Genomic DNA, 60,948 nt, shown 5'->3' on the forward strand with positions numbered 1-60,948 from the left:
TTGGGATCAATAAGCTACTAACAACCAAACAAGCAAGATGGGCCGAATGGCCTCCTCTCGTTTGTAAACTTTCTTATGTTCTTATGTTCTAATAGTATATCATTTGCTGCTCTTTCCGTCTCTGTTGTCTCCTCACTTTGGCTAACTTGCCACAGGGTATTGCTCAGATACGCCTCCTTTTTTTCAGTTTCTCTTGGCTTCTATAGGCCTCACTCAGCCATTGAAAGCTTTCCTTGGTTTTTTCCTGAGCAAAATCAACTAGGTACCTGTGCTTGATGTCTTTTTGATGATGTCGGACCGGAAAGGAAAAACTGTAATGTCGTAGAAAATGTAAAAAAATTGGCTGTACTCGTTATGAATATTGTTTGTGCTTATACTCGGGCACACCTCTACTGCTGACAAATACTTCTTAAAGAAACTTAAATTAAATTCCCTGCTTAAGGAAATATTTAGTAAGAGTAGAAAAATACCTTGATTATAATATTTAACTCCAAATAAATACAATAAACAAACGTGACTTTGTTGGCTTTTGAAATTTGTACCATCATCTGAATTTTTTTAATTTTTTGATGTGCAAAAAATGCATGAAGGGGGAAAAAAATAAAGATGTATGTAAGGGATTGGGAACCGCATTGATAGCGCATTGCATGCTAGCACAAAGCTTGGTTCACATGCTGATTCAAATCAGGTAAAAGGTGTATTTATATTTTATATATGTGAATTTTGTATTTTTAAATGACTACCTTGCCTTCACAAGACGTCTGGTTGCACAGATCTCCCATTAGATGGTACTAAAGAGCATACAATTTGGATTTGTGAGCCGGTGATTCACAAGGCTCCACTTTTTTTCCATCACTACCCCCACCCTCAGTCTCAATCAATCAATCAGTCAGCATTGATTGGGTAGACCAGCTGCACACCTTCAGTTTTAAACACTATTGAATGGGAGGGCTTAACATTAAAATAAGTCCATCACACTTAAAATTAAATTGAATTAAAATAACCCATTAGCTCAGTTGATTGAAATCAAATTATATCTGGTCTTCCACAGTAATCAACGTTAATACCACCGCAAAGCTCTGCTGTTCTGGGTCTGAAGTAGCCTTGTTTATTATAGATGGTTCAGAGTTGGATATCAGATAAGACTAGTTATGCTTTAGAGCCATCGTCTTACGCATTTGGATTCAGAGGAGTTGCAGCTCAAAGATGTCAAAAAACAAGGACTGGGTTTGTAGAAATGAAAAGCTTTAGATAGCCACCAATTGAAGATTTATTTTATTTATTTATTTAATGTATTTTGAGTTTTTAATTTCAAAGTATCACAAGGCACTGTACATAAATACATAAAAATGCAATAAAATACATAAAAAATACATAAAAATAAGATCCCAGATATTTTCATCCTGTAAAAATAATAATAATAATAATAATAATAATAATAATAATAATAATAATAATAATAATAATAATGATAAAAATGCCATTTTATAAAAATGTGTTTCAAGTTTAAATTTAAAAATACCCACAGAACCAGCTTCCCTAACACATGGAGGTAGTGCATTCCATAGTTTAGGGGTTCTAAAAGAAAAAGCCCTCCCTGTATTGATTTTATTGATCCTGGGAACAATGAGCAACCCTGCTTCCTATGATCTAAGAGTGCGATTTGGGAGATACGCGGTCAGTAGCTCCTTCAAATAGCTACACTGTAAAAAATGTCTGTAAATTCGACGGTAAAATTATGGTAAATAGTGAAGGTAAATTGCCTTTTCTTATAAAATGACAATTTACCTTAAATTTAACAGCAAATTACCTTCATACTAAAAACAAGAAAGTATGTTTATTTTTACAGAACATTTCCTTAAGTTTTTTACATTAAACAACTAAAAACAGTTATTTTCCATTGCTTTAACAGACCACATTTCTTAAAAAAAAAAAAAAAAAAGCGTTGAAGGTTAAATACCATATAAATACCTTACCTGAAGCAGCAGAAAGGAGCAGCATCTGGCTGTGGTTGAGACGGAAAAATTCTGGATGGCGATCTCAAGCACAATACAAAGAAAGCAGCGCTGATATACAGGTAAGTAAGCTGGGCTGAGCTGAGTGGGGGATGGAGGGGGGTGGTGCTGGGACGCCAGAATCACTGTTGAGCCCTCTTGAGGTGTCGTGGGCTCACATTATGTCACATTAGTTTACTGCAAAGCTACGTCTTAGCTGGTGCTTATCTTGGTGAGAGCCAAGTTCAGATCAGCATGAAGTTCAACATCTACTCTGATGTAATGGAAATCATGAAGATCTGGATACATCCAGTGACTTCTGTGAATAGTGCAGCTGGCAACAAGGGAAAGAGCTCGTAAAGCATGGAAAGACAGCTAAAGGGAGGAAGGAGACCCCATTAGGACTGGCAAGGGTTAGCTACCCTGGTCGGCAGTATCCAGCGGGGGCGGAAGATGACTCAACGTTGGATAACACGGTTAACGATTTAGGAAAGGAAATGGATAGAAAATGGAGTGTACTTCACAAAAGACTAGTTCAAGATTTGCAGTTAGCAAAGCCAAGGAACTCCAGGTTTGTGTCTGCGGCTGGAGCAAGGCGACAACGGTCAGGGGTTTGAAGATTCATCAAGGGAGAATGAGATGCTTGAGGGAGAAAGGACAAGGGCCTCGCATTGATCAATACTTCTTACGAAGTCAGCCAAGTCAGTCGAATGAAATCCAGTGACAGGAAGCAAACCACAGTTCGCAGGATATCAGCACCCCTGTCATAGACGTGAGGAGGACTTGCATGGATACAACTAGTGATGAACCTAATGATCCTTGCGAACCCGGTCAGATGAACCAGAGTAAGAGAGAAAAGAACATCAACGGGCAAAAGCCTGGAGTTAAATGGCCAAGAGCTTGTGAGAAAACTGCATAGGTTAAATGGAACAGTTGAAAAGAAGCTGGATAAATTTGGGGAATTGAAAAAAGGAAGGAAAAAGTAGAAACTATTCCTGGAAAGTCTAGACGGCAGCAGGAGATTGAATGCTTAGTGAGAGAAAGGAGGCAGTTGAGGAAGCAATGGAGAAATGTGGAACAGTCAGAAGGAGGGACTCCATCTGTTACAAAGGGTCATAAAAGATAAGCTTGCAACATTGCGCAGAGCTGAGCGCCTACGGAAGTGATACAAAAAAAGAGCGTGCAAGAACTAACTTTTATAAAGATCCATTCAAATTTGTAAAGAAGATATTCACCAGTGAGAAAAATGGCACACTAAAATTATCTAAGTTTGAGCTAGAGAGATATTTGGAGGAAACACATACAGTTTCAAAAAGGCAGGAGCCTATGTCAAATCCTTCAGACATCCCACCTATCAGTCCACCCGTATACCAAATGGAGGACTGTGCACCTAAGTGGAAAGGAGTAGAGCAAGCTGTGAAAAAGCAAGGTCATCATCATCTCCAGGGCCTAATGGAGTTCCATACAGAGTGTAGAAGAGTGCTTCTGGAGTTCTACGAATCCTGTGGAAATTGCTGAAAGTGGCATGGGAAAAACAGGTTGTACCAAGAGCATGGCGCCGAGCAGGTGGAATCTTTATACCAAAAGAAAAGGATTCTAAAAGCATCGGTCAGTTTCGTCCTATTTCCCTATTAAACGTAGAAGGCAAGATTTTCTTTATTGCGCAGAGATTGTCAACCTACCTATTAAAGAACTACTTCATTGACACTCAGTACAAAAATCTGGCATTTCAGGTTTCCCAGGATGCTTAGAACACATCAGCATAATCTGGCAACAAATTCAATCAGCAAAAAAGGAGAGGAAGGCGCTCCATGTGACATTCCTGGATTTGGCTAATGCAGATGGTTCAGTGCCACATGAACTTCTTTGGGCAGCATTTGATTTTTTCAGCGTACCGATGACAATAACAAATTTAGAGTAAGCCTACTTTGGAGATTTGCAATTTAGTTTTTCAACTTCAGAATTCAGCACTACATGGCAATGCCTAGAAGTTGGAATAATGGCAGGATGTACCATTTCTCCACTGGCTTTGACCATGGCAATGGAAGTAATTATTAGGGCATCAAAATGGGTAGTTGGAGGAGAGTGCTTGGCTTCTGGAATGCAACTACCACCAATTCGAGCATACAAGGATGACATGACAACAATGACTACAACAGTAGCCTGCACTAATCAGTTACTGGGCAAATTAACTCATAACATTGCATTGGTACGAATGCAATTCAAGCCCACTAAATCAAGGAGCATCTGTATAATTAAAGGTAAAGTAGTAGATAAAAGGTTCTACATTAATGATGAGGCAATACCAACACTGTCCGAGAAGCCAGTGAAAAGTCTAGGGAGATGGTACGACGGGGATCTAAAGGACATTGTTCATAGTTCGTGTGGGTGAAGTTAGACACCAAGCAGTGGAAGGGTTGAAGAGCATAGACAGCAGCACTTTACCAGGTAAACTGAAACAGTGGTGCTTTCACTTTGGTCTACTGCCAAGACTGCTGTGGCCACTGAGTGTGTACAAGGTTTCCTTGACAACAGTTGAGAAGCTGGAAGCTTTAATCAGTTCATACATCAGGAAATGGTTGGGAGTTCCACGCTGCCTCAGCAGAGTGAGACTTTATGGTAAAGGAATATTGCAGCTACCAATCTCTGCTCTAACCGAGGAGTTTAAGTGTGCCAAAGTCTGACTGGAAATGACATTAGTAGAGTCACGTGACAAATGCATAAGGGAGGCATAAGGAAAACTGGAAGAAAATGGACGGCAAAGAAGCTGTGGAAGATGCTAAGGCTGCCCTTCGAATCAGAGATATTATGTGGCAAGTTCAGCAGGGAAAAAGAGGTTTTGGTCTCAGTTCAGCTCCTCCTACATGGCACAAGGCAACTCCAGCTCAACGGAGGAAGCTAGTAGTCAATGAGGTTCAAAAGCAGGAGGAGAGGATCAGGTGTGTAAAGGCCATTTCCCAGGCCAAGCAGAATGGATGAGATGGGAGAGTGTGGAACAACGCAAGATCAGCTGGCAAGACCTATGGACAGTGGAACAGAGCAGGATCAGTTTCCTCATCAGATCAGCATATGATGATCTCCCATCACCGCAGAACCTAAACCTCTGGGTGGGTGAGGATCCCTTATGTCCTTTGTGTTCATCAACTACAACATTAAGGCACAATTTGACAGGATGTAAGGTGGGTCTTAGCCAAGGACGGTTTACTTGGCGCCATGACCAGGTGCTGCAATATTTGGCCTTAGCATTGGAAGACAAGCGTAACCTGACCAATAAGTTGTCACCAGTTTCATCAAGCATTGCAGACAAAAGACAATATTCCTCCGTCCAGGAGAGTAACCACCAAGAAAAGGTGTTAAAACCAAGGCTCGCACAGGACAACTGGAAGCTGCTAGAGACTGGAAGATGCTGGCAGATGTTGGTCAATGGCTTATTTTTCCACCTGAGATTGCCAACACTAACCTTTGATCAGACATTGTCTTGTGGTCTGGATCAGCACGCCTTATTCATCTGGTAGTGTTAACAGTGTCATGGGAAGATGCTGTGGATGAGGCGTATGAGAGGAAGAAACTTCGGTATGCTCATCTAGCTGCTGAAGCGGAACAGCGAGGATGGAGAGTCCGAGTTTACCCAGTGGAGGAGGGTTGTCGAGGATTTGTGGCACACACTATAACCCGGTTTCTCAGAGACATTGGGTTCAGTGGCCAAGAGTTGCGTCGCACAGTGAAGAACTTATCTGAAGAAGCAGAAAGAAGCAGCAACTGGCTTTGGTTGAGATGGAAAGATTCTGGAAGGGGATCTCAAGCACAATAGAAAGAAAGCAACGCTGATGTACAGGTAAGTAAGCTGGGCTGAGCTGAGTGGGGGATGGAGCGGGGTGATGCTGGGACACCAGAATCACTGTTGAGACCTCTTGAGGTGTTGTGGGCTAGTCAACAAAACCCCTAGGATGGAAGGTGCCCACTTGAAGACCCCAGACATGTACCATACTTAGCTCAATCCAGACGGTTGTCATGCTGATGCGCTGGGGAGACCACACTGGATTGATCCCCGGAGCCAGCATTGCAGCCGTTGTGTGTGCTGATGCGCTGGGTAGGCAAAATGAGATGATCCCTGGAGCCAGCATTACACTTCAGCAATCAACACCAGACAGAAGGATATCTACATCATCAGATGGAAAATAACACAAATGGATGGAGATGCAGATGGATCACATTAGTTTACTGCAAAGCTGCGTCTTAGTTGGTGCTTATCAGCATGAAGTTCAACATCTACTCTTATGTAATGGAAATCAAAAATCCATAGATATTACGTCTAATTACGTTAAAACTGGAATCCCAGAATCCATTGCAGGGCTGATTGCAAATAGTAATGTTTAAACAGTGTTATTTGTATTATTGTGTGTTAAATATGCTGTGCTGTTGCACAATTATGTGTAAATTAACATGTCCTTTGTGTTCCATCACCATTTTATGTGTTTTGAATTCAATGTTAGGAAGTTTTGAGACATCCAGCACTTGATATCAGCAAGGCATGCAACAAATAACACCCTGACAGAAATATCAGCAGGTTTTAAAGACAAATACAACTGGGTGTCATCCACATAGCAGTGAAAGTTCACACCATGTTTCCTAATGATATCACCCAATGGTAACATAATGAAAATAGAAATGGACCCAGAATAGAACCTTGTGGAACACTGCAATCAACTTCTGTCAATGTTGATTTTTCCTCCCCAATAGAGACAAATTGATACCTATCAGATAAGTAGGATTGAAACAGGGATAAGACAAGGCCAGACAGTCCCACTAAGTATTTGAGCCAATTTAATAAGATGGAGTGGTCTACGGTTTCAAAAGCAGCATTTAGATCAAGAAGAATTAGAACTGATGGAAAGCCCAAGTCAGAGCTTAGCAGTAGGCAATTTACAACTTTGACAAGGGCTGTCTCTGTACTATGTGCAGCACGAAATTCAGACTGAAATACACCAATAAGAGTTAACACTTTGTACTTGAAATGCAACAACCCTAAAACCTTATCTAAGAATGAAAGACTGGAGATGAGCTTGTAGTTAGTAATGAGTTTAGGATCCAAGTTGTGTTTCTTGAGCATAGGCTTTACTATAGCTACCTTAAGTGCAGAAGATAACTATTTATAATTTTTAAAATGTGTGTAATAATAACTCCAAGAGTGTTTTTTAAATAATTTTGTAGGAATGGGGTCAAGAAAATATGCTGTAGCTCTTATGTGCTGAATCAGAGCTGTTAGCTCTTGAAGGGTAATCAAAGAAAAGACCTCTATAGTAGCCTCAGAGGCACTAATAGGTAATACTGTGCTACAAGTTTCCTTAATAGAATATGTTTGTGGAATCTGATTTCTAATGTGTAGTATTTTATTTTTAACGTGATTTAAGAGTCATTACAGCTAGGAATAGAAAATGTATGAAGGGTGCAACTATTTGGGGAAAGATTAATTCATTTATCAATTATAGCAAAAATAAATCTAGGATTATTTTTATTAATTTCAATTAAATTAGAGTAATACATTAATCTGGCCAATGCTGGAGCCTTCCTATATATAGCCAGGTGGTCCTTCTATATAGTGTAGTGAACATGCAGTTTTGTTACTCGCCATCTCTCTTCTAATTTTCGACCCTCATATTTCAATTTGCGAGTAGCATCATTAAACCACAATGAGTTTTTTTTTTTTTAAATACCCTCTGAGTTTTGACTGGCGCTACAGCATCTAAGATACCAGTCAGTAAGGTATTACAGGTAGTCACAATCTCATCTACAGGTAAACCCTCAGGGATTGATAATAAACTCAGTATATCAGAAAATTTACCAGCAGTTAGTGAATTAATATCCCAAGATATAACTGTGCACTCCATGGATTTTGTAGTTACTGGTATGCTGGTCTTCAAAAAGAATAGCAAGATGGTCAGAAATGGTGAGAGCTGTAGTTAATAAATTTTTCACAACTAAACCATGAGAGATTACCAAGTCTAGAGTATGGCCACAATTGTGTGTGGGACCTTTTACAGGCTGGATATAATCTAAGGAATCCAGTAGCTTCATAAATTCCACAGAACTGGAGTCAGATTCTGTATCAACATGTAGGTTAAAATTGCCCAGTAGAAGAATCCTGTCATAATGAACTGTCAATGAAGATAGCAAGTCATTAAATTCACATAAAAATAATGGGCTTGACTTAGATGGTCTATAGATAATTACAATATGAACAGGTAGTACACTATGTAGTGTTAATGTTGACAGTTCAAAAGATGAATAACCTGGGACAGTAACCTCATTAATTCTATGTTCACTACGGAAAATAGTAGCAAGTCCACCTCCCCGCCCAGTAGAGCGAGCTTTCTGGAAAAAAGAATAGTAAGGTGGGGAAGCCTCAGTCAGTGAGACATTGTCATTAGGTCCAGACCAAGTTTCAGTTAATGATAAAATATCAATCCTGTAATCCTGAATAAAATCACTAATTAATGTAGCCTTATCAGACAGAGACCTGACATTAAATAATCATAAACGTAGACCAGTCCTGTCTAGTGCAAGTGATTGAGCAGGGATAATAGCAATTTGAGTAAGATTACTGTAACACACACCTCTATGATTACTCACTGGGAAGCAGGGGAGGCAAGAAGCTATTATCTCAATCCTGAATCTCTTTAGCCCCCCCCCCCCCCCCCCCCCGTGCCCAGTTTAAATAAATTGCAAGGTAGTTTTCAATATCAGCATCTAATCTGCTTGTACCTGATCTACTTAGATGAAGTCCATCCTTATAAAATCTATTTCTTCTCTAGAAACAGTCCTAGTTATTTATAAAACTCAGACCCTCTTGAGCACACCAGCCAGCTAGCCACGCATTTATAACCCTAATTCTGCTCAATTTTTCATCCCCACTGTCAATAACAGGTAACAGACCTGACAGAATAATTCTGCATCCTGACTTTGTTAGTTGTTTTTATAATGATCTGAAGTCCTTTTTTAGAACTTCAGATTTTCTATTTCTTATGTCATTTGTACCTACATGCACAATGACACAGACTCTTTTTTCTGATTATTTAATAATTTACACACTCTTGATTCAATGTCTTTAGTTTTTGCTCCAGGGAGGCAGGTAACAGTTCTGTTTATAGGGTCTTTATGGCTAAAATCATGTCAACATGGTGAATAATTGACTAACAGGACCTTCCTGCTATTTCTAGTCAATGCATCGCCAATATTGTTCAATGCTTGGAACTGTTAAATAATTTGATCTCCTCTGTATTTTGACTACTTATCCGTCTCCTCTTCCTACCTATTCTAGCAGTCACCCAATCCTGATTCAATTCTTGCCTTTCAACTAGATTTATTTTCTCAGGTCCCTCTACACATATGCTTCTGCAATCAGGCTGTGGTATTGAGATGGGGCAGCCTCATTAAAAAAAAAATAGAATCAGAGACTTTGTCTGCTTCACCCTCAGTATCCAACACTAGCCAAGTGTTATTAATTTTGTTAAAGCTGGTTTCAATTAAATTGTCATGATTGTGTATGCTTCTGAGAGTCTCTATTTGTTTTTCAACATCAGAAACTTTGCAATAGGGACTGAGTAAAAGAGCACTTTTTGCAAATAAAATCTTCACAAATTTAAGAACACTAACCGCCAAATGCATTTCACAGGACTTACAGCTTAATGCATGCATATCAGAACTCACGATGGGAGGTGATAACAAAATAAACAGATAATAAAATAAACAGTAAAAAAAAAAAAAAAAAAAATAAAAAAAACATAGACAGTACCAGATGCAGTTCAAGTGTGGATCAGTCAATGTGAAACCAGCCGGTGATCCTTGCGGCTGAATTGTAGCTGGGCCTAGGCCTCAGATGAGTTGCAGCTCCCATCTGCTGGTTTGCAGCCCCTTGCTGTAAGAACGTGCACTGCACCCACTCTGCACCTGGACTGATTGAAGCACCTCAGCAGAAACAGAGAACTTCACTCCACAGGATGGCAGTTGGGTCTGGTCTCTCCCCACACATGTAACTATGATGGAGAGGATATACATGTACATGGGAATTGTGTAACTAATAACACCCAAATGCAACAGTGATTTTGTTGTTGTTGCTGTTTGGGTCAATACATGCATACAAATTAACCATTCATTCTTTGAACCCTCAAGAATAAGAGTTTTAGTTAGAAGTTGAGTCCCCACCTTCACTCCACTTGGGTATGGAATGGCCCATCTTATACAGTGAATATACACATTCCTGTGATAGATTCCAATTTTTCCCAATTGTTTACACACGTTTGCTGAATCTTTGGCTCATTTTCCCAAAACTCTAAACACAAAACACAAAACCACAAACACAAAATGCTAAACTCTACAAATCTCTAGCAAAAGCAAACACTGCATTCAAAACTGTTTTATCTCTTTCCAAAATGTTTTTTTCCATTAAAATGACACACACACGCGTCATATGAATAGATCTGTCTACCAACCAACAACACACTGATGTGCTCAACACAAAACACTACTATGAATATCCCATCAGCAGGTTTATGCCTTTTGCATTTTCAGTGTTACATTGTAGCCGGTTGTAAAAAAATTGTCACAGTAATGTATACCTACTCAAATATATATAAATAAACACACACAAATGCAATACAGTAACAACAACGTTGTCATTTATTTCCAAAATGCAGTATTTTTGAACACTTGTGTTTTGTATGTAACACTTTCCATACCCAACAGGAGAAAACCAGGAAAAACATTCAGTAAGATAAAGGGTTTTCTGTACAAAAATAAAAAATGAAAGTGGCTCATTCTTTCAGAACTCTAAACACAAAAAGACAAAAACACATGCAAAATGTAAGACAAAAGAAATTAGGCAGCATCCCGCCTCCTATTTTGGTCTGGCCACAGCACCTCATCTACATCACAAGCGATGTTGTCCCTGGCTAAACAGCGGGGAAAGAATCTTCTGGAGTGACGGATCCAGCCGCCGAAAGCACCCACATCAACTTCACCACGTGCATCCTCCATTGCCTGGAGAACAGGCATGCATGGGAGGGGATGGAGGTCATACACCTTCCATCGCCATGCCAAAAAAAAATCTTCAATTGGGTTTAGGAATGGGGAATATGGTGGGAGGTATAGAACAATAAATTGTGGGTGGTCGATGAACCAGTTGCGGACCAGAGCAGCCCGGTGCAAACTCACATTGTCCCAGATGACAACATACCTGGGCTGCTCTGGTCCACCCCTCTGCTCGGCTGGAATGAGGATGCCATGTAGTGTGTCCAGGAATGTGATGAGAAGGGCGGTGTTGTAGGGACCAAGGTTGGCATGGTGATGGAGGATGCCTTGCTGGCTAACGGCTGCACACATGGTAATATTCCCTCCACGCTGTCCAGGGACATTCACAATGGCACGGTGGCCAATAATGTTCTGTCCCCGTCCCCTTTTTTTGGCTAGGTTGAAGCCAGCCTCATCAATGTAAATATAAACATGCTGAATGGCAGCAGCATCCAGGTCCAAGACTCTCTGAAACAGACAACAAGACAATATGTAAAATAGACCTAGAGCAGTCAATATGGTGAGGCACAATACACTGGATTACAGTACTGTAATGTGTCTATACAGCGCTGATATGATAGTAAATTCACAGTATAGTACTTACTTGCACATATTCATAGCGCTGTTCTTTAACCCTCTCTGAGTTTCGCTCAAATGGCACCCTGTAGACCTGTTTCATCTGGATTCGATTGCGCTGTAATACATGGTCCAATGTAGACAAGCCCATCTGGTGAATGTTATTGAATATTGCGTTGTCTGCAATTATGTGGTTCTGGATTTCTCGTAGTCTAATGGTATTGTTTGCCACCACCATGTTCACAATAGCGGTCTCCTGTTCTGGTGTGAACAGCCGGTGTCTTCCACCATGGCCTGGCCGTCTCTCAGTTCTGCAGAAGATCCACAAATATGATATGATTGGTTACAGTAAGCTAAAATAATCTATTTTCTTTCAATATGAAATGACATTACTGTAACATTGACCAACAATCACTGAGTAACATAGGCCTACTGATATGTCGGACTGCAGTATACTACAGTATACATACATAAAGAGCATAGTGTAGATGGTAGGTAACTTACCTGTTCTCATTTCTGAATGTACTGATGATAGATGCAACCGTGTAACGGCTCAGGTTGGCTGAACTCTCTGCCCAGCCTCCCTCATACTCAATCCATGGTTGAGCACATGGTCAACCAATGTGGCACTGATCTCATCTGAGACAACTGTCCTTCCTCGTCCTCGTCCTCCTCTTCATCCTCTTACTCTCACTCCTTGACCTCTAGCTCTTGTTTCACCATTAACTTCCATTTTCCTCCAAAACAGGAGAGCTCATCTGTGGCCTTTTCTGGTGCTAAAGCTCTGATTTACACCTGTGAGGAGTGAGTGCTGCCAATTGGTGTATAGAGCTTGGCATTGTGATTGGTGTTGCTTTCCAAAGGGACTACAGAGATTTTGAATGTTGTGCCTAATGTAGAGAACTGTGTGTAGTGTTTTGCAAAAAGTGTGATATACAATTGGCAACTGAGTGTAAAGCAGGAATTGTGCTTGCAATTTTGCAGACTTGGTTTAGGGATTTGGTACATGAGTTTCAGGTTTCGGTGATTGCGTTTCAAGTTCCAATTTTAGTGTGTAAACAATTGGGAAAAACTGTAAATATATGGCACGCATTGTACATAAGTCAAATTCCATGAACTAGTTCAATCAGTACAAGCATCTGCCAATCTCCATGGGGTTGATACTGATAAAATATGTTGTGCAAATTATATATTGCACATATGTTTTTTTTTTATAGACTGAAGCACCATCATATTCTCATCTGGATACTTTAAAATAAGTACAAATGTATGGTCTCAATTATAATCATGAATTGGCATGTAGTCTTACCCCCTGGAGGATATACCGGTGCTTCTCAAATGCTTTTGGGAAATAAATGTCAGGATGCCAGGCAATGACATCACACAATGAAGTCACAAAACATTTGTCTACTAACTTAATTCATTATAAGTTGTACCTCAGAATCTATGATTGAGTGTTTTTTTTTGTTACAGATGAAGAGTTTGCAGCAGAGGTGGAGAGGGGAGAAGCAGGAATAGGGAAATTAAATGCCCTGGGATTGACTCCATGTGTATCTTATACTATTCTCTAAATTTGTACACCATTTGCTACTTGATAAGCAAGGTCAAAGAAGGAATACAAACCTTAGGAATACAACACTAGTGTTACAATAATGCATAAAATAACTTACTAAAATATTCTGTGCTAAAATATTTGGATTATTATGATGCTTTAATCAGAAAACACAGGACACTGGGGAAACACTGCAGCACCTCAAAGTCATACAGCCGCGTGTGTTTTTCTGATAACAAACAAGCTGAAACTCGGAACAGCTGATTCAAATTCAGCGCCGTTCTGAGACACGGGCGAGGGGAGGAGCCAACAGCACAGCAGAACAACACAGGTAAACGAAGCAGTCTTCCCAGCGAAAACAAGTGGAAGCGACAGCGAGTGGAAGAAGTACAGACGTGGAAAAGTACAGAGCAGTTTAGAAGCAGTTTGAAAGCAGGCTGACAGCTGCAGAAGAAACTAAACTTAAAAAAAAAATAACCCTCAACATGGTCTTCAAGCCAGTAATCTGTGACACCTGCTTGATGTGGGAAATCCGAGAAAACCCAGCGGAGCTAAACCAAGTGTGCGTAAAGTGCCGCGCGATCCAGGATTTGCATAAACTAGTAAGTATGCTAGAAATGGAGCTGGAAGAAGTGAGACAGCAACAGGATCTTGAGGAACTGGCACACCCACAATTCATGGAAGTCTGCATCACCCCTAACAGACTGAAAGCCACCAGGGAGAGAGAAGGTCAGAACGGCTGGGTTCAGGTAGGCAGAAGCAGGGAAAAAAAGAAACTTCGTCAAACACAACCACCAGAAATCAAAACAACCAACAAATTTGAGTCACTTCAGAATTTTGATGAGCAGAACCAACAACAAGAGAACGAAAGGAACAACATCCAGGACCCTATTGACAGTGGTGACCACACAGCAAAAAGAAGGGAGGTCATGATTGTTGGGGACTCCATATTGAGAACAGCAAGTTCAATTCGCAGTTTGGACCCCCTTACTACAACAGTGTGCTGCCTTCTGGGAGCCTCGGTCAAGCACATCACTGAGAACATGGACAGGCTCCTAGAACGAACAGGAGACGACCCGGTAGTAGTCGTCCACATCGGTACAAACAACATTGGAAGAGACAGACCAAAATCCCTGCAAAACAAATTCAGAGAGCTAGGAAGGAAATTAAAAGAGAAAACCCAAACTGTGGTATTTTCTGGTATACTACCGGCACCTTGCAAAGAACCATATGAACAGCTGGAAATAATTAATCAAAACGCATGGCTGAAGACATGGTGCACACGGGAAGGCTTCACCTATCTTGATCATTGGACCACATTCTACAACGAGGACTATCTGTATAGACGGGACGGACTGCACTTAAATAACAAGGGAACCAGTCTACTTGGAGAAAAGATCCTCGAGCAGGTTCAGAAGCATTTAAACTAGAAAGGAAGGGGGGAGAAATCAACAAAAAAACAGAAGGGAGACCACATCAAAACAAGAACAACAACTCAGGTAAGACAAACATTAAATGTATTTATCTAAATGCTAGAAGTATCAGAAACAAAATTCTAGAACTTGAAGCTACTGCACTAACAGGTAATTATGATGTGATAGGTGTTACAGAAACTTGGTTGTCTGAGAGTGATGGGGACGAATATAATATTTGTGGGTATACACTGTATAGGAAAGACAGGCAGGACAGAAGAGGAGGAGGGGTAGCGCTATACATAAGAAACAGTCTTGAAGCCCAGGTGTTAAATCTGGACAAAGAAAATAAAGCCGAATCAATATGGGGACAAAAATTCAAAGGGCATAATAATAGGAGCATGCTATAGACCGCCAGATTCAGACGGTGAGCAAAATAATCTGTTATACAATGACATGAGAAATGCATGTAGCAAAGGAGAAGCCATACTAATGGGGGATTTCAACTTCCCCCATATAAAATGGGAAAACCCGGTGGGTAGCACGAAGGATGAAATTGAAATGGTGGAAATGACAAATGACTGCTTCCTAACACAATTTGTCAAGGCACCGACTAGAGGGGAGGCATGCCTTGATTTAGTCGTTTCAAATAACAAAGATAGAATAACTAAAACAGAGGTCAGAGAACCACTGGCAAACTCAGACCACAACATGGTCTCATTTGAAGTGTTTTTTAAAACCCCAAAAGTAATGGCTAAAGCTAAGGTTTACAATTTTAGAAAAGCAAACTATGAAGGTATGAAACAGAGACTAACAGAAGTAGATTGGAGTAAAATAGAGAAAACACCCACAGAAGAAGGATGGTTGTTCTTCAAAAATGTAGTACTAGAGGCGCAAAACAATTACATCCCTAAAGTAGACAAATCTAAATGTAAAACTAAATTGCCAAAATGGTTTAATAGATCAATTAAAAAAAATATTCAGCGAAAAAAGGCACTTTACAGAGCATTAAAAAAGGACCAAAAAGAAAGTACGCAGAAAGAGTACACAGAACTGCAAACGCAAGTCAAAAAGGAAGTTAGAAAGGCCAAGAGAGAAATAGAAATGAACATTGCTAAGGGAGCTAAAACCAATTCCAAAATGTTTTTCCAATATTACAACAGCAAGAGAACATTCAAAGAGGAGATTGAATGTTTAAGAGATACAAATGGCAAATTCGTAGATGAAGAAAAAAAATAGCAAATATATTAAATGATTACTTTTCACAAGTTTTTACAAAGGAAGATACTGACAACATGCTCCACATGTCATCCAGTTCCTATCCAGTTTTAAATAACTTTAGCATAACTGAGGCAGAAGTGTTAAAGGGACTAGGAGCTCTTAAAATAAACAAATCCCCTGGGCCAGATGAGATCCTCCCAATAGTACTCAAAGAAATGAAAGAAGTATTTACAAACCGCTAACCAAGATCATGCAGCAGTCTCTTGACACAGGGGTGGTACCGACAGACTGGAAAATTGCAAACGTAATACCGATCCACAAAAAGGGAAACAAAACTGAACCAGGTAACTACAGACCAGTAAGCCTGACTTCTATTATATGCAAACTTATGGAAACTATAATAAGATCCAAAATGGAAAATTACCTATATGGTAACAGGGTCCTGGGAGACAGTCAACATGGTTTTAGGAAAGGGAGATCGTGTCTAACTAACTTGCTTGATTTTTTTGAGGATGCAACATCGATAATGGATAATTGCAAAGCATATGACATGGTTTATTTAGATTTCCAGAAAGCTTTTGACAAAGTCCCGCACAAAAGATTAATTCTCAAACTGAACACAGTTCGAATTCAAGGAAACACATGTACATGGATTAGGGAGTGGTTAACATGTAGAAAACAGAAAGTACTGATTAGAGGAAAAACCTCAGAATGGAGTGAGGTAACCAGTGGTGTACCACAGGGATCAGTATTAGGTCCTCTGCTATTCCTAATCTACATTAATGATTTAGATTCTGGTATAGTAAGCAAACTTGTTAAATTTGCAGACAACACATAAGTAGGAGGAGTGGCAAACACTGTTGCAGCAGCAAAGGTCATTCAAAATGATCTAGACAAGATTCAGAACTGGGCAGACACATGGCAAATTACATTTAATAGAGAAAAGTGTAAGGTACTGCACGCAGGAAATAAAAATGTACATTATAAATATCATATGGGAGATACTGAAATTGGAGAAGGAATCTATGAAAAAGACCTAGGAGTTTTTGTTGACTCAGAAATGTCTTCATCTAGACAATGTGGGGAAGTTATAATAAAGGCTAACAAGATGCTTGGATACATTGTGAAAAGTGTTGAATTTAAATCAAGGGAAGTAATGTTAAAACTGTACAATGCACTAGTAAGACCTCATCTTGAATATTGTGTGCAGTTCTGGTCACCTCGCTATAAAAAAGATATTGCTGCTCTAGAAAGAGTGCAAAGAAGAGCGACCAGAATTATTCCGGTCTTAAAAGGCATGTCATATGCAGACAGGCTAAAAGAATTGAATCTGTTCAGTCTTGAACAAAGAAGACTATGTGGCGACCTAATTCAAGCATTCAAAATTCTAAAAGGTATTGACAGTGTCGACCCAAAGGACCTATTCAGCCTGAAAAAAGAAACAAGGACCAGGGGTCACAAATGGAGATTAGAAAAAGGGGCATTCAGAACAGAAAATAGGAGGCATTTTTTTACACAGAGAATTGTGAGGGTCTGGAATCCAGTAATGTTGTTGAATATGACACCCTGAGATCCTTCAAGAAGCTGCTTGATGAGTATTCTGGGATCAATAAGCTACTAACAACCAAACGAGCAAGATGGGGCGAATGGCCTCCTCTCGTTTGTAAACTTTCTTATGTTCTTATGTTCTTATGTTATTGCCATTAAGCAGTACTGCTAGTGAGCATGGGTATTCACATGTCAACATTTTAAAAAACACATATCGATCTCATCTATTAGCCTAGCGCCTTTCTGCCCTGATGCATATTCATGTGAAAGATGTCCACTGGAACCTTTAATTCTGAACCCAGCATCCTTGACAGATGTGCAAATCATTTTGAAAAATGGTGCTAAACTTTTTTGAAAATTTAGCGCTAGAGCCTGGTGCTAAATTATTAGTTACCGCCCTAATCAAGCCCCCCCTCACAACTTCTCACACAACACAAACTTTCTTTTATGTGGATGAGTGTGGTGGGTCATTTGAGTAGTCCAGACCCAATGAGAAACTATCATCATCTATGGAGGCTGCATGGTCCCTAGTTCAAATCACGTCTCACTCACTGGCTCATTGTGTGACTCCGATCAAGTCACTTAACCTCCTTGTGCTCCATCTTTCGGGTGAGACGTTGCAAGTGACTTTGAAGCTGATGCATAGTTCACACACCCTATTCTCTGTAAGTCTCCTTGTATAATAGCGTCTGCTAAATAAACAAATAATAATAATGGATGCTAACATATATAAAAAAAAAATTATAACAATAAATTAAACCTGTCTACTCGTGGCAGAATTTAATGTTGCTCGCGTTATATGAGGTACCCTGGCGCTACAATGTAGCTCCAAATTTACACCCCTGATCCTTGACAATTGCTTGAGGAGGAGGTGGAGCTTGACAGTGACTTGGACAATGACCCCTGTTCTGTTTTACTCTGCAGGTGCAGAGCGTTGTTCACGTGCATAGCACGCACAAAATTGTTACAGTGTATATCAACACGTGGATTCAGCACAGTTAAAAATAAGAAAAGAGCAAAAGGATGGCTGCTATTGGAAGAGCCGAGGATTTCCAGTTCGACGAAAATTAAGAAAGTTTTGAAGTGTACCTGGATAGGCTTGAGCAGTACTTCTGTGCTAACGAAATCGCAGATAAGGGTAAAAAGAAGGCAGTATTTCTAACGGTGATGGGCTGAAAGACACATGCCGTGCTCACCGACCTCATATTTTCAGACAAACCTTACAAAAAGGGGTTTGATGTGCTAAAGACTGTGCTGAAGGGTTTTTTATGCCAAAGAAGAACTTTATGGTTGAGCGATAACGGACCATAAGCAGATAACAGGGGAGGAGGAAACAAATGGCAAAACGGGATAATTAAGAAGATATTAGGTCCGGTTACGTACATGGTTTTGGTAACAGGTAACTTGTAAAGAGACACATTAATCAAATGTGGGCTGTGAAAGAAAATTCTTTATCCGAGAAACAAATGAAAGAAATACTGCGTGGTATGATGATGATGATGATGATGATGATGATGATGTATCCCTGAGTCAATTGGATGTAAAACTGAAAATGTTGGAAATGTTGAAAGTGTAAATGCAAATGTCTGTAACAAGTTCTGTTGTAACTCGTCTAACGTAACCATAATCCTCCAAATAGATTGAATTTGTAATTGAAAATAAAAGGAAAAGAATATAAGGGGGGTTTTCTGCTAAGGGGGGAGGAGATGTGTTTTACTCTGCAGGTGCAGAGGGTTGTTCACATGCACAGCACACACAAATTGTTACAGTGTATATCAACACGTGCAAGGCCGCATGTTAGCTAGAGTGCATCTCAACATATGCAGCGCCGCATGTTAGCTAGGGTATAAAAGGAAAGGCGCCCGTGCGCGTCTGTGTTCTGTGTATAACTGTGACTGAATAAACAACATTTGATTTTGTATAGTTCTCCTTATCTAGGTGCACTTATTTCTTTACCCAAAATACATAACAACCCCTAATTATGGTGAGTACCAAACCATTTCTGCTGGTACTCATGTGAGAACCTAATGTTACAAGTTATATTCTATATTCATTCTACCAGATATAGACACACTAAGTTAATATTATTTTTGATGTACATGTTTAGAAATTGTATCAGTGTTAATCAAAAGGGCATCTGCTTATCCGATTGTTGAGATCTTTTTCAATGATCGTATTTTTCTAAATCAAAAATATTTATTAATATATTATATTCCATTAAAAACAAATGACCAGGTTGACAAAGCACAGGATTTGCCAACAGTCTGACATTAATGAGTCAGGTGGTAGTTTTCATCCCACACTGGCTATGCTATTGTACCCAATTGTGTACAAAACGATACAAATGCTAAAAATCCAGTGCTAAAAAGTGTTGGGAGTGTGTTTTGATGAAGCATTGGCGCCTGCTGCCGTATGCATGTTATGCACTGTGCATACCATTGGTTTGCAAAATTGTGGCTTTGTGGACTTGCATGTAATTTCGTGCAATTGTTTGAAACGAAACAATAGGCTTATAGAAGTGTACTGTTTATTTAGTGGTAGTAATAAGCAAATGGAAGCAGTTAAGTTTGGTTGAAGACTTTCCGCTCAGGAGAGGGTTTCAGGAGGACCCCAAATTATTCAGCGTTTTTCAATTTGCTGTCATAATGCATGGTCTGAATTGTAATAGTGACCTTTTGGATGCAGTGTTGATGCAGTTCACCTGGGATGGAGAATGCTTAAAACACTAGTCAAAGGTAAGTTTACGGATACATCCTACATTGGTTTATGAGCAGTCATGCTAAGGAAAGAACCATTTTTGCACAGATTTTCTTAAATGTTTTGCATTTACTGGAGATTATGCTTGTGCTGCCAATATCAGCTGCCCAATGTGAACACGGATTTTCTGCACAAAACAGCATTAAATCGAAGCTACGCAACTCACTTAATGTGTCAACTGTTGAAGATCTTGTGAGTCCCTTGAAAAGTTTGATCCAGAGCCTTGTGTTAAGCACTGGCTTTCCTCAGCTAAAAGGAAACAAAGACCAAATTACACATCCTTGCCAAGTGATGTACACATTTTAACATATGCATACAATTAAAATACTTATGACTTACTTTGTGACTCAAATTGTGAATAATAAGAAAGATTTAATAGTTGTATATAGTTCACAGGCTTAAGTTAAGGCCAAATTCCAATTAGTTCAGTGGGCTGTGTCAAGGAACAGATTGCCAAAAGGCTGAATTGCAGGAAATATGAAGTACACTTTTAAAGAACCAAATATGTTAAATGGCAGCAGGAGGAAGAACGGTTCTAGCAGCAGCATTTGAGGACAGGTGCAGTATCAGAACAGCAGATCACATGGAGGACAGGCAAGGCAGAGCAAGTCAGTGTCAGGGAGCATAGATGAACAATGAGGCACCAAACCAGTGAGCACAAACATTACATTTCTGTTTTTGTATTATTTTAGTGTTTTTCTTGTATTTTAAGCAGTTGAATATGGAAGCAACCAATTTGCTCTTAAAGTGGCTCCCAACGACTGGATTTTGCGGCAAAAATTTGAAGCCTAGGAGCTTGGTTTGAGCTAAGGGGAGGGTTATGTGGCAGGGCAATGGAGGGAAAATGTATTATTCTCTGTTTAAATGAGGCCACCCATATATTCCTTATGTTATAAATGTGGTAACTAAACAGCCTGGTGTACCACTAGAGGCCACTGGTCTACAACAATCTGGACTTGCGATCAACACCTGTAGGTAATAAAATGGTTAATGGGGATAATAGGTAATCAAATTAATTGGTAACTGGGTAACAGGTGTGGGTATAAAATGCCAGTCTGAGGACAAATAAGGAAGGAGAGACAGACAGAAGAGAGCTGGTGTGCTAACAGCAAAAAAAAAGATCCATGTAAATATATAATTAAAGAGTTCTACAGGTAAACAGCTTAGCTGTCTTGGTTAGCAAGGGTCATTATTAATAAGAAGTTTACATAGATTCTCTAAGGGGAGATAGGATTTTCTTTGTTTGATTGTGAAAACTGTGTAAATAAACTCTGGAAAACCTGAATCGTGACTTGGCTAATATTCTTTAAACCATTCTAACTAGGGTAACCCATCATAATCTATAAATAAACACAGTACATATAAATGCACTGAATTATTAAATATAAACTTTGTGAATTGTGTTTTATTCACCTTTGGCTTCCTTCATATCACAAATACACATCTGGCTCTCTCTTGAATTCATTTAATTGAATTTCTTAAGTCTAGGATTGTGTTGGAGAAGAGATGGGGATGGGTATTGCCAGCAGGATGTATAGGCAAATATTAAATCCTGAAGCGCTGCTATGGTACAAAGAACAAGAAACTAATGAAATAGTAACATCAGAAGACAAAAAGTGCATTAATTAAACCACATGGACTCTCCAGGGTCAATCTGATTCTGAGTTGTGCACATGGCAGAATGTTTAAACTGATAAAATTGTAATGAGATTGAATCATATGAAGTAAAGGGTGATTTACTTATGGCAAATTTCACTGTACTGTTTAAAGTTATATACAGATTATTAAATCCTCCATATCAAGCACTGCCTATAAAATGTCCCTTGCATACCATAGAAGAATTATCTTCCACAGCAGCTACCATTAAAACAGGTATAATTGCATTAAGGTAAAGCCTAAACTTCTTAATAAACCAAAATAGGTCATTACCACATGTTGAAACCAGTGTCTAGCTTAAATGCTATCATATTTAAAAATGCATGCAAAGATCAACAAATGGGGTTGGGAGGGTACTTTGACATACTATAGATCTGAGAATGGACATACTAAACATATTAACACTTGAGGTTGTTTCTTAGCTGGTGGCCTAACACTTTATAGAGCAAACCTGATAGTCCCTAATTGTTATGTTGTTAGTGCTGAGGTGTTTCTCAACTTATTAGACTAAAGTATTGTGATGTGCAATGGAAGAAGTTGATTTATTCTAGTTGTTACCAAACATTTTACTCTTCGGGCTGCAGAAAAGGGTTTTGTGTGGTTCAATATTGATAAAACCTTACACTGTTAAAAGATGCTATGGTTTTAAGGCAGCGCACAAATATATTCTTAATTTGTCATCAGTACATACTCTTAACATAATCTTTTGGTTCTCAGAATCTTATTGTCTGCTCTGAAAAAAAGTTATGAAGATTTAATTTCACCTTTTAAGCTGCATTCATTAAGCCTCTCAAAATGTGCCTTCCTAAAACAATAACTTTCTAAGATGATTACATTTCAAAATCCTATCAATAACGCTACAGTAAGGGAGCTACCAGAAATGAAAGTTTAATTGAATTAGTTTTTTAGTTTTTTGCATCACGGAATGATAGCATATGCTGTTTTGCTTCAGGATAGATAATCTGCATAATCTGCGTTAGCTGCCTTGTCTTGAAAACCTCCCTAGGTTGTTTTTTTCTCCAGTGGTTTGTTACAAGGAAGACAAGTCATTTTTGTCTCCAGCAATATAAACATAAGCTCAATTTTATAATTGCATTTACAGTGGCACAGCCATCAAAGAGACTTTTTTTTTAATAAGAAATATTACCCTGTCATGCTGTGGAGATTAGGACGAAATATTATTATATATGAGACATACGACCCTATTATATATATATATATATATATTATATATATATATATATATATATATATATATATATATATATATATATATATATATATATATATATATATATATATATATATATATATATATATAATATATAAATCACACAAAAAAGTGTTTTTCAACTCGATATGTTTATATATTATATATATAATATATATACATATATATATATATATATATATATATATATATACATTGGCTTGCAAAAGTATTCAGACCCCTGACCAATTCTCTCATATTACTGAATTACAAATGGTACATTGAAATTTCGTTCTGTTTGATATTTTATTTTTAAACACTGAAACTCAGAATCAATTATTGTAAGGTGACATTGATTTTATTGGGAAATATTTTTAAGAAAAATAAAAAACTGAAATATCTTGCTTGCATAAGTATTCAACCCCTGTGCTGTGGAAGCTCCCAGTTTGCACCGATGAAAGAAATTGCCCTAACGAGGACACAATTACCTTACCATTGGCCTCCACCTGTGAACCATTAAAGTTGCTGTCACATTTTCTGGATAAAAACCCCACTGTTGAAGGATCATTGGTAAGGCTGTGAATCTGAAGGAAAATGAAGACCAAAGAGCATTCTACAGAAGTTAGAGATAAAGTAATACAAATGCATAGATTAGGGAAAGGGTACAAAATAATATCCAAGTGTTTGGATATTCCAGTGAGCACAGCTGGATCAATAATCAAGAAGTGGAAGCTGCATCACACCACCCAGGCACTGCCAAGAAAAGGCCGTCCCTCAAAACTCAGCGCTCAAACAAGAAGGAGACTTGTGAGAGAAGCCACAGAGAGGCCAACAATCACTTTGAAGGAGCTACAGAGTTCAGTGGCTGGGAGTGGAGTAATGGTGCACCAGTCAACCATATCAAGAGCTCTGCATAACACTGGCCTGTATGGGAGGGTGGCAAGAAAGAAGCCATTACTCAAAAAGTACCATCGGAAAGCATGTCTGGAGTTTGCCAGAAAGCATGAGAGTGACCCAGCTGTGATGTGGGAAAAGGTTTTGTGGTCAGATGAGACCAAGATAGAGCTTTTTGGCCAAAACTCAAAGTGCTATGTGTGGCGCAAACCTAACACTGCCCATGCCTCAAGACACACCATCCCTACAGTGAAGTATGGTGGTGGCAGCATCATGCTGTGGGGATGCTTCTCATCAGCAGGGACTGGGCATCTTGTTACAATTGAAGGAAGAATGGATGGAGCAAAATACAGGAAAATACTGCAAGAGAATCTACTTCAGTCTGCTAAAAAACTGAAGCTTTATAGGAAATTCATCTTTCAGTAGGACAATGATCCCAAGCACAAGGCCAGAGCGACATTGGAGTGGCTCAAGAACAAAAAGGTGAATGTACTACAGTGGCCCAGTCAAAGTCCTGATCTCAATCCCATTGAGAATCTGTGGCACTATTTGAAAATTGCGGTCCACAGGCGTTGTCCAACCAATCTGAACAACCATGAGAAAATCTGCCAAGAAGAATGGGCCAAAATCACTTCTACACTGTGTGCAAAGCTGGTACATACTTACCCCAAAAGACTTAAAGCTGTTGTTGCAGCGAAAGGTGCCTCTACCAAATATTAATGTGTGGGGGTTGAATACTTATGCAAGCAAGATATTTCAGTTTTTTATTTTTCTTAAAAATATTTCCCAATATAAAACCAGTATCACCTTACAATAATTGAGTTTGAGTTAAAGTGTTTTAAAAAAAAATATCGAACAGAACGAAATTTCAATGTACCATTTGTAATTCAGTAATATGAGAGAATTGGTCAGGGGTCTGAATACTTGTGCAAGGCACTGTATATATATATATATATATATATATATATATATATATATATATATATAAAAAATGTTATGGACCGTTGCCAAAATTGGGCAGTTGCCGTAATGCCCGGGCAATGGGTGGGCTAGGTTTTATTTTCTTTACATAACCCTTGTGGTTATTATTATTTTTTCCCTTGAGTGCACTTATAAATAAAACCCTCACTGTGACTTCATTACTGTCTTCTGTCTGGTCTATTACGCTTATTGGAGCCATATAAATGCTAAGCTATTTGTGATTGCTGTAACCATACTACTGTCTATTTGAATGCATATATTTATCAATCCAATACTCTGGCTTTTGCTGAAACTCATGTTTAATTCAGTAAATCTTTTTGAAATTTAGTTGTAGTTGTTTCCCAGAAAACTCTAAGGGGGTTATATTCAAAAGGTTAAGATGATAAGAAAAAAAAAAAAACAATATTCTTTCTATACCTTATAAAAGTGGCAATTCATGTGTAAGAAGTTTGACAATTTAATTTTCAGTAAAATAAACTGAAATTAAAAATAAAATTGGAACCTGATTTATATGGCTGTTGCTCCAGTGCAGTTTAAATATACTGCTTACACTATATAAAATCATAATTCTATTTAAAAAATAAAAATAGAATGTTGTGTCAGTGCCTCAGAGTTCATGCAGTTAAATGAGGATTTTTATTCCACTTATCTACACACCATACTCCACACTGTTAAGGGGAAAAAGTTTTAATTGAGAAAAAAATTATATGTTAAAAATACAAAACTGAAAGGTCATAATTGGATAAGTCTCCACCCCCTGAGTTAATACTTGGTGGAAGCACCTTTGGCAGCAATTACAGCTGTGAGTCTGTTGAGTTAGGTCTCTACCAACTTTGCACATCTAGATTTGACAATATTTGATCATTCTTCTTTACAGAACTGTTCAAGCTCTATGAAGTTCCTTGGGGAGCGCTGATCGACAGCAATCTTCAAGTCATGCCACAAATTTCCGATTGGATTTAGGTTGGGACTCTGACTGGGCCACTCAAAGACATTTACCTTTTTCTTCCTCAGCCACTCCAGTCTAGCTTTGGCTGTGTGATTTGGGTCATTGTCATGCTGAAAGGTGAACTTCCCTCCCAGTTTCGCTTTCTTGCAGAGGGAAGCAGGTTTTCCTCAAGGACTTCTCTATACTTAGCTCCATTCATTTTCCCTTTTATCCTGACAAGTGCCCCAGTCCCAGCTGATGAGAAACATCCCATAACATGATGCTGCCACCACCACGCTTCACAGTAGGGATGGTGTTCTTTGGGTGATGTGCTGTGTTGGGTTTGCGCCAAACATAACACTTTGCATTTAGGCCAGAAAGTTCCATTTTAGTTTCATCAGACCAAAAAAACTTTTTGCCACATGGCTACAGAATCTACAGAAAAGTGATTTTTTGCATACTTCAAATGGAATTCAAAGTGGGCTTTCTTGAGTAATGGCTTCCTTCTTGCCACCCTACATACAGGCCAGATTTGTGGAGTGCTTGGGACACTTTGAAAAGTTTTGGCCATAAAAGCCTGTAGCTCTTGCAAGTTGCCATTGGCCTCTTGGTAGCCCCTTTGATCAGTCTCCTTCTTGCTCAGTCATCCAGTTTGGATGGACGGCCTGATCTAGGCAGGGTCTTGGTGGTGCCATACACCTTCCACTTCTTAATAATCGTCTTGACCATGCTCCAAGCGATATTCAAGGCCTTTGATATTTTTTTATACCCATCCCCTGATCTGTGCCTTTCAACAACTTTGTCCTGGAGTTCTTTTGAAAGCGTCTTGGTGCTCATGGTTTAGTCTTTGCATTGAAATGCACTACCCAGCAGAGGGAAAGTACAAGAATTGCTGAATTTATCCTGAAATCATGTCAATCACTACAATTTAACACAGGTGGAGGCCACTTAATCCCACCGATGACAGAATTGTGGACGAATCTTGCATTCCCTGTTAATTTGCTGTCCAGTAGCTGTGAATTGAGCCTTCATTACAATGTCCTGTCACAGACATGATTTTGCTTGTCTCTAGACCATGCAGCGTCAGAAAGTACATTTAAGTAGCTATTTATGTTATCAGATTAGTTGTAGATTAGAATGTTAAGGAAAAAAGCTGGTATTTGTGCGCAGATTGATTTTAAAATGTAATTCACAGTTAAGCACGTCAACGTTCCAGCGGGCATCTATGCAAAATAGAAGCTCGATAGATCTGGAAACTGCTTGGCTGTTTGCACTCAATCGATTTCTATTTAAGTTAAAATCTCATCTAATTTTGTCAAACTTACTGTTTGACTCAGGCACTCTATTTGCGAATATCTAACTGTTTCAAATTCAGTAATAGTTTTGAAACAGTTTGTCTCTGTGTTCTTTTTAAATGTATGTTTAATAATTACCTTAAATGCTGATATGTGAGAGAAATGGCCTAGGCTGCAGAACAGGAGTTAAAGAAAGAGTTATGACAGGGTCTCTGATAAATGAAATGGCCTAGGCTGCAGAACAGGAGTTAAAGAAAGAGTTATGACAGGGTCTCTGATAAATGAAATGGCCTAGGCTGCAGAACAGGAGTTAAAGAAAGTTATGACAGGGTCTCTGATAAATGAAATGGCCTAGGCTGCAGAACAGGAGTTAAAGAAAGAGTTATCACAGGGTCTCTGATAAATGAAATGGCCTAGGCTGCAGAACAGGAGTTAAAGAAAGAGTTATCACAGGGTCTCTGTGACGGAGAGTGAATGAATCCGAATCAAAAATCTCCCTCTCGACCAGTGAGGGCACTGTACAACAGGAGCTGCGGGCTTCCTACTGAATGGTTGGGCAGTTCATCCCGGGAACAGTCGGGAGCCGGCCATTCAGGAAGAGGGCGGCGTTACGGTACCTGGAGTCATCGCCTTAGTACGGTGGGCGAAGTTTCAGTCATGAATTGGAGGAGACGTGATTGAACTAGCTATCGGAGGGGGCGGGGCTTAGGGTACTTTAGGGGGACGTGACGCCGTAATCGTCTCCTTTGTTGTGGTTAATGGGAGGAGACAAGGACGGAATCTTGAATGAAGTGTGGGTTCATTGAGGAGTATTGTGTTTGTTTTGCCAGACGGCTGATACAAAGCTGGAGCTGCAGCGAGAAGCCCGGACCTGAACACGCACGAGCACCAGCACTCAAAGCACCGCACCTGCACCAGAGCACCCAGTTTGGAGACGTGTTTTTGTGTTTATTATTTCGGGACTGCAACCCCTTTGTTTTGTAGCTGGTAATACCCATTGCTGGGTAGAACCAGCTTTATTATTTTGGGTCCAGTTTTCACTGGCAATACCCATTGCTGGGTAGAGCCAGCTTTATTATTTGAAACCCGGTTTAAAAAGGGCATTAAAAGAAACCTGACCGGTAGACTTTGTGTTTGTCCTTTGTTGGAGCACCTCAACTCACCTATACACCGGAGCACTACAAACCACTTTGCCACAGTCTCTGATAAATGAAATGGCCTAGGCTGCAGAACAGGCGTTGAAGAAAGGGTTATTGCAGGATTTTATTTTCAAGATTTTATTGCAAGATTTTATTTTCAGATTTACAAAATATTCAGCCATCAGTGTTACAGTCCCAGAAGAGCCTACACGAGGTCTTGATTTGTTGAATATGTACATAATTTAATTTTAAGGAAACACAGAGAGTCGTTGCTGGTTAATTGTGGAATCAAAAATAGCACCTAAGCACAGGCAGCAACTAGTCGGGGTGAACTCTCACCTCCAGCGTTCGGTAGCTTGGCAACATCCGTTCAGGTTTGCCAGGGGAAAAGAATGTCTCTTCTCATGTATGAAAATAGCTCAGTATTGTACAGATATATACCGTATAAAACACGCATATAATGAAAAGTGAAACATAAATGTATTAAATATACATATTTAATGATTGTATTTCTGTTTCTGTGGTTTAATATTAGAAGAAAGTCAAGGGAAAATACGTAAGTTTGAAGATGTATGGGTATAATTTCTCTAGCTTTTCATTTTCTAAGGGTTTCGAGCTCTGGTGATTGTGTATCTGAACCAGCTTGGTTTGTCCAAATTGTTTTTTTAAAGACATGATATAGAAAAGTAATATTTGGTTGTGATTATTATTTAAAGAGTTTTACAGTAGGGCAGATATTGGATTCTTACAGCTATTCTTTACTTTGTCTTTGTAACCCAGCCTGAACAGTAGTGGCCAAACAAAATGTAGAATGATATTATTGTATTCTGACTGACAACACTTTTCATATTATTATTATTATTATTATTATTATTAGTATTATTATTATTATTATTATTATTATTATTATTATTATGTATGTATTTATTTATTTATTTGGCAGACGCTTTTATCCAAGGTGACCTACAGGTGTTACATGACAGTACTGTACAGGGTTATAGTGCAAGATTAATATTTAAATACAGTATAGTTTACATTAAGTGCAAATAATACCACTAAAATACAATATAATCTAGGATGCAACAAGTTAGGATTACAAGAGTTTACATCTACAATGACATTAGTAATGCAATAGTGCAAGGATCATCAGCTGAGGATCCAGTAACGTGGTGCTTGGGTCAGGCAAGTCCAGTGTACATGGTAGTCCTAGTACGGGTAGATCAAGAGATCTTCAAGTACAGTCTAAACAGGTTTTAGAATTTTCTCCACTATCCAACAGAGAAAAGAAAACAGTAGCCCAGCATAGTTTATTATAATATACGTAACTGTCACACACTGCCAGCTTATGTTTAAAAATGCACCGAATACAACATGAATATAGCATTTAGATTTCAAGACCATGTCACTAGTATACTTTACATACAGTATTTTTTAAAGTTGTTAAGGCAGTAGAAAGGCAGGCAAAAATCAAGCACATCCTATCAACTTAATTTGCTAAACATAAATAGAGAGTGAACGCGTTTGCCTGTGCAGGAGAAATATGGGCATATGGACATGCAGTGTCTTCTAGGAATAGTAGTTTATTTAGTACATGCTGAAAGATGTTTACAATCAGCCAAAATGCAGAGGGAAACTACAACGCCCTTAATCAACGCATGTCAACAACACTGGTTTCGTTTTTTAGCTTTGGTTTATTGGGACTAAACAGTCAAAGGATTTTTCATGGTATCAAGATGTGATGCAGTTTATTTTTTGTCTACCATGCCAGATTTATTTATTTATTTTAATTTTCCTACCTTTACTATGACCATACAAAAGTTTAAAACATCTTGCGTGTTTGGTCGTTAGTAGAACTGAATTACCTACCACCGTTTAACCAGGCTATTTACAGTTTAAAAACTACTACTTAAAATGATCCATCAATGGGAATGTTACCTTTTTTTTTTTTTTTGTAAAAAATAGCGTTGATTACATGGTGCTTTATGCATGGTTAATTCACGGAAAGTTACATTTCCTCTTCACTATATGTGCATTATAGAGAGGGAGTTATTTTATTTTATATTAACATAAGATTTTCTTGCACAAACACATAAAAAAATTAAATACATCTTTGTAAATAATGCCAAATTTCAACAAATATGATTTATTTTTGACAGTTTTTTGTTTTGTTTTTTATTTACCAAGAAATTCTCAGTAAAATACAGTTCTGTTACCATATTTACATAAATGCCCTAGTAGTAACTGCATTATGTTAGAATATCACATTATACTGTACACATCATTAACTAAGCACGCAATCGAACAACTTAAACAAAACACAAATGAGTTTTTTAATGAATCCTGTTGGCCTTGCTGTGCTATGTGACAGCTATGTCTTGCAGCTACTAATTTGATTTTTTTTTTTTTTAATCTTTTAGCCAACTGTGCCTTCATTAGCTCAGGGTCACTTGTTGCAAGCTGCAGAGGGGATTATCTGGTACAGAGAATCAAGAAAGGGAAGAATTTATTCTTTTTAATAAAAAACAAACAAACATTTGAATATTAAGAACATAAGAACATAAGAAAGTTTACAAACGAGAGGAGGCCATTCGGCCCATCTTGCTCGTTTGGTTGTTAGTAGCTTATTGATCCCAAAATCTCATCAAGCAGCTTCTTGAAGGATCCCAGGGTGTCAGCTTCAACAACATTACTGGGGAGTTGATTCCAGACCCTCACAATTCTCTGTGTAAAAAAGTGCCTCCTATTTTCTGTTCTGAATGCCCCTTTGTCTAATCTCCATTTGTGACCCCTGGTCCTTGTTTCTTTTTTCAGGCTGAAAAAGTCCCTTGGGTCGACACTGTCAATACCTTTTAGAATTTTGAATGCTTGAATTAGGTCGCCACGTAGTCTTCTTTGTTCAAGACTGAACAGATTCAATTCTTTTAGCCTGTCTGCATATGACATGCCTTTTAAGCCCGGAATAATTGTGGTCGCTCCTCTTTGCACTTTTTCTAGAGCAGCAATATCTTTTTTATAACAAGGTGACCAAGATGAGGTCTTACTAGTGCATTGTACAGTTTTAACATTACTTCCCTTGATTTAAATTCAACACTTTTCACAATGTATCCGAGCATCTTGTTAGCCTTTTTTATAGCTTCCCCACATTGTCTAGATGAAGACATTTCTGAGTCAACAAAAACTCCTAGGTCTTTTTCATAGATTCCTTCTCCAATTTCAGTATCTCCCATATGATATTTATAATGTACATTTTTATTTCCTGCGTGCAGTACCTTACACTTTTCTCTATTAAATGTCATTTGCCATGTGTCTGCCCAGTTCTGAATCTTGTCTAGATCATTTTGAATGACCTTTGCTGCTGCAACAGTGTTTGCCACTCCTCCTACTTTTGTGTCGTCTGCAAATTTAACAAGTTTGCTTACTATACCAGAATCTAAATCATTAATGTAGATTAGGAATAGCAGAGGACCTAATACTGATCCCTGTGGTACACCACTGGTTACCACACTCCATTCTGAGGTTTTTCCTCTAATCAGTACTTTCTGTTTTCTACATGTTAACCACTCCCTAATCCATGTACATGTGTTGCCTTGAATCCCAACTGCGTTCAGTTTGAGAATTAATCTTTTGTGCGGGACTTTGTCAAAAGCTTTCTGGAAATCTAAATAAACCATGTCATATGCTTTGCAATTATCCATTATCGATGTTGCATCCTCAAAAAAATCAAGCAAGTTAGTTAGACACGATCTCCCTTTCCTAAAACCATGTTGACTGTCTCCCAGGACCCTGTTACCATATAGGTAATTTTCCATTTTGGATCTTATTATAGTTTCCATAAGTTTGCATATAATAGAAGTCAGGCTTACTGGTCTGTAGTTACCTGGTTCAGTTTTGTTTCCCTTTTTGTGGATCGGTATTACGTTTGCAATTTTCCAGTCTGTCGGTACCACCCCTGTGTCAAGAGACTGCTGCATGATCTTGGTTAGCGGTTTGTAAATTACTTCTTTCATTTCTTTGAGTACTACTGGGAGGATCTCATCCGGCCCAGGGGATTTGTTTATTTTAAGAGCTCCTAGTCCCTTTAACACTTCTGCCTCAGTTATGCTAAAGTTATTTAAAACTGGATAGGAACTGGATGACATGTGGAGCATGTTGTCAGTATCTTCCTTTGTAATAACTTGTGAAAAGTAATCATTTAATATATTTGCTATTTTTTTTTCTTCATCTACAATTTTGCCATTTGTATCTCTTAAACATTTAATCTCCTCTTTGTATGTTCGCTTGCTGTTATAATATTGGAAAAACATTTTGGAATTGGTTTTAGCTCCCTTAGCAATGTTCATTTCTATTTCTCTCTTGGCCTTTCTAACTTCCTTTTTGACTTGAGTTTGCAGTTCTGTATACTCTTTCTGCATACTTTCTTTTTGGTCCTTTTTTAATGCTCTGTAAAGTGCCTTTTTTGCTGAATATTTTTTTTAATTGATCTATTAAACCATTTTGGCAATTTAGTTTTACATTTAGATTTGTCTACTTTAGGGATGTAATTGTTTTGCGCCTCTAGTACTACATTTTTGAAGATCAGCCATCCTTCTTCTGTGGGTGTTTTCTCTATTTTACTCCAATCTACTTCTGTTAGTCTCTGTTTCATACCTTCATAGTTTGCTTTTCTAAAATTGTAAACCTTAGCTTTAGTCATTCCTTTTGGGGTTTTAAAAAACACTTCAAATGAGACCATGTTGTGGTCTGAGTTTGCCAGTGGTTCTCTGACCTCTGTTTTAGTTATTCTATCTTCGTTATTTGAAAAGACTAAATCAAGGCATGCCCTCCCTCTAGTCGGTGCCTTGACAAATTGTGTTAGGAAGCAGTCATTTGTCATTTCCACCATTTCTATTTCATCCTTCGTGCTACCCACCGGGTTTTCCCATTTTATTTGGGGGAAGTTAGCATAGCATGGTCCTATTATTATGCCCTTTGAATTTTTGTCAGTTTTTCTGACCCATATTGATTCGGTTTTATTTTCTTTGTCCAGGTTTAACACCTGGGCTTCAAGACTGTTTCTTATGTATAGCGCTACCCCTCCTCCTCTTCTGTCCTGCCTGTCTTTCCTATACAGTGTATACCCACAAATATTATATTCGTCCCCATCACTCTCAGACAACCAAGTTTCAGTAACACCTATCACATCATAGTTACTTGTTAGTGCAGTAGCTTCAAGTTCTAGAATTTTGTTTCTGATACTTCTAGCATTTAGATAAATACATTTAATGGTTGTCTTACCTGAGTTGTTGTTCTTGTTTTGATGCGGTCTCCCTTCTGTTTTTTTGTTGATTTCTCCCCCCTTCCTTTCTAGTTGAAATGCTTCTGAACCTGCTTGAGGATCTTTTCTCCAAGTAGACTGGTTCCCTTGTTATTTAAGTGCAGTCCATTCCATCTATACAGATAGTCCTCGTTGTAGAATGTGGTCCAATGATCAAGATAGGTGAAGCCTTCCCGTGTGTACCACATCTTCAGCCATGCGTTTTGATTAATTATTTCCAATTGTCCATATGGTCCTTTGCAAGGTGTCGGTAGCATACCAGAAAATACCACAGTTTTGGTTTTCTCTTTTAATTTCTTTCCTAGCTCTCTGAATTTGTTTTGCAGGGATTTTGGTCTGTCTCTTCCAATGTTGTTTGTACCGATGTGGACGACTACTACCGGGTCGTCTCCTGTTCGTTCTAGGAGCCTGTCCACGTTCTCAGTGATGTGCTTGACCGAGGCTCCCGGAAGGCAACACACTGTTGTAGTAAGGGGGTCCAAACTGTGAATTGAACTTGCTGTGTTTCTCAATATGAAGTCCCCAACAATCACGACCTCCCTTCTTTTTGCTGTCTGGTCACCACTGTCAATGGGGTCCTGGATGTTGTTCCTTTCATTCTCTTGTTGTTGGTTCTGCTCATCAAAATTCTGAAGTGACTCAAATTTGTTGGTTGTTTTGATTTCTGGTGGTTGTGTTTGAGGAAGTTTCTTTTTTTCCCTGCTTCTGCCTACCTGAACCCAGCTGTTCTGACCTTCTATCTCCCTGGTGGCTTTCAGTCTGTTAGGGGTGATGCAGACTTCCATGAATTGTGGGTGTGCCAGTTCCTCAAGATCCTGTTGCTGTTGCACTTCTTCCAGCTCCATTTCTAGCATACTTACTAGTTTATGCAAATCCTGGATCGCGCGGCACTTTACGCACACTTGGTTTAGCTCCGCTGGGTTTTCTCGGATTTCCCACATCATGCAGGTGTCACAGATTACTGGCTTGAAGACCATGTTGAGGGTTTTTCTTTTCTGAAGTTTAGTTTCTTCTGCAGCCGTCAACCTGCTTTCAAACTGCTTCTAAACTGCTCTGTACTTTTCCACGCCTGTACTTCTCGCTGTCGCTGGGAAGACTGCCTCGTTTAACTGCGTTGTTCTGCTGTGCTGTTGGCTCCTCCCCTCGCCCGTGTCTCAGAACGGCGCTGAATTTGAATCAGCTGCTCCGAGTTTCAGCTTGTTTGTTATCAGAAAAACACACGCACACACATTAAAAGGGCTTGTTAATGGATATTATGAAGTATAAGCTGGTTCAGTAACATAGAGAGGCAATAGCTTTTTCATTACTATATCTGCTGTGTGTCATGTGCTTCAACACAGTTAAAGATTTATAGCTGGTACTGCTTTCGTTGTAGTACCCTATTTCCTATTGTAATAAAACAGCAAAACTATAGAATAATTTATACTGTTGTGCATAACTGAAGCCACATTGCCTGGTCACTTTATAAGAGCCTGTACTTAATATTGAGTTGGGCCACCGTTTGCCCTGATCACTGCCTTTACAAAATGTGGCCTAGACTTTACTCATTCAATTCCTAATATTTCACACAATTGGTGTATAGGTAGGCAGAGGACGCTGATGACAAATGCATCGTTTAAATTAATCTCAAACAAGCTCAATTAGATTGAGCTCTAGAGATTGTGCTTCTCAAACCATTCACACCCAATTCTGGTGTGGTGGATAGGTGTATTATACATGAAAGCAGCCATCGCCATCAGGGGTATACAGTACCAGGAGAACATGCCCCACATTAGGGCAGCAAATGCAATCAGGCAGACCGCTCCTAATAAATGTCAGGAAGTGTAGGTGTGAGGCATATACATATAGCAGCACCACAGTTAAATGTAATCCTGGGGATAGTTGCCATAATGTAACAATATTGCTCATATCGCAATTGCTCATATTTTTTTTAAAGCTCTATTCTGTTTAATACTATATGTAAGGATTGTTAACAACTAACATGCATGCATGTATGTTATTCCACATTAACCAAAGCAAATAACCCACAGTAAATGACCAATCTTTTTAAAATTTACTGATCAGCAGTTGAAATTTGCCACTGGAAGAAATCCAACATGGTACAGAAAATGGCTGAAGCAACAAGAAATAAGTGGTATAACAGCATTGCTGCAACATGCTAATTTGTCATTTAAGTTATGGCAGTTTTTAATTAACTTGTAAGCTTGTGGTGGCTGCAAGATAAAGCTAGATAAATATACCTCGCAGAATTGATCTGTGAGATGTGCAGTTGTCTGTTTTGCAAAGCCAGTTAAAGCACCTTTTTTGAGCAATTTGAAGAGTTCTCTTTGTAAACTGCTGGTTGCTTAAATTGTTGCATAGAAATCTAATCTATTAAAACTGCTTCTATTTACTGTTGACCCTTAAAGCCTAAGACAAGAAATACTGGAATGTTTAGTGAGCTCATTGCTTCTTATTCCCCAGACTAATATTAATTTGATACCTGTCAGCTATTTATCTTTTGGAGTGCTGCTACCGCTATCCAATTGTATTGTAATAAAAGTAATCCAGATCTATTACCAGTCTATTACATTACTGTTCCTATTCATTTTGCTCGCTATTGCATTGCACTGCACTGCACTGTCTTTTTGATTTTAAATAGCTTAATGATTCCGCATTCTTATATTTAATATTATAAAGTTAAGTTACAATTTGGAATTACACAGTTGTGATGGGAAACACCATGCGTCAGAAACAGGAAATGAAAAGGCGATGTTTGGAAGAGTGTGTGGCTTCACGTTCAAGTCTGGAAAGGAATCTGTTCAATGATATTTTTATTCTACTGTTTGAAACAATAGTGGACCCTCTGATTCTCTGCTATTCTGTCTACCCTGCACCTATCAGTTGCAGTTATACAAATGAAAAAATAGTACTGTATATTACTATTTCTAGAAAGGAACTAAATTATGTTACACTCTTTACCATATACCATGTGTTGTTACCTGACACTCATCTGGGTTCGTTTCTTCCACCACCTCCCTTTCCTCCACTTTTAGTAGGTTTCATCTGGATCTTATCATAAGCTCCCTGGCTGCCTCGTTTTGGCAATATTATTTGACTGCATTGAAGGCTGTTATGGGTGAGACCAATGGGCCAACTTATTGCAACAATTACAGTCTTGTATTGTAAAAGAAAAGCAATCTTTTTATCTGTTTTTTTGTTTCCTGACTAAAAAAATGTTCAGATAGAATTCACATTTTGTAATATTTTTAACTAAGATAATTTGAAACAAAGTACGGTTGTAGTTCTAAGAGGCATGGGAACAACCTCCCTGTCACTTCCCCTGTTCCAATCCACTTAACTAATTTACTCTGTTCTCTAAACTATTTAGACCTACAGATCTCACCAGTCTATGTCTTTTTATTTTATGTGACCTCCACCATCATTTTTCAGCAAGTATCGTATCCTGGGGGAAGAAATACACAAGGAGAAGGATATCTCAATGTATTAGCCTTTCAACTCTGGAGGCCTGGGTGTTATTTGTCTTCGCAGGTGGAAAGAGTCTGGTGCTCTCAAAGTGTAGCCCCCCATTCTTTGTCCATTGTTATTACAAAGCCTCCTTAACTTTTTATCCAAACCTTTCATTCTATCTCTATCTGGGAGGCACTGTCATCACTAGGATTTCCCCGGGGTGCTTGCTGGAGCTGTCAGTTAGCCACACCATGAAATCAATGAATAATCTAAGGTTGACAAACCATTGGTGCAATGGTCAGTCAGGTGAGGGTTGTTAGGCAGATAGGAAGTGGGGAATAAGAGGAACATGCATAAAAAGATGTTCTCAGAAAGTGTGAGAGAGTTTTCTTTCTGCTAAGTGGTAAGGTCATAGCGGTTGGGGGGCTGGGTTAAGGCGTTTGTGACGCACGGCATCTGCTGAACTGCATGCCTTAACCAAAACATAAAACATCCCCTCAGCTGTATTATCAAAGCATTTACACAAGTGCAAGTTTTAATGCGCCAAATGGAAAATCATTTATTATTATTATTATTTATTATTATTATTATTATTATTATTATTATTATTATTATTATGTTAATCATGATGATGATTTTATCTAGTCTTTAGACACAAGAGAGACAACAGACATCCTCTTTTTGTGCTCCAATTTCATAAAGGTGCGCATCATGTGGAAAACCTTCATTGGCAAAAAAAAAAAAAAATGATATTCTTGTCGTGGTTCTAAAAGTTACCAAGATGCAGTGGCGTGCCATCTATATATATAACGCATGCATTGTATGCCTTGGAATTCACAAAAAATATATTTTATTCCACAACATTTTTAAGAATATAATAGACAAATGTGTTTATTCTACAACATTTTCAAACTGAGATTACAATTAGAAAGTACAGCAAAATAACAGCAAAGCAGGAAAAGAGTTGAAATGGAGTATTGAAATAAAACTGCTTAGGTGTCTGTGCAGCCTTCCAGGTTTCTACAATTTGGTCACCGAGAAGTTTGTTAAAAAAGATAGAATGATGGTATGTTGATGTCAGCAGTACATTTAGGTTTGCACATGTTTTATATTCTTAGCTAACAACTTTCATAATATCTGGCTAGTATTTGTCAAAATGAATGTGTTTGATTTAATTATTTGCTATGTGCTCGTGAAAAACATATTTTTTGTCCTCTTAAAAGTTGTTGCATACCTTGATATAGAAGTCACTGCATGCAACTGCCAAGACATCACATCTTTCTTTTGCCCTCTTTCTTTTGCCCATTGCTTTCTGTTTGGTTTCTATCAAGCAATTTGCCATTAATGTTTTTTTGTTTGTTTTTGTTTTTTTTTTTCCAGAAAAAAAATTGTGCTGCATTTAAAAGTGTTACGTTTTCACCATTTTTTTTTAAAACATTTTTTAGTCAACATAAAATATTCAGTGGTAAAGCAAACTTTAGACACAAACTAAATGTAAAATCTGCCTGGCTTCACAGAGCTCTAGAGCGCTAATTACAATGTGTGTGCATTGACGTGAAACTACAATATATAATGTAATGCTATCATTCCAAGTGCAGGCCCCAATGCAAATGTAATTAAAGACAACGACAGAGTGGCAAAAATGATAAAGCAGTGTTTTATTTACATTTAGATGTGAAATGCAAGCCTGGAGTAGGAAGCCTGTATTACCAAATGTTTCAAGATCCACCCTCACCACATACACTCAGCTGCAAATAAACTGACACTACAGTAGCAACCCATATTTGCCTTTGACACCCAATAAATCAACTGGTTATTATTTCTCCTGACAGCTAGATATAAAGCCGCAAATAAAGATGACTTCAGTCTTGTATGCAAGTGTAAAACCACCATTGTTTTGTTTATCATTCAGTACGTTTACATGGCACACGTATTCAGAATATTAAGGATTTGGAATACTAGAATATTCTGAATGCTCTGTATACAAGCAGGCGGAATTCTCTTATTCCTTGACACATGTGTACTTTGCTTCCCACTGCACGGTTTTTCAGATATGGAATCTGATATTTTGAGATTGTGTAGGCTTGTGGATCTTAATTCAGTGCAATGTGTTCACGCAAACATGCCTGCTTATGTCGTTACTAATATAACAAGGAGACAGACTGAAGATGAGTTGCCACTGTTTAGTCAAGCACATCATCAACAGAGCCTACAGTAAACAAATGTACAGTAAAATAATAACCATAGTAAATAAGTAAATAGTGTGTAGTTGCTTTTTCAAAGAGCATTTGATTGAATTTCTGTTATCGAGAGCTGTAATTGTATATAAATAAGTAAATAAATAAATGTATGCTGTTTTAAATTTTGATTTATATTTGCAGATCTAGCATGAATGGATATTTGTTTTCAGTATATTCTTTTGTCCTCAAATTGTAAGAGCATTTTATACTGTATCTATACACCACCCGGATACCTACTGGTGAGTGGCACTTTAGAGATTTTGAAAAATAAATAAATAGATAATATGTATGCGATGGCTAATATATTATGTGCTGACATACTGACAAAATTAGTTTTCTTCAGTCTCGTCAGTCCGCTGGTCAGGGTAACTTTCTTCTTCAAACCCGATGTCCACCATGCCGGTGTGAAAGTGCACCCCGTGAGCTAGCACATTTTTCCTCTTTGTTTTGTCATTTTTGCTACTTCCTAGTTATACACAGCACTACACTTAAAACACTGAATACAACATCTAGTTTTTTAAGCACTTATTGCCAGTTTTGTAATACGAGTAAAAAGTTGTGTGAATAAACACACCTACAGCAAAAGTACAGATGTGGGAAAAGCTTGCAAAGACAAAAATGTACAACATTTAAAATGTTAATTTTTTTTTTTTTTTCCATCGTCTCCGCTTACATTGCATGACGTGCACATGTTAAAGGCACACTGCTGCACTGAAGGGGTGCGCTCTCTCACAGGATATATTTTCTCATGCTACACCGGGTCGGTGAAGGTAAAGGGCGATTACCCAGTATGCTGTTTACATGGCTTTATATTCCACTAGTATTGCGCATACTAGCGGAATATGCCATCTCTAATATTCAGAATATGCAGTGATAGAATATTCCTCTTTATTTACTGTAAGTATTTATCATACCCAACCAGACCATGAACCTGTTAACTCCTATCGCTGTCAATTCAGATAAGATTTTTTTTGGGTTCAAAATCAAGGAACTGATTAAGTATGTGCATTCATATTTTTAAGAGTTTGTCAAGGTTGGATAGTACAGTACCAGTGCTTATTTTGTTAACAAACAATCTTCATACCCGGAGGGAATTTACGTTGTTTTTCTGCCCGACACCAATTCAATTGACAGCCCACCCTGGCCTGTTTCAAAAACTTTGATTTCACTTTTGAAAACTGTGTTTCATCGATCGTTTCTAGCTACTGTGCTCCAAGACGATGGGCCTCAATTCCCAAAGACATTCGAGATGCACTTGCCACTCAGTTCACATGTTCAGTCACATATCCCTTCAGACTCTGCATGCTTTCCTTTTTTGTGGTGTACTGTCCTTTACAAAACTTTATCATGGTAAGTTTGTCATATGTATTTCCCCCAGTACCATGCTTTATCATAGTTCTCTGTACTTTACCACACATTCACTATGGTTTCCATTCAATTCAGTGGATTGAGATGCCAAGTCATTGAAGTAATATAATCACGGTTTTATGTACTTTACCACCCTTTTACTAGGCAAAAAAAATGTGGCAACAGCTGTCATAACGCTGTAAATACGTAAATACTATAAATTCCATCTGACAGGTCTCCAAGATTTGTTGTCTGCCCTTAGTAATTTTCACTAACTTTGAATAGGGTAATACAGCTTTATATCTTAAACAATACCTGTCAGGGATATTTGCAGTCCTTTATACAGAAGGGTTTGCTAGAGATGGCTTGTATTTTGGATTCTGTTCTCCAGTCCCTGTTTTTACTTTATTACGGTATTGTAAAGTCTTAAACAGGGTGTCTTGATGTTCCTTCACAGAAATGTGTTATAGAATTGTAAAAATTACATCAATGTATTGTGCACTGACAATGGGAGAACTCTGCAAAAAGATCCTTAAAGAAACGCATGCTCTGCCCTTTCCCGACACTGTCTCAGGGCCCACCACAGCCTGGGGAGTGTGTTCCTTTTAATCTTACAGAAACAAACAAGTGCCAGGACTTAAATCAAAGCCATGTCTTCTGACATTTTAGATTTACTTTTGAAATCATTGCCTTTAGGTTCCAGATGTCATCAGTGACATCATGCATGATCTAAACCTGCAAGCAGGAATGGGAGACTGAAGAAAACAAAAAACACAAAAAGGGAGTCTGGTTTCTGCTTGCCTGCAGTTATCCACTCCAAACAAAGTCACTTTAAAAAAACAAATGTAAAAAAAGTATCTGATATCAGTCAATTAAATCATTCATAGTGTTTAGATTTTAATTAATTTAAAACTCAAAATGTGCTAAGTATTTATTTGTATGTGTTATTTTTTCCATTGGAAATCTTTGTCAAAGGAAGATTTTCCATGTGCTCTAATTTTCTCACGTTCACATTGTGCTGGAGCCAAATGAAAAATGGCCTGATACATTTGGAGTTTCCTTTGACTCAGTTCATTTTATTCCAGAAGACCGTCTTCACCTGACGTCATGCAAATGTAGGGGAAAGGAGGAGGGCGATATGCAAATTAGCCATGTATGGCGTTCTCATGCTGTTTTCGCAGACATCTCGGGAAAATGTGGTTTCCATGCACAGAGAACAGGAATACGAGAGAATCTCACCTGGAAATCAATGGTTGTCAGGTGACGTCTTGTTTTAGTGAACCTGTTTAAAGCACAGTGTTAAGCTCATGTAATAAAGCTGTTGTTTGTAAATAAGAACATAAGAAAGTTTACAAACGAGAGGAGGCCATTCGGCCCATCTTGCTCGTTTGGTTGTTAGTAGCTTATTGATCCCAAAATCTCATCAAGCAGCTTCTTGAAGGATCCCAGGGTGTCAGCTTCAACAACATTACTGGGGAGTTGATTCCAGACCCTCACAATTCTCTGTGTAAAAAAGTGCCTCCTATTTTCTGTTCTGAATGCCCCTTTGTCTAATCTCCATTTGTGACCCCTGGTCCTTGTTTCTTTTTTCAGGCTGAATAGGTCCCTTGGGTCGACACTGTCAATACCTTTTAGGAGATGCCTCGTGCCTGGTTGTTTACTGCTCTTGCCCATTTTTTTTTAGATGTCCATTGATGGGGTGGCATGTCGTAATTAGTGAATAACATTTCAACTAATTTATCACACGACTTTTAAATTAAAGAATGAAGAAAATAATGAACTCAAGGTATAGACTAAAACTGTCCAACCATGGCTGAAAACCAGTGGAGGTGTAGGATTTTAGAGATCTGTGCCAGACACCTTGCACCTATGCTTACAAGGCTGTCTGGTTTGGGAGCTGTGGACGTTTTCACGTGAAAGGCGGGTTTCCATGTGAAAGTGGGTGTGGATTTTTCGTTTTTCACGTCATGTGACCACAAACCTGATCCTCTTGAGCTGTTCTCCTAAACGTTCACACACATCACCACTTCACGTGTAAATAACCACACATGGAAACTCCCCCAAACTCAGTTACAGTTGGTTCCCTGACGTGAACCCTAACGGTCATTTTAATACCTGCATCTCCTCATGTTGCTCAGGCTTGTCCAGAGACCGCACTGTGGTCAAAGGGACCATTTTATTGTTGATGTGTGAACACTGACTCCCATCTCAGACACAGAACTTTGCAGATCTCTCAAGATCATTGTTGGCTTCAGAGTGACATCCCGAACCAATATCCTGCTTGCCCGGCTGCTCAGTTTGGGAGGGCGACCTGATCTGGGTAGTGTCTGGGTGTCTTCCACTTCTTAATGATGGACTTCACCGTGCTGAGAGGGATAATCAGCACCTTTGAAATTTTCTTGTACCCCTTCTCCTGCTCTGTGCCTCTCTACCAATTTATCCTTGAATTGTTTTGAAAGCTCCTTGGTCCTCATGGTTGCTTTGTTGGATCACTGTGTGAGTTGCAGATTGAAAGTCTACATACCTGGGGGAAATTATCTACAAGTTAAACCACTTTGTGTACACACAGGCTGAAACCATTTCACTAATTTTGTGACCTTTCAAACAAATCATTTGCACCTGAGCTGATTTAGGGCTGCAGTAGCAGATTGAATACTCATGCAACTGAGATTAATCTGTTTTTCTCTGTAAATCTTACTTATTTATATTCTAGATGCATTTTTTAACATTATCAACTTGGAGTAGTTAGTGTAGATTCTACATGTAAAGTCTAATTTGAAAGATTGTGGAGTACGCTCAGGTGCCAACAAAATGTGAAAACTTTGCAGGGGTCTGAATACTTCTGCAAACTGTTGTATGTGTGTGTGTGTGTGTGTGTGTGTGTGTATATATATATATATATATATATATATATATATAAAAATGTGTAGTTATACTACCATCTAGTGGCTAAATTAGATAATGCATGTACTGGCAGCCTGTTAATGAATGATGAAAAACTATTTAAAAATAAATAAATAAAAATAAAAAGTTAAAGTAATCCAAAGTTTTGGCTAATTACATTCCAAAATGTTTGTCTACTCGTAGTAGATGGTCATGAGGGGATATGAGTAAATAGAGCAGAAAGCATTTGTGATATAAAATCAATAAAGATAACATTCTCCTTACTACGCAACACGTACATTTTTGAAACGGTACAAATGGAAAGCAAGGTACATTTTAGTGTACACAGGATCACAAGAGGGCAATAGCAACTTTTAAAACACACCCTGTTTATTAATGTACCTTTCTTTGACAAGTCTAAAATAACTCAAAAATTGGAGTCCATGAGTAGAATTGGCTTCAGAAGTTGACGGATGGGAGCTCTCATTTCGAATGTGATTGTTCAGTCAAATAATACACACGGAATAATTCCTAAATGACTGTCAATCAACGTTTAGGCAACAATTACAGTAGTGGAGAGACACTCAATAGTAGGCAGACTGTTAAACAGAGCTATTACAGTCCTTAACTATTTTCTTTTCTTTCACAACTGCTACCTTGTTAGATGTGAGTATGGTTTAAACACACTACAGTAAACTCCGAATGTATGTGAAAGTGCCCTGCCTAATGGTAGAAAACAGTTACCACTGAAAAATTATATTCCACATTTTCTCAGATTTACCTGTGTTGTTTTGTATGGTATTTTTTTACTGCTCACCAATCATACATGTTTAGCAGTGATGCTTTATGACTAAACTCATTTTTAATTTTCCAGAGTTTTTCCCTTTTATCCAGCCTTTGACAACAACGATCGTGATCAAATGTGTAGAAATTGTGCTTTCCTGTAAGATTATTATCTTTTTTCCATTCAAACATAATTGATTCTATCTAAGCTCATTTTACTTGCGTAGTGAAATGGGTTTAACTGTGTTGGTAATGGCTCAAATATCTATTTATTTATTGTATTTAGCAAAAAACACTGGAACTGTTCTCTAGCACTTGTACATCTGGATAACTTGTTTATTTATTTATAAACATTGAAAAAATAAAGTGGAACTGATAACACATTGTTACAGCATGAGAAGGTTGCACAGTCAATTTCTGAAGGTATAAATATGTATTAAGTTCTTTCTTCCAGAGTGCTTTCTAACTCTCTCGATGAAAAATAAAATGGATAATAAAAACTAGAATTAAGGAACTCAGAAGGTTGAATTTGTTACTCCATACTGTGCCTAATTTGTTTGTTACTAGCACTAGATATATAGCATTGGGCACTACTGAATGAATAAAATCTTTATTTTTCCGTCCTGCTCTCCACCTATCCTCTCTGTACATGTAGAGTAGCTGGGCCCAGCAGTTTAAAGGTCACAAAGCTCTAAGTAAGCTCAGAGGCAGGTAAAGACAAAACAGAACTTGGGACCACTCCGAATATTTGCGGACATCATAACTGAGGAAATATAAAAATACCATGTAAAGATTTGTGCATTGACAATGGGTACTTCAGTTCAGAATTGGTCAATATTACCCATAATGTGATGGCTGTGCATTTGTTTTAAAATGACTTGGAAAAGCTTTAGTTCTTCAAACAAACAAGACAAAGCAATCTGTTTATTATTTTTTTTAACTGGAAATCGACTAAATACATTTTTTTTCTACAGAATCAGTAAGCAACTATAATAAAACAGCCTTCATCTGAACTGCTCTCAGGACAGAATATGGGCGTTTGGATAAACAGGAGTTTAGGCCTCATTACATGTGATACTGGGGTGGAGGGCGATTCAGTTGAGACAAATGGGGTTTTACGGTATAATAGTATTTCAGGACAATTCAATAACAATAACAATAATTGAATAACACAAAACAAAAAGTATTGCTACCAGAGTAACTTGCTAGACAATGCTTACAGATTTTCACGACATTTAACAGAAAAAACAGTAGTTATATTTCTCAAAGTTAAATATAAATATATTGAACCCCCTCCAAGGTGAAACAAGTATTAAAAACTTTTTTTTTTTTTTTTTTTTTTAAATATTATTTATAAAATCAATGATACTGTTCCTTAGCTTTGTGGCATTAATGTATGTTCTTGAATTAGAAAGTTTGTTTTAATTGTACAGTCAAAATTTTCAAGTGCAGCTACTTGCTCAAAAACGTTCTCTATTTTTTCAAAAAGTAAAAACACATCCAATTCAGCACCGGAACAAAAATAAACAACTCGGCAGCTTCGTTGAATTACTTGTGAATAGTATTAGTCTCTTGTTTGTTTTAGCATTAGAAATTGTGTTTCTGAAGATTTTAAGAAAGGCACGGAAATAAGACTCCAACTGATGTAAAGCAATTTAGGCACTACAGGTTGAAAGACATGCCAGAGCATGTTACATATAAGCAGTGGCTATAGGTATCAAGCTCAGGCATGTCTGTTCATAGTATAACCTGCAATAGGAAAGCTCTATGCAGTATTTCCATCCTTGCAGTAACAATGTGAGTTTTCACATACATCTAAACTCTGCCCTGGAGAACCATTCAGTTTAAGGATGATGCAGAAGTTCAGTTTGCTTGCCCATCCGTCCCCAGCTCGGTGCCAATATTGTTGCATATGATGTCCAATGATTTTGTGATGTGGCCTACTAATAACTAAGAACCATCAAATTAATTTCACATGTGATCTAAGCCACTTTGAAACTCAGTATGTTATCTTTTTTTATAAGTTCTGAAAAAAGCTGTTTGAGAAATGGATGATAAAATCATAAAGCACTGGTTGCTGTAAATTATCACGTGTTGTGATGTTTAATAACACAACAAATATCACTATCTCCACTCGTATATCTATTTTTCTGTTGTGTTTTATACAAGTGTAGTAGTGAGCAAGAAACAATTGTGTACTGATTGAGAACATCCCTTTTAATCAATGCATTTATTGTCATTCCAGTTGCATTATGCTAATGGTGGTAAATATGGGGTAAAACTAGAAGATGCTATGTCAAGTAGACAAACGTTTCAGCTGATGCCTTCATCAGTATTATCATAATACTGATGAAGACATTAGCTGCATTAGAACTGGTGATAGAGTGTTTGGATTATATGCAGAAGGTTGGATTAGATTGACGAAAATCTCCATGGTCTGCATTTTACAGGAGATCTCCAAATCTGTGCTAAATTCAACAAATTCTGGAGAAAAAGAAAACAAAAACATTTGGTTATTCCTTTTTAGTAGTCTCAATAAGCATCACTGTAACACTTCAGTAATTATGTGATAATCTTGAGCTATATGCAGTCAATTTGGTCCAACTTAAAGACCCAACTGTAGTAGGTAATGTGGAAGACTACATGCAGTACATCAGTTTGAATGTAAAATACTGGCAATAGAAGGTTAATACAGGTCAGATATGCAAAAACATTTCAAATCTAATTACCTGTAGAGAAGAAATTCTTTCAATCGTCCTGGAAGCTCTAACTTGGAAACTTTGTGAAGTCGTGATCGACCCAAATGTTTCCGAATACAAAGTCGACAAAGCTGTGTCAGAGCAGCAGGACCTGAGGAAAACAAATAAGGTCAACAGATTTGTCATGTAGCTACAGGAGGTAATGTATGATATGGGGCTTCTTAGCTTTATTTGTTCATTTAAAAGTGATGTCAAGGCTTTGTACACTTATTCAGTGGTACTTTACTGATATCATAAACTAGGGGAGTGTATATTGTTTTCCATTAGGTATTACATTTTGCTAAGAGCTGATTGTTTCCAATAGAGGATATGATTTAAATGATGGCTAACATGCACAAAGAAGGATATCCCACATGGAAAAGCAATATAAAGAGGAACAAAAACATTTGTATTCTAAAATAAATTATTGAAGGGCATGGCATCTTTAACACATAATCAACATCTTGGCCTGGATAATATATCACTCTGCATGCATTAGATTGGTACACAACCTACATTTACAGTATGCATGGTATCTTACAATTAAAACAAGGTCACACACCACACTGAAGAAAATCTGGTAAGTATGGAATTAAAAATGTTTTGATGAAAAATACTGTTTTACTGTTTTAAGTTTTACTATAAAAGACGACTAACAAGCTATACCTTGGCCGAATCAAAGGTATCACTTCTACACAGTGACTCAATGTTCAAATTAACTACTTGCCAAGCAGAAAAGGAAAGCCAAGAGAAAAAAAAAGTTATTTTCAGGAACAACAATATAAAATAGAACCTCTTCATTATTTGTTGATTAATACATATAAAAAGGAACTATCTGTATCAGCTACTTTAAAATAACATATCCAATTTAATATTAAAAAGAAAATTGAGTAACACTGACACCTGGAGGTCACAAAAAAGAGCATACACAAGAGTGTACATAAAAAATACAAAACAAATGTGTAAATGTATACAAAAGGCGCCCTATTTCTTCAAGAATGTTCTGCTATGCTATCCACAGTAGCACGTTATTGTATCACAGCACGGCTTCTTTAAAGGAGATACCTTCTCGTTGTAAAAGCGCTCTTTCCACCGTAGTGTTTGGGGCAGCGAGTTCCACCGGCCTCTTCCCTTCAACATTTCTGCATTTCACATCTGCCCCATAATCTATGAGCAAGTCCACTACTTTTGTGCTTGTTTTTCTGGCTGCTGCGTGAAGCGGAGTGTCCTGCAATCTGCCCAGGTCCACATTGGCTCCTGTTAAGGTGCAAAACGGCATCTTTACACAGTGTAGTAGCATTTCACAGTACCCTGGTATTCTGGGAAAATATATCCAGCGTCCCTCCCTGAGCACAGTTCTGAAACATGCTTCATTAGTACCAGTATTCGGTTTGTGGTTTAGCCTCTGTATTGATTTATGCTTTTCACATTTCGCAATCCACTTGGCAGCCAGACCCTGGGCCTATGTTATGCTATTTTCAATGACATTGATGTTAATATGCATTCTAATGCACCTGGAACTCATATAGTTTAGTATGTTGATCACTGACCATGCTCGCTAAAATAGGAATCAATACTAACAGCTGATTTGTTGTTTTATATATTATTGCTCTGGAATAACACAGGCAATGCTTTTTGCTCCCCCCCCCCCCACTTACCTAACTCTAGAAGTTTCTTCACACAGTCTGTTTTCTGACAGGTGCAGGCCACATAAAGTGGGGTTCCGAGTTGGGGGGCTTCTTGGTCTATATTTACCCCATTAGCAAGCAGAATCTCCATGCATTCTCTATGACCTAGTCAAAAACACATTCATTCTTTAAAAACATGATTAAGGGGGCACAAAAAGATGTCAATAAAGAGACCTGTTAAATTCATGCTGGTGATGTGTGACTATAGTATTGCAACGTCATTCCCACAGAATTCCTTTATTGTTATGCTGTCTACAAACTTTGCATTTTTTGTATTGTATTGTGTGGGTTGGTTGCCCTGCTCCTAACCCCATGGAGGATCAAAGCACCATTAGCACTTCACTCAGACACAGGCCCCAGAGCCATGCCACAGCTGGGCGTGTTATCCTATCTCTCAATAGTGTATGAATGTGTCTCAGCCCTATTATAAATTGTTTGTGTGTGTTTACTTTCCTACTGTGGGGAAGACTCCACCCCTTGGTGTGCCTGTAAATTGCTGTGAATCGGTTGAAACACAAACATACAAAAATGTAAAAAAACAAACCAAAAAAAAAAAAAAAAAAAAAAAAAAAAACTGTTTTTATGAAACGGGATGTGAAGTGGGCTTATGACTACAATCAGTTAACTGCAGTTAATACAATGTTGATTTAAGGTGTAAATCACTACAATTTAATGACATCATTGATTGCTGATGTAATGAAATGAAAACGTTTCATTAACACCAGCCCTTATCCTTCTTTGGCAGATTATTAAAAAGTACAGATAATGTCGATAGCAAAATCATCTCTGCACTTGGGAAGTTTACTAAGCTCTGCCAAATTATTTGAAATATGTTTGGTTAAGTTAGGACATAAGATATTTTTTACACTGATTTTTTTTTTTTTTTTTTTTTTTTTTTTTTAATACAATGTTATGTCTACGTTTGCCTTTAATTTAATTTTACGTATCTGGTATTTTTTAATGTAGAAAAAACCCTTACAGTTATCAAATTGTATCAGAAGATGACAGGTAAAACTATGCCGACATGAAAGCCACAACACAATCTTTGCAAATACCAAGACAAACAATTTCCAATCCTTAATTATTTGAAAATACCACAAAGGGAGAATTTATCGATTGATTACTTAAAATCGGTCTGCCCCATCCTTCAAGCACCAAATTGTTCTCCAAATGCTGGCAGTCAGGTTAATGAATAAAACTACAATGAATTAGAGCAGACACTGAAAAGCACATTACTCCTCTCTGTAAGCAAGGTGCTAACCAGGCTAAGGGAAAAGCCAATGCTTCCTGTCTCTATTTGTAAACAATATTCATGTGAAAGCTTGACATTTCTCTACTAAACTAGTGATGTAAAATAACAACATTTTCCATTACTGATAAATGTCATGGTAACCAGATAAATTATATAAGAAAATATGTCAATATTTATTTAATTAAATAAAATGTATTAAATGTTTACCCAGATTTCTTTTTTTTTTTTTTTTTTTTTTTTTTTTTTTTACAGTGCAGTACCAGTAGGTATTTAATTAGTGGTATCCCAATCACCATAGGGTTCGTCTATTTAGTAATTTTCCCCCCCACCCCACCCATTTAGTTTTACAATAATGTTTTAAGTTTGTCAATTTGTTTGTTTATTATTATTATTATTATTATTATTATTATTATTATTATTATTATTATTATTATTATTCAGTCATGTCTGTCTTCATAAAGCTTGGTGAAGAAAAAACTGTCTAGAACATTTTTAACCTACAGAACCATTTATAACTTAAGCAATGGACAAATATCCAAGAACAGGCTGCCTGTTGTGAAATGGAATAGTAATCATTTTATTTTGAAATTATACCCTGGCACAGTAAGTGAGCATGGGTAGCTAACTCAACAGCTGTCCTCACAGCTGCAAGTTCTAACTTTTTATCTTCTAAAACATGTTGCAGCTAGCCCCACTTCATGCTACCTAACCCTATATGTATTTGTCAGAGTGCACAAGTGCATCCAGCTAAAGTTAGTGTTTTACCTCTCTTTGTTGCTTCATGTACTGGGGAAGGAAGCTGGATTTCGAGCTGGGATCTGGCTCCGTACTCCAGTAAAACATTCACACAGGCAGCACTGCCACTACAGCAGGCATTGTACAGAGGAGTGATGCCTTCAACTGTGACTGAATTTACCTGGGAAAAGCCACAAAAAAAAGCAATAAACAATCTGCCGTGTACATTATGACAAAAAATATATGAATATATGAATATTTCTGGGGTCACGCAACATGGGATCCACTTGAATTACTGAAGCTGTGTCAGAGTTACTACTCAACATTGTCTTGGTAAACAAATGTTTGTCTAATAAGTTTCTTTTTACTGCTTCTATATCTTATTATTGAGTGAATATGGATATAATCCATAATAATAATCAAATAGTCAATGTTGGTCTTTTGTCCCACTTAACTCGCCAAAGAACAATAGCTACAGTAAGCTCAGCTGGAAGCAGCTGGTGCACCAAGTCAAGGAAATACACAAGATTTTTTTCTGTTGACTTACATTAGCCCCGTTTTCCAATAAAACCTTTGCACAGGCAACATGGCCTCCCAAGCAGGCTTCGTGAAGAGGAGAGACTCTGTCTATGGTGGTGATGTTCAAATTAAAACCCTAAAAAAGTCAAAATTGAAAACTGTATCAGGGACTGCATCCTAGCTCGTTACTTGCATGTTCAGTGGCTCTGAATAGTAATCTGTTTTGCAACGGGAATTTTTTATTAATGAACTTGCAATACTCAAGAACTGGAGTATCCTTTAATTGAAAGACTGCAAATTCACTTTGAAAGTATTCTTCAAATACAATAGAACCTGTCATATCCAATCCTGCAAGATACAATACCCTCTATTAACAGATGGATCATTTACACATGCTGCTACCAGCTGAACGGTGCACATCAAGCACATTTTATTATAGGTCTAAATCAATAGATTCAACAGCTTAGCAGGACAGAATAGATTCAGTTGCAGAAAACAAAATATGTTCAATAAAAAAAAACAAGAAAGCAAGGGGTTGATATAATTATTACTGTTAAAAAAGCTGAAACAAGTTTTTTTTTGTTGTTTTTTTGTTTTTTTTGCTGAGCTCCATGGAGGGTTGGAGTCAATTCCTTTTTTTCAATTCCAATTATAATTACAATTACAATTCCTTTTTAAGATCAATTACAATTACAATTGAATTGACAGCAGCTTCAATTTTAGTAGTTCATTGCCACTGGGAGAAACTATTTCAACAGAACACTCCTAATTGCATCAATGATGTGTTGGAATTGATTAAAAGGGAATTGGAATTGGGGATTGTGACAGGGCAGTGTCACGACCCAAGCTGTTACCGGCAGGAAAGAGACCCAGAGACCCAAAGCTGCAGTTTAAGTGTGTATGCACACGTTTATTTAACAAAACACAAATAAAAACAGGACAAAATGAACACAGCACAAGGCTAATAAAAGGTTCAAACAAAAGAATAAATCACTTGTAGGGTGGGCATTAATCTTCCACTACCAAGTTGAAAACCAATACAAAGATTACAACAACCCACCCCCCACTCACTCACTCACTCATTCACCCCTGTGATTGCTGGCAGGGACAGATTTAACCTCATCCCCGCCACACACACTCTATTTACAGCAGCAGGGCTTCTGCCCTGCCATAGGGGTGGATTTTAAAAATGAATTGGAGATGGAATTGGATTAAAAAACAGGAATGGTTTTCGAAACACTGATATTCTTGACATTATAAATGTATAATGCCTCGAGGTTAATAAAGCAACTACAAAATAATATAATGATTCCCTCTGAGATGAGACAGTTTTAAAAATCTGATGGACCCCTGGGACCAGTTAAATCGGATATGACAGGTTGACTGTACATCATATATGGCTAAGGTTGCCACATGATTTTGTCACAGAAATTAAATTAGTAATCACATTTAACAAACATTTAAGCAGGTGGATTAATAATTGCGTCCTCATCTGTACATACCCAAGCTTGTTATAATTAGCTATGGATTACTATGATTAAAAAAAAAAAATCCTTCAAATCAAACCCATACCTGTGCAATCAGGGTCTTGAGTGATAAAAGTCTGCCATGAAATGCAGCCTCATGAAGTGGGGATCTATCTGCCCAGGAACCTGCAAAGCAGAAAATACAGTGTGTTTCTGTGACTGTGTGGAGGACAAACGTGTCAGAGTCTACTCTGGAAACAAGTTAGCTTAACGAGACTCCCTTAACTACAACAAAGCTGTCCGTTAGTATTGCATACTGTAGTGTTCCTGCTACCTTAACCCCCTTTAAGTGTTACTAATTTGGACCAATAACAACAATACTGTACCTTCAATACATGTATGACTATCAACTATGGTAAATACTATAAGAACCTGACACATCCTTTTACAGCCTTTTCATGTTTTTACTTCTGTCAATAATGGGCTGGCGAATCTCTTAAAAACTGTCTGCCAAATTTGGTGTTTGAAACAGAGCTGCATGAAACCATAAAGGTAGATTTTTCATTTTTAAACACTGCATCAATATGGCTCTTTTAACTGATATATCAGTTTTTTATAGCCAGCTCATTATTACTTCCTGTTTCTGTGTCCAGGTAATTCCCGGGCCAGAAATAACCTGCTCCCCAACTTATTTGCCTCTTTCACCACTCCGACTGGCTTTGAAAAGCTCTGAGGCTTTCCGTAAAGAAGTCACCTCTCTGCAAGCTTTTATCCAAAGAAAAAGTCCTCTCAACCACACAGTTGTTTGTCTGCTTCAACAATAGTCTTACCTTTTTAAAGGTTTTAGACAAAAGCACTCAGTAATGCAACATCTCGACGACAAGTCTGTGTTAACAATGTCAGTGTTACTGCTTGTATAGCAGAGGCGTGTCATTAATGATCCAGGACAGAAACACAAATTCACAATCATGTGTAAAATAAGTAAAAAAAAAAAAAAACAATGCCGGAAACAGGATACAACAACTTTAAGCAATAGCCTGTTGTAAAAAAAGACTCTCTTGAGCTGCACTTTTGTTTACTAGTACAGTCCTTGCTTTTTGTGCCTTAGAGTTACAGTATCTAGAGTTAAAAGTAAAGGAAGTTGAAGTCAGAAATTATACTGTAATGAGCTTTTATCTCTGCCACTTCAAAACTCTTGCATGGGACAGCAAATCGAAGATACAAAGCAAGTTTGTAGTGCATAAACAACAGTAACACAAAAAATTGTGGAAGGTTAAATAAATAAACAAAACCCTGTCTAGTAATCTGTCAAACTAGGACTAGCACTGCAGTGTCTGCGGAAACGGCAAACAATCTTTAGTGTCCTGATGAGTGGCTACTCTTTGACTAATAGACCAGGTTGCATTTCACTACTGCTGCTCAAACAAACAGTGTTCAGAAGAAACCAGTGTTACTTAGAGTTACTTGGCATAATGCCATGTACACTTTGAGTGATACTAAAAAAATACTGTTTGTGTTGTTTGAATCATGTTTATTACAACTGATGCAAAGTTCACTATGCACTGCCACATTAATCAAGCTGTACAAATGAAATAATATACAGGATTTAAAGTTTAGCCTACAATTGCAAAAAACTATTGTTTTTGTTAAAAAACAAAATGGATTGTATACAGTGCTCTTAATATATTTTGGTAACTGCTGGTTATACAATATCTATTCCCACAGACTGCAGAAAAGTAGAAGTTGGTATTAGCTGTCTCCTGAAAGCAGCACACTGATAAAAAAAGGCTTTGCCAGCAGCAAAACAAAAGCTCTGTGTACATTTTTCTGTGACACTGCACGTTATCTTCATTTGCAAGGACTCCAGGAAAGAAGGCTGTTTGCTGTAAGCAGATTCCTATCAAGGTAAACAGAAAATGAGAAACAAAGACTGCAGTAACAAGCAAAGCAACATCTGGAGGAGAAAAAGAAAACAGCACTTACCACTCATTAAAGTGTTACAAATATACCCTCCATATATGTGATGCTGGTTGGCCCAGTATTCTACTGAGAGTGTGATTTCTGTGAGCATTTCTGATGTTTCCCAGCAAAGCATTTTGAACTGACCCACGGCCAATTTGACTTGAAATGTCCTCCTATCCATTATATCTCACTTCAAAACTAACCCGCCCCCTAATGCTGTCTTAGACAAAGAGCTGCTTTGAGGAGAATTTTCAATCTGACCTTTCACATGGACACTAAAAAACAATTACAGTATGCTTTCATTTAGTCAGTTAGTTACGAAACTGCATTACACAGTATGTAATCAATAAAAGGTACATCTGTCTAGTCAGGTACTTTTTTTAAAAATTTGCAGTATGTCAAACTGGCACCTCTCTACTGTAAGCAGCTGTTCAACACTGCATGGTTCAAATCTGATGTTCATTAAAATGATGTATAATAAACTTCTTCACTGGAATTCCATCAGATATAGAGTGTGATGTTGAATACATTTGAATTCCAGTAACTCATTTATCAACAATTACTAAAATAATGCAATACAATACAAATACATTTTTATATAATACCCTTCTTGCCATGGCATCCCAGAGCACCCTACTTAAATTAAAAGTAAAAGAAGCTCATATGTACAGCTATGGCAGTTTTGCATCACCCTATAGAATTAACAAATTTTGCTTCATAAGTGGAATTAATGTTATGTTAACATGTTGAATTACATACCGCTTTGTAGTTTTCCATATATTGAACAAAAAAACTGACAAAAATTGAAAAATGTTACCTTTCAAAATCTAACATGAAATACTGTACTACTATTATGGCTTCTGGTAGAATTTTACTTAATAATAATAATTTTGTAGTTTCTTTGATTAATAATACCTCGTTTAAAATTCTAGGTGATGCTAAACTTTTAGCCATAGCTGTACAATACACTCCAGCTTCAACCAATTATATAAAAGCTCATTCCAAAAAGCATGTTTTCAATTTTGCAAAGAATCCAAAGTTTCAGCCTGCCTAGTGTCAACTAGAATAGAAACGAGGAGCACAGCAGCAAAAAGCTCTTCTGATTGAAGATGATTTTTTGGAATAACTAAAAGTTTTCTGATCTCAAAAAAATAAGGAAGTGGCACTCTCAGAAGACAGCTTAAATGTAATGTCAGGTTTACAAATTAGTTGAAGAAAACTGGCCTGACAACTGTTCTGAAGAGTACCAGTTAAACTTGTTAATCAAACAAAGGAATTAGGATAGACATGGGTGTCGGGGGAAGAGCTGGGGTTTTAGTATCTTATTAAAATCTGATCATTTTGAATGATTACTTCAGCATCATGTTAACAATGATGCCTTGTTGCACACACACACACACACACACACATATATATATATATATATATATATATATATATATATATATATATATATATATATATATGTGTAACAACATGCCTTTAACAAAGCTGTTTAAAAAGGTGTTTTATTTACAACTGTTCTGTTGGCATTTACTTTAGTTTAATTGGATACCCTATTAAACAAAACATTATTAACTGAAAACTAAGCTTCTACCGTAACGTGATTTAAAAATATTGTTAAGGACTAGGTAATTACTGTCTTATGCTGCAAGGTCGCACGCTCTTTTTTACTTAAATAGTTGCTTATGCGAGTTGACCTCAAGTCTATTTTCAGTAGAAATGCAACATGTTTTAATAACTTATCTACATAAAAGCATAGCAAAGTGTAATAAAGTATTGTGAAATCATTGTAAAGCACAGGTATGGTAAAGGAGATAAAAAAGCAAACTATGATAAATGAATAGTATGACATTCAGGAAAACTGCTAAATTTACAGTGGTGATTAAGTGGTGTACTCCACTCCAGCAGGACCCCTCATATATTAAATTTATTTAATGCTTAGAAGATTTAAACTCTCTTGACTTAACCTCCAAAGCTATTTGAAGAGCTCAGAGATAGGTAGTGGCTAATTAAACACACATGAGAAAAGCAATGGTCCTGCTGAGATGCTCTCATACTAAAGGCACTAGGCTATGTAAGTGGAATATTGCATGTAATAAATAAATAAACAAATAGGCAAACAAGTAAATCAGTAAATATCTGACTGACCAACTCTACCATATGAACCATTAAGCTTATTTCTTTAGTTTTCTTATTGAACTTCCCTAGCCTCGAGGTCAACAGCCTAAAAGGAGATTACATATGTCCCCTGAGGAAAAACACATCTGTGGCTGGATACGCCCAGGCCATAGAGTTAGTCTGGAATGCAGACCGTATCAGGTTTAGCAGGCACCACACCCACATCAGAGCCAGAAGTTCTTTATTTGAAACGATGATTTCCATCTAGCATTGCCACGAGTATGGAGGTATACTTGATCATGCACATGATCAGAACCATCACGATTGGGAGGGGAGAAGGTGGGGGGGGGGGAGGTGGGGTGTGGGACACCCTTTAAATGTTTTCCTTGTTCAATGTTGCAAAAAAAAAAAAAAAAAAACCTTCAGGACACTGCCTGCACTGCATTTACTATCTCCCTTAGCAATTAGAATTGGAAGCCTCAACGTACAAATCAATCCCCAATTACTTTTGGCAGTTTGATAAAGTCTACTGCAAAAACCTCTTCTGCCATTTCTTCATTGGTACAGATCTAAAAAGAGATATTATTTATTGCTCAGTATATTTTTAAAAACAGACACCAGCATCTCTAAGGCTAGCGTTAAGGGTAGTTATTTTGTGTTAACATCTTGAGTCTGTTCTCGACGAACTATTAACGAATGAATTACTTCTATCAATTGTAAGAACCCTAAAACATTGTTGACATCTAGAACTCAATTAAGAACAGTAAACTTGATCAGCCTATGAAACCGTCTGCCTGTACTGCACCAAGTTGGTTTGTATTAGCTGCAATGGTTAAAAGAAACCAGTGTAGGGTATTGGAAACTCCTACAGGAGGACACAGAACTATCAGAAATAGACAGCATAGACTTCACACTGGTTAATCGCGATTAAAAGGGAAAAATATTCTTAAAATAGGTGATCCTTTTAACTGTCTCCTTCTAGAGGCCATTTCAATGTATTTGTAAAGGTACAATAAAACCAGTCAACAATGGGCCTGATCATTTGGTGACTGCTTTTTCAAGATTTCACAGTCACACATTTGCATTTAAAAAGAAAAAGTAAGAGGAAGTGAGTGTTTAGTGTGTAAAGATTTACTGTATAAACAACTATTCTTAACAAACAGACTAAGATAAATTAACTGTTTAAAACAAAACAGTGCTGCACTTAGATTATCTTTTCTTGCAGCACAAGAGGAGTAATTTGAGCTCATTGCAGCAGAGTATGGTGAGCAAAAACCCAATCATTCCAGTAATATCATTGAAACAAGTTATGGTACCCCCTTGAAATGGACAGCAGATGTAATTCCTGTACAGGACATAGCTAGCATTCCAAGACAAAGCAGAGATTCCTGTTACATCAGTTCTCCTTTTTATAAAACAATCCAAGACTGGAATAAAATCTTCAGACATGGTGCCTTGCCTTTCTAGTGGGGATCTATTTTAAGTGCTGCTTTTACCAGAGAGCAACAAAACATTGTGTGACAGCTGAATGTTCTCCTAGCTTTTAAGAAGACATCTAGCAAGCATCTTATAGTACTGTAAATTAATCTTGTACCATAACATACCTGAAGTTTCTAACATGACAACCACACTCACAGGCTGACAGCAACACAGTATTAAAAACTAGTGAGCATATACAGGAGTTCCTCATAATCTCAAACTGCATTATTCTACAGAGAGAATCTTTGTAAAGATGTGCACAGTAGGATAAACAGTAGATGTGAATATATAAATGTGTATAAAATCAAGTTTATCACATCATACCCAAATGCCACAAGGTCTAGAACATCACATTTCCATCTGCACCATGAAATCAGTTTGTAAACCTCAATCTCTTCTTGTTTCAATATCAAACTAGTATTGCAGCTGGTTACATCTACAGTGTACAATCAAATCTGCAATCCAGTCAGACATTGTTCAAAAGTCCAAGATCACCTGTAAATGATAGATTTTTATATATATATATATATATATATATATATATATATATATATATATATATATATATATATATATATATATATATATACACACATAAGGGGCCAATAATCAACCTGTTTATATAGTCCTTTGGACATTTTTTATTAAGCTGTTTTGGAAAGACAATTCACTACAGTAGAGTGTAACTGGCTAGATCGGGCATCATATGATGGGTGACAAGACTAAGGGAACTAACACTATGGTCATGGCCCCTAACCCAACATACATGATATAAACAGTTTCTTCAAGCAACCTGCTTTTCAACTGCTCTATAAGCTACTATTCACATGGAGAACTGGTCTACAATACGATCAAAGACCAGTAGTAGAACAACATGTACCATCCAATGAAGATATCATATGTATGCATGTGTTTACTTATTTATGTATTTGTTTATTTATTTGTTTAGTCTGTTCTGAATATTTGTAATTAAATATCATATTAAGTAACCAGGTCACCTTGTTAATGAAATGCTGAATATTTTAAGTTTTGCAAATAAATGCAGAAGTACAAGCACTTCAATCCAACATGACTTCCTATACCGGGGATCCAACAAACAAATACTGCATATTTAACAATTTAGATAGAGTGGTTTCTCCACTAAAACATTATGCAAAAAATTATGTCAAACTTGAATTTATGTTATCTTATTACAATGTTAAATAACAAATAATAATAAATAAAAGCACATACTTTAGGAAAAAACTGCTTAACTAAACTGCTGTGAATTTAAACAATCAACTTGAGTCTGTGTACCTACAATGGAAATATCAAGAATTACTTGTCTGTGTCCATTTATTTGCTGCCTGTAAAGTTTCTGCCTTTATTTACAAAGTTTAATTATTTACCCAGAACACCCCTCCCCTCCCCCATATGAAGCATTGGGAGTTATGTGCTAACACATATTTTTACAGTGGAATCTCATCTGAAGATTGTTAAAACACTATTTAAAGCTTATATACTAATATTAATGACCTAGTATCAAGCTTCTATTGTAAGCTATGCTGCTAAATAATATTTTATTTTTACCTGGAGTTATTCCATAAATCTCTTCAGCAATTCTTGCAGCCTCCTTTCTGTTTCCTTGGACGATGTAAAATTGAGTCAGCAAAGCAAGACAAATCTTGATAAACAGCTTAAAACAAAACAAAGTAAAGATAGCGACATAAATATTGTTAAAAGCAGTCAGTATAGAAGTATCCTCCATTTTGTTTAGAGCTGATAGTAAAGATAGGTCTGCAGTGTTTTGCTATTCTATTCTTGGAATCATATGACTTCTATTTTAAATCCTGCTACAGTTGGTGTGGCTCTCTGTTGCTAAGAATATAATTAGTTCATACATTTTTAAACGTATTACAAAGTTTCCGTTTAGGTTGTAGATTGTGACTAAGCAGGTGGTGATATTAAAATGTCACTTGATATGTTTAACTAACATAACAATAGATCAGTGTTTAACAGAATATACCAGTACTAAGAAGAAAGACCCGGGGAACAACAGTTTTCACAAACAAGTAAAACCAATACTCTATTAACTAAACAGACAAAAACAGTTTTATTTCGCTTACAAACAGGATTTTCACAAAAATTGATCATTTCTGATGCAGTTATGATAGACCTGCTGAGTCTTTGTGAAACTTAATGGTCTGTTTAAAGACAGGACACCAAAAACATGTCCCTAAGTTATAGAGTAAATTATTGGTATTTAATATTGTAGGAAATAAAGCTGTTCGTTATTCAGGCTGTCTAATGTTTATTTTTTCTTTGACATAGCATAAAACCTTTCATTGTGTTCTTGCGCTACTTCATTTATTTTTGTGTGTGTGAGTAAAACAGACCAAGATGTTTCAGTTTTTTGTTTTGCTTTGTGCAGCGTTCAATAAAGGAGAAAGGCATACTCTGACTGAATAGTTTCAACTTCAAGACAAATGGATACTTGATTAATTCACTGTATAGATCATAGGTTAATGTGAAAGGTGTTGTAGATTTTGCCTGAGCAGTCTCCATAACACTGAAAATATAAAGTATATAATAGTATTCTAGGCTGTTGAATAAGCAGCCTCTGCATTAAAAAAAGTCTCCCTTTACAGTTATGCTTAAATATTAAAATGAAGACTTTGGTTACAAACTGTTTTTCAGTTTATTACAAACAGTTATAATACAAGCCTTTTGTCAAACAATGCATTAGGAGAACCTAATCCCTTT

At 37.5% G+C, this 60,948-nt stretch overlaps 1 protein-coding gene across 3 annotated transcripts; it reads right to left on the minus strand.

Moving 5' to 3' along the window:
• Positions 1 to 44,625: 44,625 nt before the first annotated feature.
• Positions 44,626 to 59,992, minus strand: LOC121320620 (ankyrin repeat and SOCS box protein 11-like). Of its 3 annotated transcripts, none has more exons than XM_041259105.1 (8): positions 54,628 to 54,857; positions 52,751 to 52,830; positions 51,207 to 51,314; positions 50,690 to 50,840; positions 48,643 to 48,777; positions 48,050 to 48,241; positions 46,976 to 47,096; positions 44,626 to 46,730 (listed from the first exon to the last, which is right to left on the minus strand). In XM_041259105.1, exons 1-8 carry the CDS (start codon positions 54,785 to 54,787, stop codon positions 46,721 to 46,723), a joined length of 957 nt encoding a protein of 318 aa, XP_041115039.1. In that variant the 5' UTR covers positions 54,788 to 54,857; the 3' UTR covers positions 44,626 to 46,720. The 3 variants fall into 3 exon arrangements, with proteins under 3 accessions (XP_041115039.1, XP_041115037.1, XP_041115038.1); XM_041259103.1 differs by lacking the exon at positions 54,628 to 54,857 and adding an exon at positions 59,776 to 59,992 and having other exon boundaries at positions 44,630 to 46,730; XM_041259104.1 differs by lacking the exons at positions 44,626 to 46,730; positions 54,628 to 54,857 and adding an exon at positions 59,776 to 59,992 and having other exon boundaries at positions 46,972 to 47,096.
• Between the last annotated feature and the right edge of the window lie 956 nt (positions 59,993 to 60,948).

The sequence above is a fragment of the Polyodon spathula genome, chromosome 9, assembly GCF_017654505.1.
Source record: "Polyodon spathula isolate WHYD16114869_AA chromosome 9, ASM1765450v1, whole genome shotgun sequence".
Lineage (NCBI taxonomy): Eukaryota > Metazoa > Chordata > Actinopteri > Acipenseriformes > Polyodontidae > Polyodon > Polyodon spathula.

What these genes read in the sequence shown, in the direction of transcription:
- LOC121320620 (XM_041259103.1), bottom strand. Translation starts at nt 59,953, where the DNA reads ATGGAGGATACTTCTATACTGACTGCTTTTAACAATATTTATGTCGCT. An exon ending in TCAAGACCCTGATTGCACAG is followed by an intron (nt 51,315 to 52,750) that starts GTATGGGTTTGA and finishes TGACTTTTTTAG; the next exon opens with GGTTTTAATTTGAACATCAC. An exon ending in AGCGCTTTTACAACGAGAAG is followed by an intron (nt 47,097 to 48,049) that starts GTATCTCCTTTA and finishes TGTTTTCCTCAG; the next exon opens with GTCCTGCTGCTCTGACACAG.